We start from the raw sequence: 72,089 nt of genomic DNA, 5'->3' as shown, positions 1-72,089 counted from the left end.
ATTTTAACAATTTCTTCAGTGAATGTTTCCGAAAACTTGTTACATACATTGTACATAGTGTCTGTTTGGCCTAAGTGTTTTAATATAACCCCATCTAAGCTTGTTTTAGGACAACCTATCCATTTATTTATGTTAGCCCATATTTTTCTGAAATCATTATCACATTTTTCTATTTCCTTGTGTCTATAATTATTTTTAGCAATGTCTATTAATTTATTTACCTTATTCCTGTATCGTGTATATATTTATCTTTTATTCATATTGTTTGGCGAAGATTTCCATATTCTAAACAACCAATCTCTATGTTCTATTTTTTTTTTAATTCTAAGTCAACCCACGGTTGAGAAATCCTTTTCTTAAATACAACTTGCCTTTTACTTTTAGTATAAATGTAAGTAAAAATAATGTATAATTTTTCGTATAATAAAATAGGACAATTAGTTTGCATTAAATCTACCCAATCAATTTGTTTTAAACATTCGCTAACAATTTTATCGTCAATAATATTTTGTGCTTTAGTAATATTATTACGTTTGGATACGTTACCACTCGGCGTCAAACTAATTCCGACCATGTAATGATCGGATAAAGTGCAGGTTAGCAGGTGCGCGCGCGCGTCGATGAGTTGACCTCGGCTCGCTCGCACGCACACATGGTCAATATTCGAGGAATTGAGCCGGCCGTCGACGATCGCTTCGCGCGTTATCTCCTTCGTTGGTATTACGTTTTGCAGGCCGCTTTCACACGGGGCGATTTTGTAGGCCGTTAGACTGGAGTTTGCGTCTTGTGATAAATCTATGTTGATGTCACCAATTAGTATTAATTCTTCCGTGGACGGGATAGTTTTTAGTATAGCTTCCAGTTCCGAGACAAACAATGACTTATTTGTGTTAGGGGGTGTTCACGGCGATAAGGTTGTTAATTGCAATGTTGGTGATTTGCTCAGTAAAACGACGTGCGGACGCTTTGACAGTTTATTTTGCACTAAAACATCTTAAAACCAGTGGACTGTAACACGATAGGGTATACAATTATACATCGGCACATATAGATGCACCTTAGCATCGCCGCTGTTGCTATACGCTTAGACATTCCGCCCACCAAAGGATCTACCTATCCTTTTAATAAAATAACCAAAAAACAACAATAAACTTGGTTAAATAATGGGCGTAAAGTACTTATCTACCTTATGGCAAATTAAATAAAAATAACAAAAAAAATATCTTACCAACTAACATGAATGATAAGATAAGTGTCACTCGATCTACAAACTGTTAAGTATCTTTGCTTACAATATATGCGTATAACAAGGTACACAAATACCGACAAATCAAATGTGACATAGCCAAATAACATTAATCTATACTACAACTACATAAAACGCAATGTCCAACTTAATATGTAGCCGGTGGCATTGTAACAATATTAAAAAACAAGTTAGTAAGTATCAGATTGCGGTCATTCACAACTAACCGCCCACCGTGCGATATTTTGTTGTTGTTTCTACATATAAATAGGTAAGACATTTGTGAATTGTGGCATGTTCATTGAATTAACTTAAAAAGTAAGTATTAAGTACTCATAACTTAAACTAAGGTAAGTATTTTGTGTTTCTTAAACTAAGTGATACAAGTATAAATCACTGATTGACCCAAATAAAAAGAATAAACATAGTAGGTACATTTTACATTCACAATTTCTAACTTTTTTTGTTATCAATGAAACAAATAAATAGTGTGTAGTTTTGAGGCTACGTAGTAAATAAGTATACATTGATTTAACTTAGAACAACTCACTTAAAAACTAGTCTTATTTAGGTAATACACATAATTTGCTCACGGGTCGTTTATAGACACCGTTTTTACATTTAATTGTCACAACACGAGTAATACCATCACAACCCGCATGCTTTTGAATAATTTTACCTAAAATCCATTTACTAGGAGGAATATTATTTTCTTTTAAAATAACTATGTCATCGATTTCGGGTTCAGAATGGTTTGTGTTCCATTTGTATCTTTGGTTCAGGCTTACAATATATTCTTTGTGCCATCTGTTCCAAAAATCTGTGACCATTTTTTGTGTTAGTCACCATCTATCTAAACTAGAAATATTACTGTTTGTATAATTTTCATCACTTAAGTTAATCAAAGGTTCACCGATCAGAAAGTGGCCGGGTGTTAGTGGAAGGGGGTCATTGGGGTCATCACTTAGTACAGTTATTGGCCGCGAATTTAAACATGCTTCGACTTGAGTCAGCACTGTGGTTAACTCCTCATAAGTAAGAGTAGTGTCTCCAATGACTTTCTTAAGATGATTCTTAGTACTTCGCACACCGGCTTCCCACAGACCGCCAAAATTTGGTGCATGAGGAGGTATAAAATGCCATGTACAACGCTCTAGAACCAACAACTCTGCCATTTCACCAGCAAACGAAGACTGAGCATTATTGAACATAGCTCTTAGTTGTTTATCTGCACCCACAAAGTTTGTGTCGTTGTCACTGTACACATTATAACAATGACCTCTTCTAGACGTAAATCGCCGAAATGCTGCGATGAACGCTTTAGCAGTCATGTCAGTGACGGCTTCCAGGTGTATAGCACGAGTTACCATACAGATAAACAAACAAATATATCCCTTGTAAGATTTAGCTCCTCTACCAGGGGAGAATCGAATGTTGATGGGACCTGCGTAGTCCACACCAGCTGATTTGAACGCGCGGTCAGCCTTCACTCTCACGTCAGGTAATTAACCCATCAGGGGTGTGGTATTCTTCTTTGAATACGTTATACAGGTAACACACTCACGATATATTTTCTTTGTTAAGTCTTTAGCTCGTAAAATCCAATATTTTGATCGCAAATAATTAAGCATTACAAGAGAACCACCATGCATTGTCTTAATGTGAGCATCTTTAACAATTAATCTACTAAGATGACTTTTACCAGGCAAAATAATTTGGTGCTGTGTGTCATATGCCATTTGAGATTTCTGAATACGTCCGCCTACTCTTAATATTCCATTGTTGTCGACAAAGGGACAAAGATTGCGGAGCTTGCTTCTTTTTAACACGTAACCGCGAGACTTTAACTGCTCTATATCCTCGTTAAATTCAATAGATTGCACTTGTTTAATACAAATATTTAAAGTTTCTGTTAATTCTTTTAGCGTTATAAATTTTGAAAAGGTTTCACGTTTACTTTTGTGTAATTTTAAGTTAAGAAATCTTCTGCAGTATGAAATTACTCGTAACATTTTTAATAAACTAGAGAATTTTGTACAAATTAATTCGTCTTCAGTAATACGTGTAACAGTTAAAGATCTCACACGTTCTTCCTCTCGCGTATCTTCGATATTAGGAACGTTACTACTTATATGTAGGTTTGACAGCCATCCTGGTCCCGTCCACCATAGTGAATGGTTCAATAATTCTGAGCCATGTAAGCCCCGTGATGCACAGTCAGCTGGATTCATGTCTGTAGATACATGACCCCATTGCTCAAAATCCACCGTGTTCAATATGTCGGATACCCGGTTGCTCACGAAAGTACTCCACCTGCTTGGACCACCCTTTAACCAAGATAGTACAATAGTTGAGTCTGTCCACGCAAATAATTTATTTTTAGGTACACTCAGCACTTGAGATGTTTCTAATATTAGTTTAGCTGCTAATGCCGCACCACAAAGTTCCAATCTGGGAATCGTGACTTGTTTCTCGATTGGTGCCACCTTTGTTTTTGACGCTATTAGATTAACGCACACTCGACCTTCATCTATGACTCTCATATACACTGCTGCTCCATACGCAACTTGTGACGCGTCAGCAAAGACGTGTAACTCTAAAATTGACGCCTTACTGCAGTGGAGCCATCGTGGTATGCTTAGGCCTTTGATGTGTTCTAAATTATCACGATAATGGTTCCATTCTGTTAGTAAAACACCTGAAATAGGCTCATCCCATTCTAATCCTGTCCTCCACAATTTTTGCATGATCATCTTTGCGACTACTACCACAGGAGCCATCCAACCCAAAGGATCGTACAGTTTGGCTATTTCAGAAAGTATATTTCTTTTAGTTACAGGTTGTTTTGGTTCCGGTAGGTTAACCGTGAAATGAAAGCTATCAGTTTCTCGATTCCAGGTCACTCCTAATACCTTAACGACATCATTGATTTTCAAAGGTAACTCATGATCATCACGCTTATTTTTTCCTATATACTGTAAAACAGCGTTACTATTACTACTCCATTTTTGTAGCTGAAATCCCCCCGAGTTCATAAGATTGTTCATTTCATTATAAATGTTTACAGCTTCTTGCTCTGTCTCACAACCAGATAACATGTCGTCCAAAAAAAAATCTGTGTGTGTTATTTGAGAAGCAATAGGATAATTTGATTGCTCCGTATTGGCAAGTGTCTTCAAACATTCCACCGCAAGGTAGGGTGCACAAGCTGTACCAAAAGTTAATCGTTGTAGTTTGAAGTGTTTAATAGGCTCATGGGGTGAAGATCTCCATAATAATCTTTGGTAATCTGTATCTTCCGTTGAGACACAAACCATCCTATACATTTTAATAATGTCTGCAGTGATGCCAATTTTGTGAGCTCTCCATCTCATTAAAATGTGTCTTAACTCCTGCTGAAGTTGAGGCCCAACACATAGATTATCGTTTAAAGAATAGTTATTTGAACCCTTGCACGAGGCGTCGAAAACCACACTAAGTTTTGTAGTTTCTTTATCCTCTCGAATCACGGCGTGGTGGGGAAGGTACACTGCCGTAGGTTTATCAACGTCAGAAGCATTAACCTCGACCATGTGGTTTAAACTAATATATTCACTCATAACTTTATGATATTCTCCTCGAAGTTTGGGATTTTTCGACAACTTTTTCTCCAAAAACCCAAATCTTTTGAGAGCTATCTCTCTCAATCCACCATATTGACATTCGGGGTCTTCAGTTTGAAATGGTAATCTAACTATAAAGCTTCCTTCATGGTCTCTGATTGTTGTTTCTTCATAAAATTCTTCACACTTTATTTCTTCCTTTGAAAGTTTCCTTTGTAAATTGTTAGGTTCCCTCTCTATTTCCCAAAATTGTTTGAGTAGCTCGTCGTCCCTTACCTGCACATGTAGGCTAGTGACGTGTTTCCTTGCTGACGTAGCTTCTTGCGTCACCCTGCCAGATATCACCCACCCTAGGATTGTATTTTGAGCCACTAAATTTCCTAGAGGATGCTTAATAATGCCATCTAACAGAATGTCGCCATAAACTTCAGCTCCAAGTAAAATATCTATTTTACCCGGTGTTGTGCATCCTGGATCTGCCAACTCCAGTTCTTGAAATTGTGTCCAGTCGAGAATGCTGAGATCATTGGTGGGTAACATCGTTGTTACTGAACGCAGTACATACGCATTTACATTGATTGATTTATTGGGATGGTGGCGTGATTTCACGCAGAGTGAAACCATGTATTTAATTCTCGTTTGCCCTTCTCCCAGTCCAGACACCCAACCACTTACCGAATAACGTTGAAGATTTAGTAATTGAACAGTCGCTTCAGATACAAATGATGCTTGCGACCCTTGGTCTAACAAAGCCCTAATGATATGGTTACAACCATTCTTACTATTAACTAATACTTGAGCAGTAGCCAATAACACAGTATTTGTTTTAATATGCTCGCTTGAAAAATTGGAAACAATGTGAGTATCGTTTGACAAAGGATTAGACTTACCATCTGACGTCCCAAGAACGGTACCTTCAGACATGGTTGTCATCTCGCCTGACTTCTCGGTGTTCCGCTCTCTCTCGATGTGTAGAAGGGAGTGATGCCGACGTCCACATCGTTTGCAGCACGTTGATTGACGACACTTATTCACCGTATGCGATGGCGCGAGGCAGTTGAAACAAAGCTTATTCTTCTGTACACTGTCCTGTCGTTCTTTCGTAGTCATATCGGCGAATGTTTTGCAATGATAGATGTAATGGTCGCTTTCACATAGTACACATTTAACTTCACTTTCTTTTCTATATCGAAGAACATTCGCATGAAAGACCTTAGGTTTAGTTGCCGGTTTAGGTTGCAATGTCTTTGTCTTGTTAGTCTCGATCATCTCTAAAGCTCTGAATCTTGATTCCAAGAAAAGTTTCAAATCTTGCCAAGCAGGAAGATCACCCTTGTAACTTGCGCTGACATGTTGTTCCCACAGCTTGAATGACTCAGGATCCAGCTTGGATACGGTTAGGTAGTTGATAATCAAATCCCACTTATCAGTCTCCACGTTTAAGTTTTTTAATGTCTTTAAACACGTCGAAGTAGTGTCTACTAGATGTCTTATACAACTCGCCGATTCAGTATGTATAGATTTTAGTGTAAAAAGAACTCTTAATATGGTATTACAATTTTATCTCTTGTTGTTATACTGTAGCATTAACTCGTTCCAAGCTTCAGCGTAGTTTGCATCGGTCGTATTGTAATTGCGTAACATCGCTTCTGGTTCGCCGGTAGGATTACTTTTCAAGTAATGTAGCTTCTGTACTGGAGACAGTTTCGTATTCTTATGAATGAGCGAAGAAAATAAGTCGTAAAATGTCTGCCATTCCTCATATTTACCGCTGAATGTGGGTAGTTTTATGCGTGGTAATTTAATTTCATTACTGTCCGAAGATGAAGAATATGACCCTTGACCTTCAGAAGGATTAGGCAATGAAAGTTGCCGTGCTGCATCCAGGAACGGCTGAAGAGCTTCCTTAATAGCTGATTGTATTGCACGTATAACTCTTGAAACACGTCATATATATTTTCCGTAAAGTACGGAATTTTTCTCTGCTCTTCACTGGTTATATTCAGTATAATACTTTTATGACCATCTTTAAAGTTAGTCCAAAGTTCTTCAAGCATTTCCAACCTTGTTTCCAAGTAAGATCTCTTAATCCTATCATTTAGGTGACTTCTTGTAGTTCTTTTCCGCATTCCTTAAATTGTCTAATAGTTCAATTTGATACACCAGAAGATCCTCCATCGTAATGTTCGTAAAATAAGCGTCCCACACAGGATAATTCAAGATTTAACCGCTTTTTCACGAGTAGTGGGTATGTTGCACGTGGTTAGCACTAGTACTTATTTGTAGAATTCTCGTAATCCGATCACGCACTGAAGATTATAAGCACTAAGCTATGTTTTCGTTTATAACAATTTAATAAATCACAGTTCACGATAATGATTTGCAATATTTTTCACTATTCTATGAATCCTTATCGCAGTCTTTTGTTCTCGCAACGCGCTCGTCCGCCGCAGGTAGGCGACGTAAGTATCCGGCTCGAAGGACCATATGTTCACGGCGATAAGGTTGTTAATTGCAATGTTGGTGATTTGCTGAGTAAAACGACGTGCGGACGCTTTGACAGTTTATTTTGCACTAAAACATCTTAAAACCAGTGGACTGTAACACGATAGGGTATACAATTATACATCGGCACATATAGATGCACCTTAGCATCGCCGCTGTTGCTATACGCTTAGACAGGGGGTCTATATAAAGCTAGTATGTGTAAAGTCCTCTCTCCTTCTTTTAGTTTGCCGTATTTTAACTCTGTAGTTTTTAGTTGTATCTGTGGTACTTTTGTAGTAAATTGTAGATCTTCTTTCACATAGATGAGTATTCCACCGCCTCTTCTTATATCTCTCATTTTCGGATATACTGCATAGCCCGGAATTTTATATAGTGGTACTTCTTCGCTCTTTATGTTGACTTCTGTTAGAATTATGACACTTAGTTTTCTGTTAGAGATGCATTGGTTTAATAATACAAGTAGTTGATTATATTGTTTTCGCAAAGATCGGATATTTAAATGAACAATGTTGAGGTATTTGTTTGATAAATGTTGTGACCAGGTATTCAGGTCTTCATACTTTGTAAATAAAACGTCGTTATGGTCTAATCCTGTAGTTTGGTTATCGAATTTTGTAGATATTGGAAATCACCTAGTGTAACACGACGCAATATGTTTGTTTACTTGGTTGGTGAGCTCGAGCTTTTACTATCAACAAGCAATTTCTTGATGTCGTTTTCACTCTTTATGCGGATAATCTTTTCCTTCTCATCTTTCTTAACTAATATGTTCGAGTTTTGAATCCATATAAATTTGAATTGATGCTTTAATTGGCTTCTTGCTTCCCAGAACAATAATTTCGTCGTTTTAGTTAGGTCTTCATTTATGTTTATAGGCATCCTGTTATCATTGCAATATATATCGCCATTCATTAACTTGATCTTTCGCTTCTGCAGCCATTGATCGCGGGCTTGCTTCGATCGCAGTTTAACTATGATCGGGCGGGGTCGTTCTCCCCCCGTCTTAGGTTTATTCGATGAACTCAACCTCTCAGCACTCTCGATATCATCTGGATTCAAGCAAAGCTTCACCGCGACTTCTTTGACCACTTCCTTCACATTCTCATCATCTTTGTTCTTCATTAAACAAGCTATTTCTATGTTTTTTTCTTTGTCTATTTTTTCCAAGTCATTCGCCCTTTCTTCCAGCGCACTATTGCATTTCTCTAAGTACACATTCCTCTGTTCCATAGCTTTCATCTTGTTTTCTACAGTTTTTTAAACTCCTGCATTTGTTGAAACTGCTCAGCATAAAAATCTACTGTATCCGCAAGATCATCTAGTTTTTTTCCCAGCTCCTTTACACTGGCGTTCAATTAGAATTGATTCATGATTTAGACATTTATAATATGACAGAAAAAGGAATACGTGGTGGATTAGCACAATGTTCCCACCGATATGCTAAAGCCAATAATATTTATATCCCTCATTTTGATGATTCTAAACCATCAACATTTTTAGTATATCTTGACTGTAACAATCTTTATGGATATGCAATGACTAGAAAATTACCAATATCAGATTTTAAATTTTTGACAAGCCCTGAAATATTAACATTTCGTCTATTTGACACCCCTGATGATGCTGAGTACGGCTACATTTTAGAAGTTGATCTAATGTATCCCGAACACTTACATAATTTACACAGTGATTTGTCTTTCGCTCCAGAAAAGTTCATACCATACGTTCGTTCAACGTTCATACCCATAGGAGGAAAGACAGAAAAGTTAATAGCGAACTTATATGCCAAGTATAAATATGTAATACATTATATTCATTTAAAAGAATGTATTAAAAATGGTCTTGTATTGAAAAAAATTCATCGCATACTGCAATTTAAACAAGAAAACTTTTTAAAAAAGTATATAGACTTAAATACTCAATTGCGTCAAGCAGCAAAGACATCTTTTGAAAGGGATTTCTTTAAACTTCTGAATAATTCAATATTTGGAAAAACTGTAGAAAATAAACGAAAACAAGTTGATGTTAAATTGGTGACTAAGTGGAATGATAATAAGAATAGAACAAATAAAACAATAGGTGCAGAAAAACTAATTGCTAAACCAAACTTAAAAAGTATCTGTATATTTAGTGAAGACTTTCTTGCAGTTCAATTGAATCCCGAAAAACTTGTTTTAGATAGACCTATCTACGTTGGTTTTGCTGTATTAGAATATGCTAAACAACATATGTATAATTTTCATTATGATTTCATTAAAAATAAATACGGTGAAAATGTTAAACTATGTTATACTGATACTGACAGTTTATTATACTTTACACATACGCAAAACTTTTATAAGGATTTGAAAGAAAATATATTAAAATTTGATACTAGTAACTTTGATTTTAATAATCCTTACGGTATTCCAAAGGTAAATAATAAAATTCCCGGCTTGTTTAAAGATGAATTAGGTGGCGATGTAATAACTGAATTCACAGGTTTGAGAGCAAAACTCTATTGTATTAAGTCAATAAAAACGCAGATTAATAAAGCCAAAGGAGTATCAAAGCCTGTCACAAAACGTTTGAAAATATAAGATTACTTATTATAAGAGAGTTTTATTTAAGAATATTACTTTACAATGTAAGATGAATATGATAAAATCCAGCAAACATGTATTGTATTCGCAGGAAGTTAATAAAGTAATTTTAAATAGAATAGATGATAAAAGACTTGTTCAAACTAATCAAATAGACACTTTATCTTGGGGTCATTGTGACCGCATATGTTAGAATAATAAATATTATATTTGTACGATGTATGCCACGATTTTATAAACAAAATTTTGTAATGATTTTTGTAAGCTTAATAAAGAACATATTTTACTCAGAATTTTGATTTTATTTATATTTTTATGGAATCACCTTACGAGTAATTTACTTAATTACCTCACAATGTTATTGAGGGGATAAAGAATATTAAATTTAATAAATTTTTATTTATTGGCTCCAAACTTATTATAATGTTACATAGTATAATGTTACATTTGAGTTTTATACAGTATATAAGAGAGTTAGTAAGAAAGACTATTTTAATTGTTAGTGAACGGAATAATTATACTTATAACATGCGCTGGAGATACAATATTATTAATTCTAAATATAATTAATTGTGACCGACCTGAGCTAGGTTTTAAAAAAACCTGTGTTACAGGACTTCACTAGACGCGACTTTGAAAGAAATTTTATTCGACATTATTTTGGTTATTTGCCTAGATTACAATACAAAAAGTTAGTTATATACAGTGGTAAACTATAAACTAGGTGTAGATTTTAAAACTAACAGTATTCAATGGTTTTACTGTACAATGTCTAGTAATTTTTCTGTATCTGAGTAGTCGTATTGTCCTAAGTATTCAGACAAAATTTTTCTAACTTTTTTAGATGTAAAGTTATAAATGTGTAGTTCCTTATTTAACTTATTATATAGATATGGCCCCAAAAAAATGTAAAATCTGGATACGAAAGCATGCTTTGTTTGGGGACGAGTGCAAACAATGTCTGACCTCCTTTTGTCTGCAAGACCAGGGTCAAAAGGAAGTAGAGAATGCTGATGAAGAATAGTGTTTACTATAAATAATTGTCGTACAGTTAATACATTACATGCTGAGTAAAGCTGGTGTGTAGGGAACCTAAAAGGGCGGAAAGTAGCTACCTTTAGAACTGCTCTTTGTGAGCGTTCTAGTGGGGGTAGGATAGATTTAGCAGCACCACCCCAGGACGTAATACAGTACGTAAGTATGGACTGACACAAAGCCAAATATACTTGTCTAATTAATTTATAATCAGCAATGTTACGTAAACTCTTGAAAATATATATCAATTTACGCACTCTCGTGCACAGTAAATCAATATGTTTACGGAAGTTTAAGTTTGTGTCAATCGTGACACCTAGATATTTTATATTGTTAGTTACAGCTAATGTGGGACAGGTGTATGCAGCGTCGGCGTTTGTTAGCGAGCAAGTATGTGCGTAAATGTTATGATTAGTAAGCGGCATGTTAGTATTTCTCATTTTAAATGAAATATACTTCGTTTTATCGATATTAAGCGTTAATATATGTTCCCTAAGCCAGTTAGATACGACATTAAAACCCTTCTGAGCGTATTCGTAGACGTCATCCTGTGTTGTTGCCGAAAACAGCAAGGCCGTGTCATCAGCGTATGACATTATGACACCTTTATGTAGTTTCAAATTACAAAGGTCGTTTATATATATTAAAAATAAAGTAGGACCTAAGATACTACCTTGAGGGATACCATAGCAACTATTTTGTAGTTCCGAGCTTGTATACTGTCCTATTTTTACTCGTTGATAGCGCTCACTGAGATAGTCGGAAAATAATTTCAATTGAATTCCTCTTATTCCTAGTGATTCAAGCTTGTGCAAAAGCAAGGGACAAGAAATAGTGTCGAAAGCTTTAGCTAGGTCTAGAAAAATCCCAATGGTGTGCATGCCATTATCCAGGTTAGTAACTAAATAATCAGTCACCTGGTGTACTGCCTGGCTTGTAGATCGTTTAGGCCTAAAACCGTATTGACTTTCCGAAAGAAGTTTGTTATCCTCAAGGTATTTTATTAACCGACTGTTTATGATTTTTTCCAAAATCTTTGAGAGTCCTGTTAAAACTGATACGGGTCTATAGTTGTTAACACTGCATTTGTCTCCAGATTTGAAAACAGGAGTGACTACAGCTTTCTTTAATAAACTAGGAAATATACCTTGAGTCAAACAAAGCTGGAAAATATGAGTTAGTGGAGGGGCAAGAATATTCTTAAATCTTTTAAGCAGTGTGTTAGAAATGTTATCCCAGCCAATAGCACAAGTATCTTTTAACTCAGAAATTATTCTAATTACTTCCTCGATGTCAGTATTTAATAAAACAAATGAATTTACCGTTCTGTGGGATGAAGTAGTGGCGTTATGAGAGATGAAACTATTTGAACTGAAAGTACTTTCTGCTAAGTTTTTTCCAATGTTACTGAAAAAACTGTTAACATTATTTATTGCTTGTAAGGGGCCCGTATCTGCGGAAAGAAGATCAAGCGGCGGTTCTAAAATTTTTGTTCTCATGGTGTTAGATTTGATGAATTTCCAAACAAGTTTACTGTTATTTCCTGCCGCTTGCAGTTCCCGTCTGTCATATTGAATTTTATTTTTTTTCAGAAGTTTATTGCAAAAATTTCGATACCTTTTATATATTAATGAAATATTTTCATTATTGGGAGCAAGTTTTGATTTTATGTGCAGTTTGTCTCTGTGTCTAATACAACGGACAAGGCCGGGTGTGATCCAAGGCTTAATATTATTATACTTTCTAGGCAAATTTACAGTGTAAGTGTTTTTTACTATTGCACTTTGTACCGACTGTATAAAATAATTAAGCGATGTATTGGCATCACAGCAGTTATAAATTGGGTCAAAATTAATGTTGTGAATGTCATTCTCAAGGTTAGTGTAATGTACTTTATTATAGCTAAGCGTGCAGTTTTTCTTAGGTAATTGTATTTGTAGTGTTAGTAAGACTGCTTGATGATCGGTTATTGAAGAGTTAATAACTAAGGTTAATGATGGCTTACCTGATTTTATAATAAAATGGTCTAAACATGAACCACTTTGGTGTGTAGGGTATTGATGCGCAGGTAAAAGTCCGTGAAACGAACATATGTTTAGATAATTATGGGCATTGGTATCAGTTTTGGTTATGGATATATTAATGTTAATATCGCCTGTTAGTTTAATGTTTTTGAAGGCTGTTAATTTATTTAAGTTTATTTCAAGTGATTCCAGGAATTTTTCAATACTTAGTGAAGGAGGTCTATAGATGGCCAATACTACTGTATCGGCATCAACTTTAACTAATAAGCAGTTAGAGTCGTGGAACAATGGTTCCTCTATGGTTGTTTTTAAATTATTTTTTACATAAACTACGACTCCGTCGTTTTGGTTAATGTTTCTTTCGGTTTTATATGAGTTATATCCGTTAAGAACTGGTAAGTTGACTGTTTGATTAGACAACCAACATTCCGTCAAAACAATAAGGTCACAGCTTATGTCAAGATTATGTAACAACACTTCAAAGCCATTAATGTTTCGATTTATGCTGCGAATATTTTGTGTAAGTATGCTGAAAGATTTGTTCCCAGCTGGAAATAAACGTTTGCACTCGTCAACATTACAAACTTTAGTTTCAGACACAGAAAAATTATCTAGGTCACTAAGTAGTTGATGAGTCATGGAATTTAGTAACAAATGAAAAAATTAAATAAAAATAAACTTAACGGTTTAAGTATGTGCGAATTAAAATTATCTTAAAGGTAGCGCTCTTAGGCGCCTTCATAATCTATTGAATTAATATATTTGTCCTCTGAGTATTTACGTGCTGGGCAATTTACGTCACCTGTTGAATGGTCACATTTCCTTTTAAAACGATTACACGTCGCACACTTGGGGGAAGAAGATTTCTTGCTGCAATCCTTAGAAGTATGCCCAGAGTCTCCACAGTGGCTGCAAGTAGGGCAAGTTTCACGGCAATACTTAGCTGCATGGCCGTACTGCTGACAATTGAAGCACCTAGTTACTATGGTGAAATCTCTCACGGGGCAAGATGTCCAGTTAATGAAAATGCGTCCTTGAGTTATTAGTATTTTTCTTATATTTGCGGGCACTTCCAAAACATAATTACAGCTGGCTAGGTTTTTCTTACCCGATTTATGACTCAATTTTATTGTAGATAAAAATGAATCACGGGTAATATTCGGCAGCTTCTCATACAGGTTCTGCTCATATATGCACTCAAATACCTCCTTCTCTGTAAGTGCTACAGGTACACCAATAACGACAATCCTTGGTCGACGCTTTGTAGCTTCCTCGACCTTTAGTCCCGAAGATACAAGTTTGTCCGAATGTCGCAACTTTTCTATATCGCCTTTATTTTCAGTGCTTATAAGGACTCCACCGTTCTTTACTTTTCGCACCTCCCGGACTTGCAGCTTAAGTTCCTCTGGAGAAATTATTTTCTGGACAAGGGTCTTAGTGTCATTACTTGTTTTGGTCGTATCATTAGGATAAATGACTACAGAGCTTAAATTTGCAGGGCGGATGAAGTTATTGGTACCTTTTATGACCATATTTGCGTACGAGCTCATTTCAACAGGCTTCAACTTGTCTTCAACAGCCGCCTGGATTTGTTCCAAAGTGCTGGAGACCTTCTGCTGCTCCCGTAAACGTTCAATGGTAGAGTACGCTTGGATGGTCTTCTGTTTAAGGGCTTGGTAAAGGACAGCCATCTGGCCCGTCCCCTGGGTAACATTACGGCAAAGATTAGTGACACGTAACTTTTGGTCTGAGTTCATTTTGCCGTCGGATACTATAGAACACACTTCTCTTATACATGAATCTATAGATCCGAGCCATTTTTGAACTTCTTGTGTGGGTATGACTTCCTCAGGTAGATGCTCCTCTGAGTTCGATGGTCTTGGGTCAATTGGGTGAGTCCTGCACGGGCTAGATCCTGCGTTAGACATGTCTACCACAGGAACACTTTTTCATTTGTATATATATATTCGGAAACTTAGTACATGATCTCACAATAAATCCACTAGTCTCTACGTATTCACTCGTGTCCCACTTAAATTTTTTACGACGCGGCAAATAGTTTGATCTAGATTAGTAATTGTATTTATAAATTCATTTCAAGACAATAGAAAAACACGTCCGCGCAATCAAGTGATCGATCAGTATATCATATTGATTTTAAGGAACATAAAATGTAAGACTTTGTGCGGGTATATATTGGTATGTTTATTAGTGATAATATTAATAGGCAAGATGAAGTTGATCAAGCAGCCCATATCCCTGAATGTTAATAATATAAGCTTTAGTGACTCTCCTCACCACGTAAAGCATAGCCCTTTATTACCAAATACAATACGTTGTATAATATGTGGGCCATCTAACTGTGGAAAAACAAATGTTATGATCAGTTTAGTGCTACACGAAAATGGACTGAAATTCAAAAATATATATCTTTACTCTAAAACCTCTTTTCAACCAAAATATCGCTTTTTGAGTGAAGTAATAAGAAGAATTCCGCAGATTAAATTCTATGAATTTAATGATGATAAAGATGTTATGGCTCCAAGTGAAGCTTTAACAAATTCTATTTTTATTTTTGATGACGTTGCAACTGAGAAGCAGACAAATATCCGTAATTATTTCTGTATGGGACTAACATAAACAAATCGATTGTTTCTATTTATCTCAAACTTATTCCAAAATCCCGAAGCAATTGTTACGTGATAATGCAAATTTTCTTATAGTATTTAAACAAGATGATGTGAACTTAAAACATATTTATGAGGAACATGTCAGCCCTGATTTAAATTGGAACCAATTTAAAGATATTTGTAAAAGAGTTTGGAGTAATCGTTACAATTTCATACTTATTAACAAAGAATGTTCATTAAATAATGGCAGATACAGAAAAAAAATTGATATATTTTTTAAATTTGATGGAGTTGATGATACAAACTGATATAATTGTGAATAACATACAAAGTAAATTAGTATTAGTTCTTCTTCATGTGAATGCGGTCATTTAATGTAAGATGGATAAAGATATTAAAATAGAAATAATGAAGTCCGTAGACTCCATAAAGAATAAAATAAAACAAATGAAAACTCAGGAATATACCATGAACTTATCACTTGATAAAATGCTAAAACCTGTCGTTGATCCTCTTAAAATGCTAGTTGACTCGAATACACCCATTATGAAGAATACGAATGTGGCAAACACATCTCTCAACAATACTAAAAACACTGAATCTGATGACATCAACACTAGCTCAAATGCAATGTTTGAGAACAGTTATAACCCAAACCAAGATTCTGAACAACCAGCTGAAAAGTCACCCAAAGTTGAATTACCAGATGGCCTAGAAATATCATTGGAAGGTTATGATATCCATGACATTTATGATGGTGTAAATATACCGTTTGGGATAAGAAGTGAAAATAAGAGATTATGGATGGGTAATTTATCAGTATCCTTTTCTAAAATAGACAACTTGAATAGGGATAATGTCATTTTAGTTAAAATCGGTGACAGAGCCTATAATTTAACCCCTGGACTAAAAGAACTGTTACTTCGAAGAAAACCTGATTTAAAATTAATATCTGACAAGGACAAACTTGTCTATAAGGATATGCTACATTTTACAAATGCGCATAATAGAGACTTTAATCCTAATGGTCAAATAAGAGGTGATAAAGGAACAAAATACCGTGCAATCATCAGGCCATTGTTTTCAGAAATATTCAATGACAAAGTTTCCACTAAATTTGGAGGAAACTTACCAAAGCTAGTATATTGGGATGACCCTAATGAATTGGTTGAGAGATTGCAATTATTAGTAGCGTCAAGAGATGCTGGCAATTCAAATCACGATAACGAAATTTTATCAATAATCGAAGAATTAAAGGAAGCTGGTATTATTAAAGAATAAATAGTAAAAATAATGTGGCGTTTATTCAGTATTACATAGAATTTGCGTAGAGGCATAATTAAACTGAGACAAAAAGAAACATGAGTAAAGCCGATGTGGTCAACGAAATTCATAAAAATGCAAGAGTGAACTGTTCACGAAGACACGTTATCATGAAAGATATAGACGATCTATGGCAAGCGGAATTAATTGACATGCAATCAATTTCTAAGGAAAACAAAAATTTTACATTTATTCTTGCTGTTATTGATACATTTTCGAAATACGCATGGGCTTTTCCTTTGAAATCGAAAAACAAAGATGTTATAAGTAACACTTTAAAGATGTTGTTAAACAAAGGACGTGTGCCTAAAAATCTGCAAACGGATCATGGGACTGAATTTTATAACAATACATTTCAAAATCTTATGATAACATATCATATTAATCATTATTCAACATTTTCAACAAAAAAGGCTTCAATAGTTGAGAGGTTTATCCGTACCCTGAAATCCAAACTGTATAAAGAATTTAGTTTAAAAGGAAACTATAAATGGATAGATAATACTCTTGATAATGTTATCTATAAATATAATCATACTAAACATAGAACAATTGATCAAATGCCTGCAGATGTAGATAATAAAAATAAAAAATGCCTACTGGAAAGATATATAGGTTTGTCAAAAAACGTGAAAAGTATGAAATGTAAGTTTAAAGTAGACGATTATGTACGTATTAGTAAGTACAAGGGCACTTTTGAAAAAGGATATACACCCAATTGGTCAACAGAAATATTTAAAATAAAAAAGATTCAAAGTACTACGCCTATCACATATTTAATTGAAGATACAATTCGAGGTCGACCTATCTTAGGTGCATTTTATGCGCAAGAGCTTCAAAGAACGAAACATCCCGATATCTATCTAGTGGAGAAAATTCTAAGACGTAAAGGAAATAAAGTCTTCGTGAAATGGTTGGGTTTGCCTCCTTCTGAGAATAGTTGGATTGAAAAATCAAATAAATTGTAACAAATTAATACATACTTTTTTTACTTTATAATTCTATTTATTAAAGGTTCAATATAATTATCATAAGTCTTATCATGTGTATTGGAGAGAGCAGTCTTCTCAATTGGCTAATAAATCATTTACCGTTTGAGTTACACTTGCCAGGCTATAATTATTGTGGGCCGGGCACAAAATTAATTAGAAGACTTAGACGAGGAGATAAAGGTGTTAATAAATTAGACGAATATTGTAAAGAACACGACATAGCTTATAATAAGTCTCCGAACTTGAAGGATCGCCACAAGGCAGATTTAGTTTTATTAAATATGACGAAAAAGCGAGCAGTTGCCCGGGATGCTAGTCTCGGTGAAAAACTCGCAGCACGTTTAGTATGTAGCGCTATGTCAGCCAAAATTAAAACAGTTTCTGGACTAAAAAAGAGTAACTACAATTGTTCGCAAAAAGATACATCAGTAGCTCTACCATGAGTTGGCGTAGTTAAATCATCTTACTTAACTAGAGTAGTTAACGTGAGAACGCAACTACAACAGTGGGCTTAAATGTTCGTTCCATGAGTTGTGTTGACGTTAACTACTCTCGTTATAGTTAAAACTATATCATTCGTAGTAAGATTTTTAATCTGTGGTTTTGCGACATAATGTCAACATTCAATCTGTAACTTGACTAAGCTTGAGTGTTGTAGTTCTATCTCCTTCTATTCACATAAGACAGACAGAGAGAAAATACGACACACGTTTCAAATTGATATGGTAGTATTAACCAACAAAAATAAGAAGTCGTCGCTTACATATAATTTGGTACGTTTTCGTGTATTTTTGATTTTGTGTTATTGCTTTTTGTTTATTGTCAGACGGGGACAAAAGAAAACACCTCAGTTAGTGCTAGTGAAAGGATTCTAATTAACAACTAATTTTATTTTCACCTTTGTTTAAATAATTCTCTTTCCTGCCGCGTCCTAGGAAACTTTATGAACATGTTAGCAAAAACTGCATGGTTTAAAGCAAACAAAGTTTACAAAGATCACCCTTGTGGCCTCTTGGGAAAAAATGGTTCGCCTCCCCAACAACACGCTGATACAATATACATACATACAAATCAAAGGTAAGCTTAACAGGCTTACCTTTGATGCTAATGAAACTCTTTGAGATGATTTTAAACCCGTGTGTTGACATAATAAATCACATAATTCTATAAACACTTCTTTGTTAGTCGATATAGTTTTGTAAACTTTGTTTTACAATTATTGAGGGGATTTCCACTTAATTCAGGCATACTGCTTTAAAATGTCTTTGTTCACGTCGTTCATCTTTGAATGCAGCAGTTTCAAACATATCGCAACCAATATTTGTTCTACCCAACATTTTTAATGGAAAATAACTACAATTATTTGTAAAACAATACGCTCTCACGAAGCTAAAAGTCAGTGAGTGCCGCAACTACTATAGTAATAGTTCGTTACTATAGCATCTGTCAAATTGGTAACTCATGGTACCAGTATCGTACGGAAAGAATGAACGACAAAGCCAATCTACATTCACTGTTGTTTAATTTAACTACACGTTACTAACTATGGCGACTCATGGTAGCAATGTTGGTACCTTAACTACCCGCTAGGGGCGCTGTTCGAGTTTCCATACATTTTTTCAACTACAGTGTCTGCGGGAGACTATAGTTGCCAACTCATGGTAGAGCTACAGAACAAGGTTCAAACGTCGTAACAAGTGTGCGAGAGAACAAGCAATATAGCGCGTGCGCACGAGCGAGCGAGTAGGCCATATGGTCGTATGTTGCAGTTATAAAGCAAACAGCGCGATAAGGAGCACAATAGGACATACAATAGAGAGGTGTGAAACTCATTAGCGTAGCAGGGGTGCCAAACCTTTTACAATAATAGTACGTATTCAATAAGTAATTTATGTTCTGAATAAATTTTGGTAGAAAACTTATAGCACAAACAAATAAAACACAGTGCATGCAATTTAAGAAACATATTAAACAATCTTGTTTAAATCGGCCTCTTTTCTAATAATTATGAGTTTGGTAGATTGATTTTTTAAAACATGTATTTTTCCGTGCTTGACCCATACGTATTGATAGTTTCTTTCCTTTGCGATAGCCTTGACTTTGGTAAAAAGCTTCTTGTGTTCTACGCTTAGATGGTCGTTGACGTAGATTCTCTGAGTTGCTCCTTGAAATCCGATATCAGCAGTAGACAGTTCCTTATTGGTAAGGGCAGCAGTAATAAAATCTTCTTTAACGTACCGATTCAAGAAGCTTACTACTATAAATTTATCATTTGAGTTGTACATAGGAACTCTTGAGATGTAGTTGATCTGGCTTTTCGGACAATTGAAGCTGATCTTACGGCCGATAGTTTCCATGATCGAAACAAGTTCTTGCCTTTTTTGGTGGGAATACCCTTAATCTCCACATTGTTTAGACGGGAGCGATGTTCCTGTGATGCGAAGTCAAACTTTACCTTTTCCAGGTCGGTCTGAAGGCAGGTAATTACTTCTTGAAGCTTCTCAAGTTTGTTCACTTTGTCCTCGACGACCGTCAATCTGGAGCCGTATTCCTCGAGCTTTTGTTCGGTACTTTCACAGGTTGACTTAACCTGTGATAGTTCATCTTTGATGTCTCGGATATCATTTGCTAGCTTTGGCAATTCAATTAACTGACGCTTCATGTCTTTAATCTCAGCTAGTATTGCTTCCATGGTGGCGGGTTCGGTGTTAGGCGGAGATGGTGCTGATATTCTACACGTAGGACATTTCCACAGTGCTCTTCTATCGGTACCCAGTTTTCTCCATCCTCCCTCTGTGATGCTTGCACATACAAAATCCAGATGTTTTTTGCAGTTGGAACATTGGACACCATCATTAAATTGAATATCACACATTGCGCACGTTTTCATTCAAAAAATAATAATTTTGGAATTGATTAATTTATGAGAGTGGCAAAAGGTTGACGATCTATTATTTCTAAGCGACGCGTAGTGTGCGCACGAGTGTTCACGATCATCTAGGACGTGCGTCATACCCGAACACGTTGGAAGATGAACTACGTTAGCAATAAGTTAGTATATAAGATCAATGTTTCATAAGATTAAATTAATTACTGTTTAGCTGTAACTCTGTCGCAATAAAGTTATTTTTTTAATATTTTCGTTGTCGCTCACTTAATTGTCCGAAAAGGACAACAGGCGGGTGCTGATGCTGGTGGAGAAGATGAACCCGGGCCTGAAAACACAGGAATGGCGAGTCATCGACACCCAGAATGACGAGTTCACGGTGCGGAAAATCGTCATGATGGACAAGGACTCGGCCGAGTTCATCAAAGCCCGGGACTACAGGCTACCCACCGGCATCGACTTCAGCATATTTAAGCTGCTCGAAGATGCCTCCCCGGTGGCCAGTACGTCAGAGGAGGAGCAACGAGAGCCGCCTGAGGAAGGCGACCCCCCGCCTCAACGACAGTGACGGAGCCTGCGAACCCACCTCAGCGCCCCATGACCCCCGGAGCCCCGCCATCCCTAGTGTCAACCATTGGCACTGAGGACCTTTTTGGGGAAATGCGGAACCTGGCGCTTGAGGAGGACGCTCTCCTAAAGCCGTCTTCCGACAGCGAGGCGGGCGGCGACCCATAGTTGCCCCCCCCACCTCCACCACCAAATGACCCCCTTTTCAACCATCAACATGGAGGGTTTAAGGTACGTTCAAATTAACCTACAGCACAACAAGGCGCCTACAGCCCTTCTGGCACGAGCCCTAAAAGGAGGCAAATTCGACATTGCTCTCATACAAAAACCCTACATATATAAAGGGGAAATCAAAGGATTAGACGACACTGGAGGAACAATATGAAACTCCAGAAACACTAATAACGGTGTGAGAACGTGCATATACACCAGGAATGGCGTAAATGCATGGCCTCTGCACGACTTCTGCTACAGGGATCTGACGGCAGTCAAGATCAACACAGGGGGAAAGATAGCAGCAAGACCATCATCTCTGCCGCTGTCTACCTTCCCTATAAGGAACCTAACCCGATCCCAACACAACTTGAAGGTCTGGTTAACCACAGCATCCAGCACAAGATGGACATCATTATTGGATGCGATGCAAATGCTCACCACGTGATCTGGGGCAGCTCGGACACCAATAGAAGGGGAGAAAAAGTACTGGAATATCTGGTAAGTTCTCCTTTACAATTACTCAACCGAGGAAACAGCCCTACCTTCGTCAATGCGCGGAGAGGTGAAGTAATAGATATAACCCTAGCCACTAACACTGCTAGCAATCATATCGCTAACTGGCATGTATCAAATGAAATCTCGCTTTCAGATCATAGATATATATGCTTTAACTATGGGACGACTCGAGTAGACACAACTACGATCAGAAGGAATCCCAAACACACGGACTGGGTTAACTATAGCAAAGATCTAAAGATCTTGCTAGGTGACCCGGAGTGCAAGCTCAATTCTACCTTGGATATAGAACTTGAAGCAGACCGGTTATCGAAAACGATCACACAGGCCTGGACGGATAACTGCCCGGCAAAAGAAATCAAACCCAAAAAAGTCCCTTGGTGGAACAAGGAACTAGAGGCTCTAAAACGTGAAACCAGAATCGCCTTTAATAGAGCTAAGGCCCGAAATGACTACAGTGACTATTCAAAAAAGCTAACTGAATATCACAAAGCTGTAAGGAAAACCAAGCGCAAATCCTGGACCGATCATTGCGGCCTAATTAGCTCGCTTCCAGAAAGCATGAGACTGACCAAAGAACTATCGCTGGCCAAAGTATCAAAAACAAAGACGAGAAACTCACAGAATCTGGGGAAGAAACGCCACGCATTATGGCTACCGAACATTTTCCAGGCTCAACTATCATCAACATAATGACAGATGAAGATATAACGCATAGCGAAGAAAATCTCATCAAGACGTCAAGGGCTGAATGGAACACAGCCAGGAAAATAGTAGATGGGAACCTTCTGAAATGGGCAATTGACAGCTTTAAGCCCTACAAATCACCAGGACCAGATGGTATATACCCCATAATCCTACAAAAAGGCAGTAATGTCTTAATACCACACTTGGTGCGTATTTACAGAGCATGCCTAGCCTATGGCCATATACCAAAACTATGGTCAAAAGTGAAAGTAGTATACCTGCCTAAACCAGGAAAAACAAACTACGAAGATGTTAGGTCATATCGACCCATCAGCCTTACATCGTTCCTACTTAAAACGATCGAAAAGCTGATTGACAAACATATAAGAGACGGACCTTTACGAAATAATCCACTCCACGGTAGGCAATGTGCTTATCAACAAGGGAAATCGACCAAAACAGCACTTCATCTAGTGATAGAACGAGCAGAGGCAGCACTGGAAAGCAAAGAAATATGCGTGGCCACCTTCATAGATATAGAAGGGGCCTTTGACAGAACCACCTTCAAAGCTATCCAAGATGCTGCTATAAAACATGGTGTGAACCCAACCATCTGCAGATGGATCGGGAATATGCTGCAAAACAGAGTTATCAGTTCCACGTTAGCTGGCGATACAATCCACGTCAGAACGACCAGAGGCTGCCCACAGGAAGGGGTGTTGTCGCCTCTGCTGTGGAGCCTAGTGGTCGATTCGCTAATGAAAGAACTGAACACAGGACCATTCTACACGGTAGGTTACGCAGATGACCTAGCCATTATGGTCAACGGAAAAATTCCGACGATCGTCTCGCAGTTGTCACAAGAAGCGATCAAAATAGCAGAAAAATGGAGCAGAGAAAACCACCTATCCATCAACCCTAGTAAAACCATCACGATGTACTTTACTAGGAAAAGAGACCTCAAAAACTTCAAAAACTTAAAGATGGCAGGAGAAGAACTACAATGGTCGACACAGGTCAAATACTTAGGACTCATACTGGACAAAGATCTGACCTGGAAAAAACACCAGGAGCATATAACCAATAAATCCTTAAGAATTTTTGGCATGCTCAGGAGGGCCTATGGCAAAACATGGGGACTCAAACCAAAGGTATTATACTGGATCTACACAATGATGATCCTACCCATCATCAAGTATGGAAGTGTAGTATGGTGGCCAAGAACCAATAAAGAGACATGCAAGAAAGCGCTCAGCACAATCCAAAGGGTTGCCTGCATGTCTATAACAGGTGCCTTCAGAACAACACCAACAGCGGCAATGGAAACCTTACTTGGAATCACTCCATTGCACCTTACAGTCCAAAGAGAGGCAATCAATGCGTTGATAAGACTCAAAGATGCAAACCTCGGGACAAGGAAGATGATGACGTGCAACCATACAAACATGGGCATAAAACCTCATCTAAAAGAGATGCTAGATATGAACTCTGACAAAATACAGACAATACTAGTCACTCACAGAAACTTTAAGATGACGATTCCGACGAGAGAAGAATGGAGTCAAGGTCTATGTCCAAGGACACAAACCAAATCGAGACAGATATGGTACACCGATGGCTCCAAAATGCAGAACGGCACAGGAGCAGGCGTCCACTCGGAGGACTGCAGCATAAGCACTAGCCTAGGCAGATATGCTTCCAAGCAAAAGTACACGCAATCATCGAATGCACCCAAGAGATTATAAAACGAGATACAAAAAATCGCGACATTTATATACTCAGCCACAGTCAAGCAGCTATTAAAGCTCTTTGCTGTTTTAAGGTCAATTCGGGACTTGTACTGAATTGCATAAAGAACCTGAACAAGGTAGGTCGTACAAACAACGTTAGGCTAGTTTGGGTACCAGGCCATGCGGGCATAGATGGGAATGAGAAAGCTGATGAACTTGCACGGAAAGGATCAGAATCACTCCCAATAGGTCCAGAACCAATAATTGGACTACCTGATGCGACAGTCAAACTGGCCATAACCAACTTCACCAGGGACCAGCATCTGAAAGAATGGAAAGCCATATCTGGACTAACCCATTCGAAACTGTTCATAAATAACGTCAACAAAAGCTGGAGTAATAACCTAATAAACCTCAGCAAAGACAGCATCAAGAAAATACTTGGTGCTTTCACAGGACACTACGGCACGAACTACATCTATACTATATACTAATATTATAATACTAATAATAATACTAATAATACTAAATATACTAATAAACTAAAAATACTAATACTAATACTAATATACTAATACTAATCTATACTAATATTATAAAGCTGAAGAGTTTGTTTGTTTGTTTGTTTGAACGCGCTAATCTCAGGAAATACTGGTCCGATTTGAAAAATTCTTTCAGTGTTAGATACCCCATTTATCGAGGAAGGCTATAGGCTATAAAACATCACGCTACGGTCATTAGGAGCGGAGTAGCAACGAAAAATGTTACGAAAACGGGGAAAATTTTGACCCATTCTCTTCAGTGACGCAAGCGAAGTTGCGCGGGTCAGCTAGTATATATATTTATATATAATATTATAAAGCTGAAGAGTTTGTTTGTTTGTTTGTTTGTTTGAACGCGCTAATCTCAGGAACTACTGGTCCGATTTGAAAAATTCTTTCAGTGTTAGGTACCCCATTTATCGAGGAAGGCTATAGGCTATATAACATCACGCTACAGTCATTAGGAGCGGAGTAGCAACGAAAAATGTTACAAAAACGGGGGAAAATTTGACTCATTCTCTTAGGTGACGCAAGCGAAGTTGCGCGGGTCAGCTAGTGTTAAATAAAATAGGTGCCATAGATGACCCTAAATGCAGGCACTGCAATGAAGAAGCAGAAACCATGAAACACATACTGTGCGAGTGTGATGCTTTAGGAAGGAAAAGAATGGATCTTCTAGGATGCGGTTACCCTAAACCAGAAGACTACAGGCTGCTTCCGGTGGGGGGCATAGCAAAACTGATAAGTTTTGCCCTGCCCCCCAACGTCTAGAGTAGCAAAGGAGGGGGTGACACAAAGGATCAGGAATGGTCGAAGTGTCAGCCAGGCATTAACTGGCACCCCCACCCCTAAGATAAGATAAGATAGTGATGCATGATTTTAATATTAATAAAATCGATGTGGGAGCTTTTATAAATGTTTAAATTATAATATAGAAAAAATTTCACTTTTCAGTTGCAAGCTAGTTTAGTATGATGAGGCTGACATACCTTTGTAACGTAAAAGCCTAAATAAAATAGAATAAAAAAAAATAACAGGAATAAAAGTTCACCTCTCAAAACTTCACATCTCACCAGCAGGGGATTGGTAATCCTGGTCAAGAGGAACGTCGTCCACCAAGTGCTTCCGGTACCACAACTGCAGTCGTCGTACGCCCTCGGCGTGGAGATCTGCATCAATGGCCAACCCACCCGTGTGTTCGCTTATTACAAGCCGCCTCAAGCCCGCCTGGCAGTGGCCAACATCCACACCATCCTGGACTCGCCACAGCCCACGATCATCGCGGGCGACTTCAACGCTAAACACACGGCGTGGAACTCGAATATCGTGTGCCCCGAAGGCCGCCGCCTTTTCGACGATGCAGATCGCCAAAACTACGAGGTGTGTAGCGACACTGCTGACGCTACAATATTGTAGTCAGGCGCACGCCTGCGATAGTCCGGCGCGGCAGTCGTCCCCGCGTACTCATTTAGTTAGGACATATATTTAGTATTTAATATGTAGTAATATATTGTTTAACCTGGTACCAGTAAATATAATATCGTGTATAATGAAGTACGTTATTTATCGCCACCCCCCTCAAGTAACATCAACCTCCACAGGACCAGAGGTTCCGACGCACTAACCGTACCAAAGCAGTTATGTACCCGACGTCCTGAACATCGCCGTCACCCGTGGCATTGACGGCGCTGTCAACCTGGACGTCCTGGATAACCACCTCTTATCAGAGCACCAACCAGTGTGTCTGACTCTGGAGGACACTCCACTTAAAGCTGGCAACCCACCTTTTCGATCTCGCCAAGACTGGGAGGCTCGGGAGGCCTTCCATCGGCTGTTGTCGGAGCAGTCACCGACACGCCGCGTGGACACCGCCGAGGACGTCGACTCGATGGCCGTAGGCATCTCCACCAACATACAGGCCGCGCTCACCGCGTCCCGCCTAAACGTCCCGTCCACCAAGAGGGCCCCCCAATTTCCGGCCAGCATCATGGCGATGATTGAGAAGTAGAGGAGGCTGCGAAGACTATGGCAGAACACCAGATGCCCAACTCTGAACACCGAGCTCAATGCTCTGGTAGCGAAGATCTCTGCGGCCTTGGAGACCCAAGCCGCAGAGTTGTAGCAACGCACCATCGAGCGAGCCGGTGAAGACTGGTCGGGCATCCACCGCCTGTGTCGCCGTCTCTCCGGGAAGTCATCCCCGATCCGTCCCCTACTGGCAGGTGACGGCACCCCACGTTACCGAGCCGAGGACCGGGCGGAGATATTCGCCGAATTCCTGGAGGGACAGTTCCAGCCGAACCCAGCCGTCAACGCGCAGCACGCAGCCGACATCGAGCAGCTTGTGAAGCTGCCCGTGGCCCCGAAAGATGACGCCATCGTCTTTTCCCCTGGCCAAGTCCGGCGCATGATACGCCGACTTCCACTGCGAAAGGCCCCTGGACCCGACCGGTTCCCCAACGAGGCGCTGCATCACCTCTCAATGCGAGCAATCGCGGGGGTGACGCGCCTATTCAACGGCATCCTGCGGACCGGTCACTTTCCCGCCGCATGGAAGCTCGGCAGAGTCATCATGCTGCCGAAGCCGGGGAAAAACATCCTGCTGCCGGGTAGCTACAGACCCATCACGCTGCTCGCGAACATCTCCAAGCTGCTCGCAACAAGCGCGAGCGAGCCGCTGCAGTACTTCTCGACATGGAGATGGCCTTCGATCGCGTCTGGCACGCCGGCCTGATCTACAAGCTGTCCACGTCCACTACTCCCCGCCGAGTAGTCAGGATCGTGGGCACCTTCCTCCAGGACCGGCGATTTCAAGTCGCGGTCGAAGATGCGTTGTCAGAGGAGCGTCCGATTCGCGCCGGAGTACCGCAGGGAAGCTGCATCTCGCCCGTGTGTTACAGCTGGTACACGGACGACATCCCAGTGCCGGCCGGCATCCAGCTGGCACTGTACGCCGACGATGCAGCCTACTACACCACATCTCTCTCCGGCGCGCACGCTGCTATCAAGCTGCAGCGTGCTTTGGACGCCCTCCCCGCATGGCTGGATGACTGGCGGCTGTCAGTCAACATGACGAAGACTTAGGTGATCTCCGTGGGAGCCAAACCACCGCCAAACCTGAAGCTTAGAGATGAAGAGGTCGGCTGGTCCCCCAAAGTCAAATACCTGGGTGTGACCATCGACCGGCAGCTCTCCATGGCTCCTTACGTCAAGAACGTGGTCACCCAGGTCCGCACAGCGTGAGCTCTCCTGCGCCCGATGCTGTCGTCGCACCTGCCTCTCCGCGCGAAGCTCGGAATCTACAAGGCGTACATTAGGACGCGGCTCACCTACGCTGCCCCCGCGTGGTTCGCACTTCTGTCGGCGTCCAACCGCCAGAGGTTGCGAGCCCAGCAATCGCGCGCCCTACGCCTTGTAATGGGTGCCCCGCGCTGCGTGCGGAACGACACCATAACGCGCGACCTGCGCATGCGCCGGACACGCGGAGCACCGCCACCTGCGCGGGATCGCTCCGTACCACCGGCGACCGCCGGACATTTTGGCACTGCCACGCGACCTGATAGCCGCAACCAACGGACTGACGCCATCAGCACCCCCCTGAGCCTGGCTGACGGGCGCTCGCCGCGGACGCCGCTGCGGTGATGATTCTATTGATACTGTTCAACGCAGTATAAAATCTAAAATGAACAATTTAACATTTATGCTAAAGTATTAATTTCAGTCGCAAACTTAGATGAACATTATTAAAGAAATGGAATCGTCGCATTGTTCCATTTTTATCTTGAACGTTTCTATTAGATATTTATACACTCATTCATACAAACGCGGTGCGATTTCTTTGCCAAAAACGCGTGGAAGTAATAAAGATGGGAACCTAAAGCCGGGTCCAGACATGATCATTTGCTCGATCCTATCACCGTATCCGTATCTGCGTATTGTATCAAGCCCCGTATCAAGTTATGGACGCCTCGGATTTGCTCCGTACCCGTATTTTCACAATAGTCATGATCACGTATCAAATTGTCCAGTTCAGTTTCTGCTTTTGATGATCGGACAAAAACTGACACGACATGGGACGGGCCGTATCATAACGGCGTATCGAGATCGCGTATCATGATACGCGTATTATTACCAGTCCATACATGCGATCATGATACACGTCGACGATACGGATACGGTGATCGGTTCGGGCAATAATCCATGTCTGGACCTGCCTTAACTTGTCGCGGGGTGCGGGCGAGGCGGCGCGAGTGTGCGGAGCGGCCCCGGCGGCTCTCTTTGATAATTCGAGCAGTTCGCTTGCGCCGTCGCGGAAGACGGAAGCTCTTTTACCGGTGTCGTTCGTTATGTTGTGTTCGTCGTGTCGTGTGTGAACTGTTGTTTATTATTATTTGTTATTGTTTCGGTTTGGTGTTGTTAGTGTTTTTATTGTTATTATTTTTGTTATTATTGTTTTCGAAGTGCAGTTGTGTTTGTGAATAGGAAGAAATGTTATGGTGAAGCACGTGGAAGTGCACGGCGTGTTCTGCACCTGTATGTCCAGAATCCAAAAGTACTTAGTCAAACTCTCGCCATACACCAGGTAGTCGCGTGTTCATTGACATTGATAACAATTTGTTTTAGCACTTTCTTATTATTGGTTATATTTCACTATTATTGTTTGATTTCACGTAAGGCAAGTAGGTACCTATTTACAATTTTACAATAGGCTATTATAACATACGAGCCTACTTACGAATCAATAAACGATACATATTAAGATTGTTATCTAATGCTAGCGTTGCATACTCCAGATAGAGGTCCTTTAGAGTGTTGCTTTTGGGTTGTTATGTCCGACTCATCGGCATGTGGAACAATATTTTGTGCTTCGGGCACCATTTGTGATGAGGGCCCTTGTTATAAGGACACATGTGGCGTTTTAGTGGGTATGCCCGTCCTTCTAACGGAATTTGCACATAGCCCCGCACTCCACCCTGGGTGCAGGTGTATGCATAATGCGCATATGCACCACTCCCATCGTCGTGAGTCGGGGCGATCACATAACGATTCCGATAGGTGTGTTACATTAGGGAATTACATACAGTTAAAGTTGATTCGTTATTTTTGTTTAAGCATAAGACTGCATTTATTGTGAATTAGTGATAATTAAACTCATTATACAGGGTGTAAACAACGGTTAACCGAAAACTTCAGTGTTAATTTTGTGGCACTACATGCACAAAATTTACCTTAATAATTTTTCTCGGTAATGATTGGTTCCCGAGTTAGTCATTTTTGAGCGCTCAATGTATCATGAACAACGCGACGTATCCATACGCACGCCTATGAAATTGCTTATTGTATTGTAGTTGCACAGTAGGTAGTTAGTTCACAACGGCGGCGCCGCGCGGCGCGCCGTGCGTCGGCATGCCGCGTCATGTCGTAGGTACGTACGCATACAAACGCGTCTATGCGCTCACTTGTATGCAACGCTATCATTAGATAACAGTCTTACGTATCGTTTATTGTATTGTAGGCAGGCCCATATGTTACAAAAGCCGTAACGTGAAATCAAACAATACTAGCAAAAAGTAACCAATAACAAGAAAGTGCTAAAACAAATTGTTATCAATATCAATGAACATGCGATTATCTGGTGTATGGCGAGAGTTTGGATTCTGGACGTTCAGATGCAGAGCACGCCCTGCACTTCCACGAGCTTCGCCAAAACACATCAACAATTCTTCGTATTCACTAATACAACTGCACTTCCAGAATAAGAGTAACAAAACTAATAACGATAAAAACACTAACGACACAAAACCGAAACAATAACAAGTAATAATAAACAACAGTTCACACACGACACGACGAACACGACATAACTAAACCGGTGAAGAGCTTCCGTCTTCCGCGAGCGAACTGCTCGAACTATCAAAGAGAGCCGCTGCCGCACACGCCGCCCATTCGTAAAAATTCGTAAATTCATAAAATCAAAAATAAAAAAACCCTGCATGCCTACTTAGACGTACGCGAAATTAAAAAATAATTCCCAAATGAATGAATAAATAACATCAGGTGCTGATAATAGCAAATTGTTATGAACACTCACTTACCTCAATTACGTACGATTACTACTCATGAGATGAGGTTTGTGTCCGACACCAACACGCTCGCAGAGTTGAGAGCGCCTCAAAGTCTCTGCATGTAGCCGCGGCATCAGCGAAGCGTCCTCGATACACTCCGCACGCAGTTTAGCAAATGCATCCTCTATTCTACGGTGCATTTCATCACTCGAATAGCACTCACTCGCGAACACTTTTTCTTTTATGTAACCCCATAGAAAAAAGTCTAGTGGGGTTAAATCCGGAGAACGCGGTGGCCAGTGATTTTTTTTATTTATTCAGGATAACAAGTCTTTGTACTTAAGCAACAAGATCAAAAATTCCAACAATAAAATAAAAACAACTTGGAATATTATCAACAATGAAACAGGAAGATCGTCACCACCTGATCACGACTTGAAATTAAATGTTAACAATCGGGTTATTACAGATAGCCTAGGCGTAGCTCAAACATTTAACAATAATTTTTCTGACATACCAGTCATTACGACTAGTTCCTTAAATTCCTCTACCGCTAAAGCAGGATCATTACTTAGGAGCAATGTGGGTCAGTGCAATGTCTCATTTTATTTTAGGCTTATAAACCCCTCTGACGTAATCAGAGTATTCAAGTCGCTTAATTCAAAAAATACAGCGGACTTGTGGGGAATTTCTGTAAAGTTACTTGAGAGTATTATCGCTGAGGTAGCGCCTCACTTAGCTGCAACTTTTAATCGATGTGTAGATGTAGGTGTGTTTCCTAATTTAATGAAGCACAGTAAGATAATTCCCTTGTTTAAAAACGGATGCAAAAGTGAGCCCAGTAACTTTAGGCCAATATCCATCTTGCCTGCTCTCAGTAAAATATTTGAAAGGGCTATATTAGAGCAATTAGAGAGCCATTTCAGTTTGTATAATTTACTCCACAGCAAACAGTTTGGCTTTACAAAGGGTCGATCTACCATCGATGCAGGGGTCACACTTATTAGGCATATTTTCGATGCTTGGGAAGCGTCGCAGGATGCTATTGGGGTATTCTGCGATCTCTCCAAAGCGTTTGATTGTGTTGACCACAATACTCTTTTATATAAACTTAAATTCTATGGGATTGGGGATGTGGCATTTGACCTACTTGCATCCTACTTGTCTGAGAGAGTACAGTATACAGATATCAATGGGTCAAGATCCACTGGATCTGCAGTTAGTTTAGGGGTACCGCAGGGCTCTATCCTTGGTCCTTTTCTTTTTCTGGTATATATTAATGATTTGCCACATCAGGTGCAGGATCTGTGTGATATTGTACTATTTGCTGATTATACGTCGCTTATATTTAAAGTACATCGTAAGAAAACAGATTTTGACGATGTAAATGGTGCTCTTACACAGGTTCTCGATTGGTTTACAGCCAACAATTAATTGTTAAATTCTAAGAAAACGAAATGCATTAGGTTTACCATGCCCAACGCTAGGAATCTAGGTACGAATGTAGTTCTAAATGGTGAGGTGTTAGACATGGTCAACTCCGCAACCTTCCTAGGTGTAGACTTAGATAATAAGCTTCAATGGGGCACCCAAATAACAAAGCTCGCGGGCAGGCTCAGCTCCGCAGCCTATGCGATAAGAAAAGTAAGACAGTTTGCTGGTGTAGATACGGCAAGACTGGTTTACTTTGGTTATTTTCACAGCGTTTTGTCCTACGGTATTCTACTTTGGGGCAGAGCTGCTGATATAGACACAATTTTCGTTATTCAAAAAAGAGCAATTCGCGCTATTTACGGCTTAGGAGCGCGGGATTCTCTGCGGGAGGTATTTGGGAAAATAGGTATACTGATATGGCGGTCAATGACTGCGCCCTAATTGTATTGTAACAACATCGTGTGAATTGTATGACTAATAATGATGTAATCTTTACTCCTATATATTAATGCATCAATATTAAATAAAGTGCATTCTGTCATTGCAACCAAACGAGTGTGCCTATATTATTTTATCCTCACTCAAAACCTGCTGCGACACATAAGACTCAATCTCCACCACATTGGTGACCCCGACGACACAAGCGAAGAACACAAAGTACAACATGCCGCCTCCAGCGAGTCAGCCTCCACCAACGCCGTCGTCCAGCGCAATCAGCGACCTAGCTACAATATCAGTCACATCAAGAATCCCAGAGTTCTGGACCGACCAACCAAGACTATGGTTCACCCAGTTCGAAACCGTAATGCAACCTCAAAAACAAGGCGACGAGACAAAATACGCTCTAGTGATAGCAAAACTGAACCGAGAAGCTTTGCAGCAAGTGAGTGACCTGCTACTGTCCCCGCCAACTCAGGATAAATATGAAACCCTTAAAACAAGACTACTTACTGTTTTCGAAGAAAGCGAGACCAAACAGTTCCAGAAATTACTGAGCGAAATGGATTTAGGTGACCAGCGTCCATCACAGCTACTTAGAAGAATGAGAGAATTAGCACGGAATCGCGTACCTGACGACACCTTGAGAATACTTTGGTCTAGCAGATTACCTATTTCTATTCGAGGAGTTTTATCCGTGTGCAATGAAAACGAACTTGAGAAACTTGCTATCATAGCCGACAAAATTCACGAAAACACGCAGTCCGTAGAGATATCAGCGGTCGGACAAACCCTAACCAATCATACAGATCCACACATTGCTGAACTAGCGACCAAAATCGACAATCTGTCCATGGAAGTCTCAACTTTACGATATATGTTCAACAACCGGCGCAGTAGATCCCCTGGATATCAAACACGATCGCAATCCAGATCTGGATTTCACAAGTCGCAAACTAGAGACACTAATCGCTTATGCAAGTACCATTTCCGTTTCCGTGAACAAGCTCGCCGATGCGAATCTCCATGTGCCTGGAGTAAGAATTCGAACTCGGGAAACTAGAGTGCGCGCAGGCAGCGACGGAGGTCTGCGCAGTATATGTATCAAACCGTCTATGCGTAACTGACCGAAAAGGTGGTTATCGTTTTTTAATAGATACCGGCGCAAATATATCGGTACTTCCCAAGAAAAATATTATAAACCCACAGTATTGTTCTAATTATAGATTAACAGCTGCTAATGGTTCTGAGATCAAAACATATGGCGAGAAAACGCTGACGATTGATTTGAGCGTACGTCGACCTTTTCGGTGGACATTCGTAGTAGCCGACGTTCGAAACCCGATACTCGGCGCTGATTTCTTGAGTTATCACAATATACTTGTTGATATGCGCAACAAACGATTAATCGATGGAACTACAGGATTATACTCTCGAGGAATTTTTACACCCTGTTCAGAACCTACTATTCGAGCACTTAACGCCCAAGGACTGTACAGCGATTTAGTGAACAAGTACCCAGATATATTGAAACCTCTGGACAACAAAGAACCCATGAAACATGATACAGTGCATCATATTATATCGACAGGAGGACCAATACATTGCAAGGCAAGACCTATCCGTTCAGACATATACCACAAAGTTAAAAAGGAAATCGAACAGATGGTAGACCTGGGTATATGTCGACCTTCCAACAGTCCATGGTGCAGTCCGTTGCACGTTGTGAAGAAAAAGAATGGAGAATTACGTCTATGTGGCGATTACCGCCGATTAAATGCAATCACAACACCAGATAGATATGGAATACCGCGAGTTCACAATTTTACCAACATCCTGCACGGAAAGAAAATTTTCTCAAGGATTGACCTTCAAAAAGCATATCATCACCTGCCAGTATATGAAGTAGAAAAAACAGCCATTACAACACCTTTTGGACCGTACGAATTTCCGCGAATGCCTTTTGGCCTAAGAAACGCCGGCCAAACATTTCAGCGGTTCATAAACTCAGTGTTACAAGGCCTCGATGTTTTCTGTTTCGTCGACGATGTTTTCTGCCCATCTGTATCTCACAAACAGAACCGCAAGTTACTCGAAGAAATCTTTCAACGATTCCAAAAATACGGCATACGCATCAATCTTCCTAAATGTGAGTTTGGTAAAACAGAAATTGATTTTCTTGGATATCGAATAACAAAAGACGGCATTAAACCTCATCCGGACCGCGTTAAAATTATCACGGAGTATCCTAAACCCAACACTGTTCAAGAGTTGTACGTAGATTCCTGGGAATGCTAAATTTCTACAGAAGTAATTTGCCTGACATAGCGCAACATCAAGCAGCCCTCAACAATTGTTTACGGAACTCACGGAAAAACGATAACAGCCCTATAAATTGGACGGAAAATTCAATTTATGCATTCAACTGCAAAGAGAGTTTAAAGAAAGCCGTCACTCTGTCCACACCCTCTGAAAAAGCACCCGTAGCCATCATGACAGATGCATCAGCTACAGGTGTAGGAGCAGCCTTACAACAAAATCTCGAAGGAAAATGGTGCCCGCTCGCATATTACTCAAAAACATTGAGCCCTACACAACAAAAATATAGCACGTACGACCGGGAACTCCTAGCCATATACATGTCAATTACCTACTTCAGAGACCTTATCGAAGGGCGAGAGGTAATCGTGTACACAGATCATAAGCCACTAAGCTATGCCTTTACAAAATCAAGTACAAGGAAAACCGAAACCCCGCGTCGCACATGACATTTGGATTTCATATCTCAGTTTACCACTGACATACGACATCTCAGCGGGGACAAAAACCCGGTAGCCGATGCGCTTTCCCGAATTTGTGAAATTGACTGTCCATCCACCTTGAACTGGCAAGAAGTAGCAAAATTGCAGAATAAACATGATATAGAAAACCTACTGAAAAACAAGTCTTTGAAAATGAAAAACTTCAAAATCGACAATGGTCAGAATTTATGGTGCGACTAGCTGACCCGCGCAACTTCGCTTGCGTCATCATAATTTTCCCCGTTTTTGTAACATTTTTCACTGTTACTCTGCTCCTATTGGTCGTAGCGTGATGATATATAGCCTATAACCTTCCTCGATAAATGGGCTATCTAACACTGAAAGAATTTTTCAAATCGGACCAGTACTTTCCGAAATTAGCGCGTTCAAACAAACAAACAAACAAACAAACTCTTCAGCTTTATAATATTAGTATAGATAGTATAGATGTATCTATGGAAAAAAACCGTCCCTACATACCAGTGTCTCTACGTAAACAAGTGTTTGACACTATGCATATGACTCATCATCCAGGAATTCGCACCACACGAAGCCTCATTGCAAGTACACATTTTTGGCCAAATATGAATAAAGAAGTCGGGAAGTGGACGAAAGAATGCATATCTTGCCAAAAAACTAAAATTAACAGACACAATTCAGCACCAGTATGCAGTTTTCCTAACTCAGCTCGTTTTGAACATCTGCACATGGACATCGTGGGCCCTTTACCCGTATCAAAAGAAAACAAGTACATAATTACAATGATTGATCGTTTTACACGGTGGCCCGAAGCCATACCCGTTAAGGATATAACAGCACACACGGTGGCAAAGGTTCTATACAACCAATGGAAAACACGTTTCGGATGTCCTGTCAAAATCACAACAGATCAAGGCCGTCAGTTTGAGTCACAACTATTTCAAGATTTGGCAAAGCTTATGGGTATAAAAAAAATAAGGACTACTGCTTATCATCCCATGTCTAATGGCATCGTAGAACGGTGGCATAGATGTATGAAAACAGCATTAGTAGCGTTAGTAGCCAGAGGAAATTCCGAGAATTGGTCACATGAACTACCGACCGTGTTATTAGGATTACGAACTGCATTACGTAACGAGGACAACATCAGTCCCGCACAAATGGTATACGGCAGTAGTATAAGATTACCAGGCGAATTTTTCGTACCTACTACGTACACAAAGTCACCAGATGAATGGGAACTACAGAACAATATAAAAAATCTGAAACCCGTTCACACGCGGACATACTCGAAGAACTCTACATTTATTCACCCTGAAATGGATCAATGCACAATGTGTTTATAAGAAACAACATGGTAAAGAAACCTTTAACTCCAGCATACGAAGGACCATATAAAGTTTTGGAAAAGAACCCTAAGTTTTATACAGTCGAAATGGGTAACAAGAGTTCAACCATTTCAATAGACAGATTGAAACCAGCGTTTTGTTTATTAGATCATAACTCGCAGTTAACAACACGTAATATCACGACTACAAATACAAAGGCAGCATGCAGAGATGTATTGAAACCAATAAACAAAGAGCATCAAATTCAAACAAAGTGCACTAAATCAGGCCGCATTATTAAGCCGGTGGTTCGGTTTGCACTCTAAATATGGAAGACACCAGAAGCTATGTTTACATTAGATCATCATCATTATTACAGAATAATTAAATAAATAATCGAAACTAATCATTCCACTAACACAGCTCATCCTGTGCGTATCAGATCCAGCATCCTACGCTAACATCGACCATGGGCAAAGGACAAAGCAAGGAAGAAGTCATCATCGCCCAATCTGCCGGCGGCCAGCAAAGTGCCTCTATAACACACCTGGACATGTATTTGGCGATATTAACAGCACTGCTACTCACGGCAATCGCCTATCTGCTGTATTATCGCTGCAGACATCGTTTGCGCAAGTTCGTGCAAAGAAACGGCAACCAGGGAGCAAACAGCGTCAATTTCGTCCCGTAAAAGTGCAGTGCAAGTGTGGTTACAGTTTCAAGTGAACCAGTGTAAACCAAAATATACCCATCACGCGAAAAGTTCAATTCAAAACGTAATAATAACTATTATTTGCAGTATGTAATGTAGTAACTATATAATTTTTTATTTTACTAATTTCTTAATTTGTTTAACTTTCATTAAAAAGGGGGGAATATTATGGCGGTCAATGACTGCGCCCTAATTGTATTGTAACAACATCATGTGAATTGTATGACTAATAATGATGTAATCTTTACTCCTATATATTAATGCATCAATATTAAATAAAGTGCATTCTGTCATTACAAACAAACGAGTGTGCCTACATTATTTTATCCTCACTCAAAACCTGCTGCGACACATAAGACTCAATCTCCACACTGACGGTGGCATCACAGTATATTTTTGCGAATTTGATGTTCATCAAACAAAACATAAATTCGTTTGCTAAGAATAGTGACATTCATAACATTAATACCAGAAATAAGCACAAATTAGTAGGTCCCTGCAATAGATTGCAAAAAGTACACAACTCATTTGCAGGTCTTGGTGTTCGGTTGTATAACAAACTTCCCAGCAGTGTTATGGATTTACCCCAACAAAAATTCAAATTAGTTGTTAAAGATCATCTTATTAAAAGGGGTTATATAATGGACAAGAAATCATGGGATTAGTTGTTCGTTCTACACAAATCAAAATTAAATATCTCTGTATGTATATATTCATCTTTGCATTGTATAAATATTAAGCAGTAGTATTTTAACTCTGTAACAGAGAGGTATTACACGAGCCTCAGTGGCACTCGTTTTCTTTTGTTGATAGATATGGTGGGCTCCCACATGCCAAGGTTCGTCATGCTCACTAAAATGTCATTGCTTGCGGCGGCGTCGTGTGCCGGGTCACCCCCTTCCCTCTAATATGTGCGAAGGGGGTGATGGCTGGTCCATGCGTCATACTCGTGAACGGGTGTTGCTTGGGGTGACTGGTCGTCCTGGTTGTGGTGAATTTGCCAAATATTTTTTTTTTTAAGTAAATAGCTATTAATCGATATAATTCCTTGTGCCATAGTATGCTCTTGAGATGCCTCTTATGACTGCAATACTATCATGATGTAGGTAGATGCTCCCATCATGCTTCCAATACACTTGTTATCTTACTTATTAGCACCTTTATATTGATTTATTTATATTATACCTATGTGTGTTCGGTAGTGTTGGTAGCAGCTCCTTACATCATCAAAGATTTATACCTAATAGAAAGATTGTTAAAATTAATTGGCGAATAAAAAGAGTGGCCTGGAGTTTCTTGCCAGCTCTTCTCATTGGCCCTACCTTCCGAACTGGCGGTAAATTCACTCTCTGTATCATTGACTATCATAAGTGTCAACATTTGACCTATATGAATAACTGATTTGATTTTGATTTTGAAATATGAAGCTCATAAAACTTAAAAAACCATGTTTCATAGTTATTTACTCAGATTTCATTAATATAGACGAGGAAACTGTTGTTTTATGTTTTTAATTTTTATATTGATTAAACTTGAGAAGTTTACTTGTGTTTGTGTGTTTTGTTTATAATTTGATTGTAAGCTATTCTGCTGAGATAGTACCATTCGAAAAAGTATATATTTCTATTCAAATCACTGTGTTTTATTTCATCATAAAAATGGTACAACTGACTCAGGGACGGGGACAGTTGTACCAATTCCCCCGACCAACTAAAAAGGAAAATATTTACGTTTGTATTGTTTCTACACATCTAAAGATAATACTAACTTATAGCCAACTAAACTAAGTATCAATTAATATTGGTTCTATTGGCACAATATTAGCAATAAACTCAGAAATGACCGTTAAAGTTAAAATGCTACACTTGTCCCCGGTCTACCCTACCTAAACGCGGATTCTGGTGCACGGCTTCCAAAACGTTTTCCACCGCACGTGGACGCAACATTCTTCCGGCACCTTCCTGCTGCGGGACAATCGGCTGATTATCCAACACGCATTGGTACGCCCGGGTAATCATGCGACTTTCCGTGAGACGGCTAGCGTTTGGGTGTCTCTGAACGCACAGGTTCAGAGCACGCTGTGCGTTACCACGTGCTTCACCGTAGCACATCAGTATTTCTGCGTGCTAACGCGCACTAAACTGCATTTCGCCACAAAATAACAATAATAACAACAACAATAATAATAATAACAAAAAAAATAACAATAAAAACACTAACAACACAAAACTTAAACAATAATAATTAACAATTGACAACAGTTCACACACGACACGACTAACACGAAACCGAAATTTGGATAACATCCGATTTCCGCATCAATCAATTCCGACATCAATTTACGTAGATTCAATAAAATTATATGACAAACTTTGACCTATGACTGCGACGAGTCACTAGTTTTACTTGTGACAGTTGTTACTCTTTGCATTGTAGTTTTATTTAAGTACCGAATAACATTACAAAAATTATTGATGTATGTTTAAATTACTTTGCAGAAACTGTTTCACACAAAAATAACCTTTATAAGGTACGAATACTTTGATATTTAGTACCGACATAAAACCAAATTAAAGCTAATAAAATAAACACGAAACATTTTTATAACTCATCCATAAAAAATGTACATAGTGATACCTAACAATCAATATCCATCAATATTTTTATCAGAGAAACTAGCTCATCATAATTCATAACAATCATAATCCACGAAAAAAAGTACGAAGCATCCATATTGGCCTATCACATCTTTGTTACGTACAGCCTTGGCCAAAAGTATTAGGCTTATATAGGCTTATTATAAATTACTGCATATTTCAAGATTACAGAGAAATAAAACTAATGGTAATGTAATGAAAATTAAAGTACTTTATTTCCATTAGAATAGTATAAAAACGTGAATATTTTGCTGGGCCACCCTTTTTTTTTTTATTAACGAGGGGGAAATCTTCTAAAGATACCCTATTCGTAGTTACTACTCGGGTTATGTCGGATTCCTACCGACTAAAACCACCCTCGACCAACCAACAACACTCTTAAGAGAAACTCTGGTACCGCAATGTGCTATCCAGAGTTTCTCTAGGTGCTTTGCCGAAGCACTTCCCACAGAAAACTAAGTTTCCTTTGAGCACTGCCTATATACAAAACTTCACTTTAACTATTGTACAGCGCCAAATTACGTTGTACCACCTCTTTGAAGATGACGCCTTCTTCTACGATTAGGGTCTGCTCTCTCCCTTTCTCTTTCCGCTGCTTCCTTTTTTTTCATAACAATTTCACAAAATAGACCCATAGCCTTCCACGCACCCATAGCCTTCCACGCAGTGTCATCTACAAGCATTTTCGACACCACAACTGATAAGGACAAATTAAACCTATGTGTTCCCCTAATGTCCGACGTTCTGAATCCCACGCTGTACACGATTGAAGTGTATGCTGAGCAGAATCCCACTCATCAGAACAGTGATGGCATTGCGCTGTCAGTTCACGACCAATCCTATTTAAGTACACCCCAAAGCATCCATGGCCAGTAAAAACTTGAGCCAGTCGGAAAGTAACCCGCGTTTTCCTTTTAAGCCAATTTCAAAAGACGGAAGAATAGCCTCAACAATGCGTTGCCGCACGCTTTGTGGCTCAAAAAGCCTTTCTCGCCAAATTACAAGAGCGTGTTCATGTTCTTCTCGTTTAATATTTTCTACCGTCTTTACCACCACGTTCTCGCCACCTTGACGCAAGGAGCGGATTCGGTTGTATACCCTAGCATCCATATTCGCTAATTTATCCAGAGGAGGAAAACGAGCTAAAAATGTAGCTGCTTCAAAAGAAATAGTTCGATATCCTCTAACTATACGAATAGCGACTTTGCGCTGCATACTGTAAAATTTTCGTCTATGCCGTTGGACACATGAAAGTCGATCCGACCAAACCGGAGCACCATAGAGAGTCATCGAGCGGATAACTCCAGCGTAAAGGCGGCGGACTTCCTCGCAGGGACCCCCAAGATTTGGCAATATTCTATGGAGCGCACCTACAAATCTCTCAACACGAGGAATCAATCGGCTAAAATGCTCATCGAACCTCCATCGACCGTCTAGTATTAAGCCAAGGTATTTAATGTGGCGATTAATCTGCACCTCCGCGTTACCAACCTGAAGTGACAAAATTGGAGGTTCACTACGACGAGCAAGTTTGTGAAACCAGAGAGCTTCGGTTTTATGAGGTGCTATTTGTAGACCTAACTCATGAATTTTGTTTACTATTCTTGCTACTCCGAGTTCCGCGAGATGTTTGGTCTCCAAAAAGGAATGTCCACATGCAACGACTAGTGTGTCATCTGCATAGCAAATAACATAAACACCCACAGGTAAGCTAACACGAAGGACAACATCATACGCAAGGTTCCAAAGCAGAGGCCCAAGAACAGATCCTTGCGGAACACCACAAGTAACTTCCCTGCTTTCCAATCCATCACGCCCAATAAATTGGATGCGCCTATTATCTAAATAAGAATCAATTATAGCCCGCAGGTAGGAAGGTACTCTGTGATAAATCAGGGCCTCTTTAATTACAGTCCATGGTAACGAGTTAAAAGCATTAACTATATCTAGCTAACGCCACTCCTCCTTGATTCATTATTTGCTCTGTAATTGAGCGCACCTTAAGAATGGCGTCCACTGTTTACCTACCGTGTCGAAAACCATATTGGCAATCTGCTAAATCCGGGCCAACACGGGTTAAATGCGTATTGAGGCGTTCGAAAATTATTCTTTCAAATAATTTGGATCCTTCGTCTAGTAAACATATAGGTCGAAATGCAGACGGGGAGTTGGCTGTTCTACCCTCTTTCTTAACAAGAACTAATTTCGCTTCTTTCCAAACAGATGGAAATATACCAAAATGGAAATAGCTGTCAAAAAGCCTTCTCAGCTTATCACCAAGAACAGTTAAGCTTAACACCCATACATGACCTGGTATTCCATCTGGACCTGGAGCTAAGTTTCATAAGTGGAGTTGAGGAAGTAATAACGCGTAACAAGGTGCCGTCTAACGATGCGGATACACTTAGACAGGATGTTGCCGTTATTCTACGAAAATCCAAGCTGCCGAAATCGAACGTTACTATGGAAGAGCGTCAAGCACTATCGAAACTGCGGGTGATATCTTAGTGCTTAAGGCTGATAAAGGAAATGTCACCGTAATAATGGACTCAGAAGACTATGACAGAAGAATACGGAGTCTGTTGAGTGACACTTCGGTTTACAAACCAATGTCATATAACCCTACTGCCAGAGTGACGAAACGTATACATTCACTCATCAAGGACCATGAAGACCTTTTCGCGGAGGATGTGTTTCAACGGCTCGCAAGACCCAAGTGCGTTCAGCCGCCTAAGTTATACGGTTTGCCAAAAGTACATAAGGTGAGTGTACCGCTGCGCCCTATAGTGAGTCAAATCGATACTCCCACCTATGATTTGGCAAAACACATCGCGTCAGTGCTGCAACCGTTAACAGGTAAGACTGCATCCTTCGTGAAGGACTCTCGTCACTTTGTCGATATCATCAAGACCATGAGAGTGGAACCGGATGAGGTTATGGTGAGTTTTGATGTGGAGTCACTGTTCACCAACGTTCCCATACATGACTGTCTTAATGTCGATGAGATGAAGTTGAGGGAAAACGGTCTGTCTAGTGAGTTCGTCGTTTTACTGAAGAACTCTTTAGAAGGTAACTACTTTCTCTATCGTGGACAATACTACCTCCAGATTGACGGAGTGGCCATGGGTAGCCCAGTGGCACCGGTTATGGCCAACATCTGGATGGAACATTTTGAGCAATCCATAGATATGCAGGCATCCAATGTGAAGCTATGGAAAAGATAATATGTCGACGATGTGTCTTGTATCATGAGAGAAGATAAACAAGACGTAGAACGGCTGTTGAACACCCTGAACTCCATTCATCCTAACATCAACTTCACATATGGAAGACAGACAGATGGTTGGCCTCTCTCGATATCAAAGCAAAGGTGAGAACAGATGGTACCTTGGGCCACACTGTTTACCGAAAACCGACACACATCGATAGGTATCTTCACGCAGATTTGCATCATCATCCGCGACACCTGCAATCCGTGGTGGCTTCGCTGACAAATAGAGCATACGACTTTTGTGACCCTGAACACCTAGACGGTGAACTCTCACACGTTCAGGAGGTACTTAAGCGAAACGGATACAGGAGAACCGAACGACGTCTGAAGCGGCAAGAATGTCAGACTGGTGTTAGCAGAGTACCAGCTTTTATGCCCTACATAAAAGGAGTAACGGATAAAGTTGGAACAGTATTGAAGAAATACTCCATAAAGACTGTATATAGTCCGTACTCCAAAGTAGCTAACCATTTGCGCACGCCAAAGGATGTAATTCCTCTTCAGACACCTGGCGTTTACAAGGTAGATTGTAGCTGCCGTAGTTCATACATCGCAGCTCTCAAGAACCGCCAATTCAACAAATCCGCGATAGCTGAGCACTTGTTGGAAGCAGGAACCAATCACTACTGGATCGAGCTACATCAACCCCGAGTCCTCTCCACAGATTGTCACTATTACTCCAGGATAGTTCGATAAGCGGTTGAAATCAAAAAACATACTAATTTCAACCGTGAAGATGGATACCGTTTATCATCTCCGTGGAATCTTGTCATCAGCAAGTGCAGCCGTCGTTGGCATGACGTAACGCACCAGTGTAAAGACGTCGTTAGTGTTGTGTGTCGAAGTACCGACAACTCCGAACATTGTATACTTAGTCAAAACCAAGTGAGGGTAGGCGTCGAAACTCGCGCCGCAAGGAGACGACGCTTAGCAGCCACATCAGTCAGCTCGTGACCATGGTCGATGTAATTCGATCGAAACGTCGGGCAGCAAATAAGGTATCCTAACCTTTAAATTTTCAATCGCGTGTAAGACCCGTTGCATTATAATATTATAAGATGATATATGTATGTATATTCATAGATTGTTAAAGTTTGAAAAACATATGATGCATATTGTATAGTCATTTCGGTTGCTATTTACATTTTTTAATAGTGAAACAAAAACAAATAAGTTTGGGGAAAGTTGTGTAATGGATTGCAATGCCATCTATCTTTGAAGGGTTCATATAAAAAAATGCACGATCCGCGGTGCTGTTGTAATTTTGTGCCACGTGCTCCTCTACTACTCCACGACCCACGCACACAATTCTCCTTTAATTGCGGTCACCTATATTTTATCCCTTCATCTTATAGATCCAGCGAAGAACTAAAACTTCTGGAAAGGAACCATGATTTTTTTATGTTTAGTTTAGAAGTTATTTTAAAACTCGAGAAAACTTCATAGACACCATAGAAATGCATTATTTCGTCTCAAATGTATGATTTTTCAATTGTTATAAATAAGGTTTTAAAAAGAACTGGTATATCTACTAGTTAAGTAGAAAAAAAAATCAAATAGTCGTAAATAGAAGGAAAAATCAAGTTTGTATGTAAAATTTAAATATTTTTTATTTGATTAGTCTGTATCCGCATTTTTTTTCAGCATGAATAGTTTCATACTATAATATACTATATTGTAAAAAAAATCCAGGTGTGGATAGTGCTAGGTGCTAGTGGTGAGGCGTCATGGAGCCGGTAAAGACCCATGGCGACACATTGCCTCCGCAGGACCTGACCCATTCTGCGGGGGGATGTCCTTCCGGGCCTCGACCGGGGGACTTAATGCTAGGGGGGCATGAGGGCGCCAACCCTCATGTTGGTCAGCGAGTGGCAGGTTATCATTCTACCGAGAATGAAAATACTAGCGCAGCAATGCGTCCCACATATACGACGAATATACCATTGACGTTGACTGGTCTTGAGGTCTTAAAAATATTGGAATCAAATGCTCGGTCGCAAGGCCCGAAAATTCGACCAATAGATTTGGATGTTACTCAACGAACTGAAATAGTCATGAACGCAATTTACCCGAAAGGCATTCCTGCTATTATCAAGAATAGCTTAAAAAATGTTCAAAATACACTGACAAAATTCATAAGCAAATGTGAAAAGAAATACAAGGATTGTCACAGAAAGCAGTCAGTTATTATAAAGAAAAACAATATTTGGCTATCGACTAACTTTGATCTCGGAGTGTTGTTAAAAGAATCTGTCGGTAGCTCTGATGATAAGATGTCGCCAGACATAGAACAACGAGAAACAACTTCCGAATCCACACAAATCATCGCAGAAGTGGAAGAAACTAACATTGGACAAGTAGATGCTCCCTCTACATCCAGAGACACTTTCCGTGCCTCGGAGAGCACGTAAAGCCGTCGGTCCTGCGCCTGACCTCTCACTGGTCGTGTCGGTTATCCGTCCCACCAAACTGTGAGAGTGATGGAATAGAGAGTGTACCTGTGTATTGTGCACACACTTGGACACTATAAACAAAGTTCTGCACAGATGGCCAGTTTCAATGAAACTGACCGCCGTAGCCGTATATCGGCTAGGAGGACATTATTATTATTATTATTATCCAGAGAGATGGAATGCATCACAGAACCACCAAACCCTACTCCTGTTTCATTGGATCCTTCCACTTCTAAGCAATACGAAAGTCTGAGCAATCGTCAGCTGCGCCGCATATCGAAACGTCTTGCAGAAGAGTTAAAAGATCAGCCTGCAGCCAAAATATTAAAAGTTTTCTCTAAAATTGTAACATACGAAGACGGAAATAAACTTAGTAGCAAATCTGCCGTTGATTTCGAGTTTGTCATTAAAGAATGCCTAAAAGCCCCTACTGCAGCAACCACAATCGCAAAAATTATAAAATCAAAGCGAGAAAGTGCACATAAACAACAGTATAGCCCTGATGAAGCTCTTTGTTTAATAGTAGACAGAAAACTTACTGTTGAGGACTATATAACCCTCTATAATGGTATAATGCAAAATCACGAGGACACAATATTTACCCAGTTTATTATAAAGTGCAATCAACGAAAAAAAAATGTTATCCCGACAGCGAAGTTCTAGTAACAGAAAGAGAAACAACAGTGTCTCTCTTCAGCCTGATTATGCACTCATTTCGTCGACTCGTTGAATCATTAGAAGAAAGTATTAACGAGTACTGCAACCAAAAACAAATCGATACAATTTATTGCGTTTTTCAGGGTTTTTGGGGGTTTGACGGCAGTAAGAGACAATCGACGTATAAGCAAAGTTTTGCCAGGCCAGATGGCGATAATGACGAACATAGTATATTTACAACAACTTACATACCTTTAAGAATAAAAACTAACGTCGGTTTCGTACTGTGGTCAAACCCAAACCCTCAATCTTACAGGTTTTGTCGCCCAATCAAGATTCAGTATCGATCTGAATCTAAAGAATTGACTTTGCAAGAAAAAAACCGGGTTGAGGAGGAAACGAAAGATCTCGCATCTATTTATGCCGAAACTAGCGCCGGGATTAATGTCATTGGAGATCCCAAATTATATTTGACCTTAATTGACGGCAAAGTATTTAACGCGATTACAGATACTAAATCTCAATTACGATGCGCGTGTTGCGATGCCACATGTACAGAATTTAATTAACTGGATAAGATTTTTGAGAGGCCAGTTAATTCGGAAGCGCTAAAATATGGTCTAAGCCCGTTGCACGCATGGATTAGAATTTTTGAGTTTCTTCTTCATTTAGGATACAAAAATGACCCGGCAGTGCGAAAATGGAGAGTCTCAAAAAAATCGACTGAAGCCAAGATTGTTGAGGAGCGGAAAACAAGAATCCAAGCTGAAATTTATGCTAAAATGTCTTTGGCAGTCGACGTTGTACGTCCGAATTCAGGAACATCCAATGATGGAAACACAGCCCGCACTGCTTTATCGGACTTACACAGAAAAACATTTGCAAAAATTCTAGGCGTCGAAGAATGGCTTGTGGATGATTTACATGTTATATTAGTGGCGCTGTCAAGTAGTTGTGAAATAGATCCTGAAAAGTTTTATGAATTTTGTGCCAATTTAACTGCAAAATATGTAGAAAAATACGAGTGGTGCTACATGTCAGTTACACTTCACAAAATATTAGCTCACGGAAGTCAAATAATAAAGTTTAGTTCGTTACCAATGGGTATGCTGAGTGAGCAAGCTTCAGAATCTCGTAATAAATTCTGGCGTTATGATAGAGAACACCATACAAGACAATTAAACCGGAAGACAACTGTACTTGACCTATTTCACCGAGCTTTAGAATTTTCAGATCCATTTCTGTCCATGATGTCACTCAGTAGTCGCCAAAAAAATAGCAAGCGATTGGTGCTACTTGAAAAAGTTCTTTGGCTTTTAAAATCACTAACTGAAAATGTTGTGCATCACGAGGACTTATTTAAAGAAACCAAAGATGATGAAAATGTTATTTTACCATCTGAAGAAATTTTAATATCTTCAGATGTTGAAGAGTAAAAAAAAATGGAACGGCTCGCCGGCTTGAACATTATCAATTTTATTTAGTAAAACATCTTCCCAATTGAATAAAATAAAAAAATAGGAATATGCAACTTGACAACCCTATTTCCATAGAAATTCTATAGAAACTTTAGAAATATAATATTTCCGAAGTCCCACTGTTAACTTATTTGCTTTTGTTTTGTGTTGTTAATAACTATATTATGCATGCTCGAAATTAAAATCAGATGCGGAATCGATAGGAATACGGAGAAAACCGCAATTGAATGATAATCGAAAAAAAACGATTTCATTCGACTATTGTACGTAGTAGATGCAATGCCATATCTTTGTATGTAGTTAAATATTGTATTGTTACTGTAATAAAACAATGATTTATGTAAATCATATTATTATTTTGAAATGTACAAATAAAAACAGGTTTTTGCTGACGTCAGCATAACTGTAAATAACTTTAAAACTAAACATAAAAAATCATGGTTCCTTCCCAGAAGTTTTAGTTCTTCGCTGGATCTATAAGATGAAGGGATAAAATATAGGTGACCGCAATTGAAGGAAAATTTCACAGTGTGCCACGGGATAACAGATGAAATGGTGTGTGTCACTGTGTGAATTAAACTCGGGTTCGTATAAAATAATGCACTATGAAATAAAATTGGTATCAAATTATGTAAAAACGTTGCAATAGTCTATAAAGAAATGTTAAAAAAATATTTTGAAACGTAAAAAAATAACAAAAAGTCATATCGAAAAAAGATTGAGTCCGATGAGGTTTGTTTTCACACCAACAGGATCATGTACGGCGTATGTAACCAATACGCCACGGCGAAGCTTGTAATGGATGTCAACATTATCGGACATAATTATGTTACCTGTTTACGATTTCTATTATTTTGCAATTTTCTAGAAATCTAATAAATATTATGCGATAAATAAATAGTATCCCATATGTTGCCCCAATACCTATTCAAAAAAATTGTGCTTGAAATTTTGGCTTCTACGTGTCCTTATGGTCGTAATTGAAACATCAACGTAAGATCGTCGCATGAGCATCGGGGGGCAAGGGGGGTGCGGGGCCGAGCGAGCTCGCGCGCCTCTCTTGCTCCTGTGTACAAGTGCAAGGCGCGGGCGAGTTCAACCAGTATTCTTAGTCAATACATTACAAATATAAATATATCGGTAACAATGAGACATCGCTATTGCGTCGACATTGGTTATAGGTATTTATACATGGGGCCTTCTTTTAAGGTACAAAGAATTTGAACTAACAACACGTATCTTAAAATATTATTATTTCTTATTTTCAAAAAAAATCAGAGAAACGAACCTTAGGCGCCTCAGTGAGCCGTAAACTATAAAATCTCTATCATGCTATACACATATCAGGTATAAACCCACCGACCCGCAAAATTTTAACCAAATCGCTACTGCTTATGATTTTGTACTATTTCCAGTAGCGAGACGCTGATTGGCTGCTGCCGCTGGACGCTGATTGTTCAGCGCGTATTACAATTAGTATGTAGTATGAGGACACCACTTATTTTTTGACTTAACTTTATTTTTATATTTCTATAATGTAGAAAATGCAATAATACATATATTTGGATAGTTTCAAATATCTGCTGGAAACGGTTTCAACGCTACAATAAAAATAAACTTTTTTTTGTAAGAGGGGCCCCCCCTTATTTTTTTACTTTTTTTTTTCTAGGTTATCTGGAAGTAGGTTAGGTTTAGTGGGAATTTTACGATTTTTACCTTCATAATATATCTTTATAACCTTTGAGCTAGCTTAATGAAATTTGGGCTTCTACGTGTCCTTATGGACATAATTGAACACACGTAGTTTCATGTGTTTACATTAAATAGGTTTTGAGTTATGGAGGGGTCAACAGTGGCCCCAAATGGTTCGTGTAATATTACACTTAGCGCTTGTCAGCCAGTTCTTGCTTTGCTTGAACTTGGCTTGACACGCTACCGCGTGTCTAAATACCATCGAAAGCACGGGTATAATCTAGCAAAGCCAATATGGACCCCTCTCTTTCGTCCCTTGCTTTGAGTATGTGCCCCACTACATCAGATAAGGCTGTTGCAGTACTTCGACCCACCCTAAAACCTGATTGGTGATCAGGAAGAATATCGTTTTACTCTAAAAAATCCATAATTTGCAAATACACTACCCGCTCTAGTACTTTTGATAGACAGGGAAGAATGTTGATATGCCTCAGATCGCTTAAGTCCTGAGGATCATTATTTTTAGGGATAGGTCTAATCACCGCACAACGCCATGTGCTGGGAAAGTCCTTGTTAAAATTGACTAGTTAATAATATCAGTTATTGCCTGTAAAGTGGAAGGTAGTGTAAGCATTATCATGTCTATACTGATACCATCAATCCCTTGTGCGTTAGTTTTTATATTTTGTAATATTTTGATAATTATATCCTGATTTATAGGTTTCAAATTAAATTGTGCTGAATTGTGTGGTTCCCTATCCATTTGCATAAAATTTTAAGACCTAATGTAACTTAGCATAATTTCGTTTGGCATAATTATATTTTCGCATAATATGATTACGCATAACAGCTTATATATATAATTTACACATAATTTTTTTTAGCATAATTTACCTTACCATAACAATGATTAAGCATAATATCCTAAAGCATAAATATATTAAGCATAACTTTTCTAAGCATAATATTCTAAAGCATGAATATATTAAGCATAAAGTTCTTAAGCATAACTTTTCCAAGCATAATATCCTAAAGCATAAATTTATTTGCAAACATGCAAGACAGCATGCAAGCAAGCATGCAAGCATGCAGCAGGCAGGGTTTCTGTCACGGCTCCGGCGCTGCGGGCCTTCGGCGGCTCCACGCGTGCTAATTGTCGCAGACGGCTTTCGCTCACCACCGCAGCTCGCTCACAGTCGGCTGCTCCTCAACCCGCGGGCCGCCTCGACCCTACGCGCCTACCCGATTTTAAATAACACTCTAGGGGTAGGACAAACAAGACTACGTGGAGTCACTAACTTTTGTTGAACAGCATCTAACGTTATGCTAATAATCATTAGGCCTACTAACGTTATGCTAATTAACATTAGGCTTACTAACGGTATGCTAATAGTCATTAAGCCTATTAACGTTATGCGAATCAAATTTATGACAAAACAAATTAGTCTTTAAGATGATTATGCCAACATAAAATGTATGCCTAAAAAAATTATGCCGATGTATTATTATGCCAAAACAAATTGTGCCAAAATCGTTATGCCGAAGTATATTAGGACAAAGAACATTATGCAAATAGAAGGGATCCCAATTGTGTCTGTGGAACTCAAAATAAGTTAGTTGGGAAATGTCAATATCCACCCTTCCCGGCACATCTAAGAACGCGTCATCAATCACATCAGGATTATGAAAGTGGTAAGGTAGTCGACTATCATTATGCACCGGCAGTACTTCAGATTTTAGCTTTTTCCATAGCAATTTAGGATCTTGGATGTTGTTGTTTTTGTTAGACTTAAAATACGCCCGTTTCTCATTATCCAGCGCAAATGCAGCCTGATGCTTTAGGTAGTATAGTAATTTTTATGTTGTTCAAGTTTAGTTCTTTTATATTTGTATCTAGCTTGATCTCGTAGCCTAAACGTCAGTTGTACATTATCTGTGATCCACGGAGTCGGTCGGTTTTTAAACGTAGTTTTTTTGAGTGGAGCGTGAAGATCGAACAGTTGGATCACATAAGAATTAAATGTTTGAACCATTGTATTCACATCATTCATGTTACTTATAGCTGACCATGGGAAAGATTCTCTGTCCACAACAAAGTATTCTTCGAGAATATTTTTGATGGGGCGATATATGGCTACCCTAGGTTTTGGTTTAATTGATTTGAATATAGTTTCACACGTTATAAATGAAAGGTGACCAAGCTCGCATATATGACCCACTCAGGGCCGGCCCGCCCTTATAGGCAAACAAGGCAACTGCCTAGGGCGCTCGTATTTGGGGGGCGGCATAGCAATGCGAGCGGCATCACCACTGAGCACGCGGATCGATCAAAAATGGTTCAATCAATCGTACTAGGGTCTTTCTCCGACGGGAATATATTTTTGTATGAGAAAAATCTTATAAACCTAGTGGCACAAGAGGCTATTGATGCTTAAACGATTACTTGATCGTTACTAATGACATATAACTGAGAGCACCATTGTAATACCAAGATCTTCTAAGATATTTAACTTTTTTTTTAAATGCCTGTTGAGAATAATTACCACATGGTTATAATAATGACGATTTGATGAGGATAAATTACTAACTGATGTGAATAATGACAGTGTCCATTTCAATTTGCTTTGAATTGATGAAATAAAACAATAGATAGAAATCAACATAATTATATTTTAACAATAAAATCACAGATTGGTAAAGAACCCAAAAAAAGTCCAATTGTTACATGATTTGGTACAAAATTATAATTTTAATGAATTATATTAGTGACTACTAATAGTATTTTTTTATCATCATTCAATAATACAAAACAAGCAATGTCATTAACATTGCTCGTTTTTTATAGTATTAAACTCACATCACTACACAGTAAACAAACAACATCTTTGTCAACAGTATTATATGAAATATAATTAGGTACTTAACAATATTTACGTAGGTTCTTAGAAAATAATAATATTTGGTATCAAATCATTGGCAAGGTCGCATTAAATTAAACTATATCAGTCAAAGTTATCTCCGATTATATTTTTTTTAATAGGTATATAGAAAACCATATTCTATCCGACCATAAGTCTCAAAAAGATAAAATCAGCATTATAATAGACTCAAACGCCTAGACCGATTTTGATTAAATCTTTTACGTAGGTAGCTTGATTAGAAAAACTCCTTTTATTCCGAATAAATACGGGCTAAGCTGTGAGGCGCAGCTATAATATTTATTAAAGTAAATTACATTTTAGAAGTTGACGGTTTTGGATTTATGTAGGGATCCATGTCAACATTATCAGCTTCTTTTACTGTTATGTCGGAAAGAATGTTAATTTTATATTTATCAGTATTACTGCGTCTAGACTCCTTTTGGTTTAATTTTAATAGTAGAACAACGCTAGACCAATCAATATTTTCGATATGTTCCAGGTTATTATTTGGACCCCCTCGGGGAGTTTCCACCTTGTCGTGGTGAGGGGGCTCAGTAGCCGTGGCAAGCCAGCCACGGTGAAGCTAGGAGGGACTCGACCCGTAAGGCCTGACGTAAGTCGGGTTCGGCTGCCGTCTCTTTTGAGATGGTGGTCGCGAGGAAGAAAACCTCAATAAAAAACTTTAGGTTAGAATGCCCGTGAAACCTGTCCGACCTCACGGTGTAGATAGGGTTACCCAGGTACAGGGGGCTCTGCCTGGGTGGACGGTATATTTCCCCCATACTCGTGGGATCAGTATGAATATTGACAATATAAATAAAAAAGTTTGTGGAGAAGTTGGGGACGTAGTCCTTGTTGTGGACGAGGGAATATTCAGGCGTCCTAAGACGCCTGAAAATACCCAGAGGGTGGAAGGAGGACGCTTAGCGAAAGGGATTCTAGGTCCCGGACGCTTAGTGGAAGACGTTCCAGGTCCCGGACGCCTGTAGTGTTGGGGGCCTCTAGTTCGGGGCAGACGGACCAGCTCACTGAGCTATCCGAGGCTGAGGAGCCTACGTTCTTCAGGCGTCCCTCGATTAGTGACAGCGAGTCGGAAAGGGACGAGGCTGCCTCTTCGGGCGGAGCCTCAATGTTCAGGAGGGGGCGCTAGGTAGCCAGTGAATCAGGCAAAGGCCGAAAGCGGCCAGTATCAGCCATGCGCCAAGAGGCTGAGCCTCTGGCCAAAGTGAGCCCACGCAAGGGTGAGAAAAAGAAGAGAGGGAAAGCGCGATCGTCTCCCGCTAGCGAAGAGAGTGGCCTCAGCTGTGCCGTAACCGGGTCGATGACCGACCTGGACATAGCCCTGAGTGCCGATGAGGGAAATCGCCTCCAATTGGAGCCAGGGCCGTCTGACCGGGAGCTGGAAAAGCTGACCGCGACAGACATCGCCCAACTAATGTTGCGGCACATGGATGCCGTCCGCCATGTTGCGGACCGCTCCAACCTTAAGGGCTCATTTGCTAAGTCCATTAAGGAGGCGGAGAAGGAAGTCCGGCGGGTGGCATCCGAGTTGAGTCGGCGAACCGCCTCGGTCGAGAATGTCGCTTTAAAAGCAGAGAACCATCGCCTTACTCTCAGGGTCGACCTTCTCACCAAGAAGGTGGCGGCCCTGAAGGAGGTGGTGGAGTCCTTGTCGGCTAGTTCTAGGCCGACTGAGGTGACGTCGGAGGGCGATTTCGATCGGAGGTTTGCCGATTTTCGGCTATTCTTAGACGCTCGCTTCGGGGCAATAGAGGCCCGGCTTCCGCCGGAGCCTCGTCTCCGCCCGCCTCTAGCAGCGGACAAAGGGATGGCGCAACCAAAGCCCGCCCCGCAGACTAATGTCGCGTGGGCAATTGTCTCTCCGGCCCCGGCTCCTTCTTCGGCCCCCTCATCTACCACTGAGAGAGATGGCAAGGCCTCCAAGGGCAAGAGCAAAGGCAAGAGAAAGGGGAAGAAGTCAGAGGGGGGAGTTGTACCGACTCCTGCCCCTGCTCCCGGCCCAAGCCAACCTTCTTCGGGCCTTCCGGCGGGCCCACCGCTTCCGCCACCCCTTTCAGAGGGATGGAACGTTGTGGCGCGTAAGCACTCAAAGAAAGGGGCAAAAGCTGCTGCACCGGCGCAGACGCCTATAGCCGCAGTAACCAAGAGTCCTGCAAAGAAACAGGAGAAAGCGGCGGTCGCACTGCGTCCCCCGTCGGCGGCAGCAATAATTTTGACGGTGTCGCAGGATGCCGTCGCGAGAGGCATCACCTACGCTGAAGTGATCGCCAGGGCGAAACAGAACATCGTCCTGGCGGATCACGGCATCAGCGGGATCGCCAAGATCTGCGTCGCCGCGACTGGCGCGCGGAAAATGGAGATCCCCGGGCCAGATGCGGAAAGAAAGGCGGACTCCCTTGCGGGGAAATTGAAAGAGGTCCTGGGGAGTGACGCGATAGTGTCCAGACCCTGTAAGTGTGTGGATATACGAATTTGCGGTCTGGACGACTCTGTAACTCCAGAGGAAGTGGCTCAGGCGATTTCGCGAACCGGAGGCTGCCCAGTGGAAGCAGTGAAGGTTGGCGCGGTCCGCAGCGGACCACGCGGAGAGGGTACGGCCTGGGCAAAATGTCCAATTGGGGCTGCAAAAAAGGTTGCAGATGCCGGAAGGCTACTGGTGGGGTGGGTCTCGGCTCGTATTAGTGTCGCTGAACCCCGCCAAATGCGCTGCTTCCGGTGCCTGGCCGCCGGTCACGCCCAGGCCGTTTGTGATTCTGAGTGTGACCGCAGCGACATCTGCTACCGCTGCGGTCAGGCCGGGCATAAGGCGGGGCAGTGCTCCGCCGCACCGCGCTGCATACTGTGCGTGCAGGCGAAGTTGCCGGCGGAGCACCGTCTTGGGGGTCGATCCTGTAGGGCCCCCAAGCCCAAGAGTAAGGCAGGAAAGGCCTCTCAAAAGACGGGGGGTAAGGCTCCCCAGAACAATATGAATGGCCAGCCGTCACAGGCCGGGGAGGCAATGGAACTTGGCAATTAAATAATGGCCGAGATCCGCCTCCTCCAGGCGAACCTTAACCACTGCGCTGCAGCTCAGGACTTACTTCTCCAGAGTATGGCGCAGTGGTTGATACACGTGGCAGTGGTCTCCGAGCCCTACATGGTTCCCGCCCGTGATAATTGGGTCGGGGACCTAACGGGCACGGCGGCCCTGGTAAGGTTGGCGTCGCACGGCTCGCCACCGTTCGAAAAAGTAGCGAGGGGTCGCGGATGCGTGGCGGCGTCAATGGGATCCGTGACAGTGGTCGCGTGATACTGCTCTCCGAACTGTGTCCCGTCTGACTTTGAGCGATTCCTTCAAGAGGTGTCGAGGCTCGTCAGATGGGCACACCCCTCCCCCGTTCTCGTGGCTGGGGATTTCAACGCCAAGTCTGTGGCGTGGGGATCTCCGGCAACTAATGCCAGGGGTCAGGCGTTGGAAGAATGGGCTGTATCGCTTGGGTTGGTTCTGACCAACCGGGGCTCGGTAAACACGTGCGTGCGTCAACAGGGCAGCTCGATAGTGGACCTCACGTTCACTAGCGCCACCCTGGCACGCCGTGTCCAGGACTGGAGCGTGCTAGAGGAGGTTGAGACGGCATCCGACCACCGGTATATCCGGTATCGGATTCAGCCTTCTCCGGCCGCTCCGAACAGTCCGGGTCGGGCCCCGGGTGGGGCCGGCCCGCGGTGGGTGCTGGGACGTCTCGACCGAGAGCTGCTGGTCGAGGCGGTCTTGGTGCAGTCCTGGAGTCCAGCGCCTGAGGGTCCGGTGGACGTGGAGGTAGAGGCTGAGTGGCTCGTGGACGCGATGTCACGCGTATGCGACGCGTCCATGCCGCGGGCCCGCCCCTGCCTCCCCAGACGTCAGGTGTATTAGTGGTCACCGGAGATCGCGTAGATTCGACAGAACTGCGTGATCGCCAGACGTCGATACGCCCGAAGCCGGCGTCGTCGCCGCAACGAAGCCCGCGAGGCCGAGTTATATGCCGCCTATAGGGACTGTCGTAGAGCCCTTTCGGCGGCTATTGTGGAGGCGAAACACAAGGCCTGGGAAGAGTTCCTGGACACGTTAGACCGGGACCCCTGGGGGCGGCCCTACAGGATGGTGCGTGCCAAACTGCGCCCCTGGGAGCCCCCAGTGACGGAGAGTCTCCAACCCGAGTTTCTGGAACAGGTAGTAGCAGGCCTGTTTCCAGACCGGGGGGAACATCCTCCCCCGTTTGCGGTTGCGGCGGCGGTGGATTCGGGGAGCAGTAGCAGCAGTGAGGAGTTTGAGGAAGCAGTCGCGCCCGAAGTCACCTTGGACGAGTTGCACCGGGCGGTGGACAGGCTGAAGGGCCGTAACACCGCTCCGGGGCCCGACGGAATTCCCGGACGGGCATGGGCATTGGCTCTGCCCAACGCGCTCGAATCCAGGGTGACATGGCTGTTCTCCTCGTGCCTGGCACAGGGTCATTTTCCCCGTAGGTGGAAGACGGGAAAATTGACCCTGATCAAGAAGAGACGCCCGCCAGAATCTGCGTCGGCATTTCGTCCCATCGTCTTGCTCGATGAGGCGGGCAAGCTCTTTGAGCGCCTTTTGGCAGCTCGTCTCACCGAGCACTTAATGGGACCGGGACCGGACCTCTGTGACTCGCAGTTTGGGTTTCGCCGGGGCCGGTCCACCATTGACGCGATCTCGCGGGTGAGATCCCTGATTGGGGACGCAGTGAAAGGGCGAGGGGTGGTCGTGGCGGTGTCTCTTGACATCGCCAACGCCTTTAACTCGCTTGCCTCGAGCTGCATCCTCGCTGCGCTCAGCCACCACCGCGTGCCGGAGTACCTGCGGAGAGTGTTAACATCTTATCTCTCCGACAGGTCCGTAGCGTATCCCACGCGGGACGGGTGGCGCCAGAGGATCGTCAAGTGCGGTGTTCCACAGGGGTCGGTACTTGGTCCGACGCTGTGGAACATCGGCTACGATTGGGTGCTGCGGGAACCACTCGTGGCGGGGGTCGACGTGACTTGTTACGCCAACGATACCCTCGTCACGGCCCGCGGCAATACATACCCAGAGGCGGCTCTCTTGGCCACGACCGGCGTCGCCGAAGTCGTCAGCCGTATTCGGCGCCTGGGACTCGTGGTTGCCCTAGACAAATCCGAGGCCATTTGTTTTCATGGGCCTCGGCAGGCGCCGCCGGTCGGAGCGCAGCTAGTGGTGGGCGGAGTTTCCATCAGCGTTGGTAGGTCGATACCTAGGCATCGTCCTCGACAGCAGGTGGAACTTTCGGGAGCACTTCCTTCGCCTTGCACCCAAACTTGTTGGAGCTGCTGGGGCACTGGGAAGATTGCTTCCGAACCTGAGGGGGCCCTCGGGTGCATGCCGCCGGCTTTACACCGGCGTTGTGCGCTCGATGGCTCTTTACGGGGCGCCCATCTGGGTGGATGCCCTGAATCGCCGGAACACTGCGGTCCTTCAGAGACCGCAACGAGTGATGGCGAACAGGGCCATACGGGGATACGTGACCGTCAGCTTTGGAGCGGCATGTGTCCTCGCCGGGACTCCCCCATGGGACCTCGAGGCTCGTGCCTTGGCGGAACGTTACCGTCAGGCGAGAGCAGAGAAGATCACGGGGACCGGATTACTGCCAACGGGGGCACTCGCACGGCGTGAGTGCCGCGACGAGATCCTCCGGCAGTGGTCCGAGCGGTTGGTAGAGCCAAGCGCCGGTGTTTTGACCATCGGCGCTATCCGACCGGTCCTGGATCGATGGGTCAACACGGGTCGATGACCTTCCGGCTGACGCAGGTCCTCTCCGGGCACGGTTGCTTCGGGAGATACCTGTGCCGGATCGGCAGGGAGTCGACGATGGCTTGCCATCACTGCGGCTGTGCCGAGGACACGGCGGAACACACACTCGCCGTGTGCTCGGCGTGGTCGGAGCCGCGCGCGACGCTTGTTGACGCCATCGGAGCCGATTTGTCACTCTCGACCGTGTGCCGGGCCATGGTCGACAGTGGCGAGGCATGGAGCGCCATGGTCACCTTCTGTGAGGAGGTGATCAAGCGCAAGGAGGAAGCGGAGCGGGTCAGGGAGCTCGATCCCCTCGCTGACCCAAACCGCCGACGCCGCGTCGGGCGCAGGCGGGTGGCGCATCTGCGCCGCCTTCCTCCTTAAGTGGAACCTCCGGGTGACGGAATTGGGACTTCCGCCGCCCACAGGAGAGGTGAGGTTCCCAAGATAGGTGATGGGCGGGTGGTGTCACGTCCATCGTCTATGGTGTTTGATGCCGTCACTATCCACCCAGGCGGCATCACCCAAGGTAGGGCCCCCCTACAGGGGGCGAGCCGCGCATGGCGTGCGTCTTGCGGTACTAGCTTATTGCGGTTATCCCGGCGCACGTCTTTGCGGAAGCGGTTGGACACTCGTCAGGTTTTTAGTGGGCTCTACGGCGGACCACATACCCCGTTTGCGCAGTCCCAGTGCGGCGGGGACCTAGCCGGTGGGTCGACCTTTTACAGCGACCCCGATTGGTTTCCCTGACGAAAAACAAAAAAAAAGGTTATTATTTGGAATGCGTCCTATGTCATATCCATGAATACACATTTTATCAGCATTACAATCGAAACAACTCATTTTTCTTAAAATTGTTTGTGGAACTGTAACATCCCATAGAACTTGATATTCGGAAAGGGTTCCCTTGAAAGATTTCAGATTTTTAGGAACTAATTGGTCTTTAGCAATTATATCACGTTCTTCCACTTTCATAATAGTAACATTGTCTACTGATCTGAGTAACAATTCATAAAACTGACAAAATGTGCCAATGTCTTCACCGAAAACTACCATGCGATCAGCGGTCCTTTTAAGGACAGCTGCTACTCCATCAGGAGCACCCTTTCCGTGCCCGGCTTCCGAATAGTTCCAAGTAATTTTAATGATTTGAGGAAAATCCTCTCGTATCTGGCTAATTATATAAAACATGTATTTGTTGCGGTACTGCGATGATGGAGAATCTGACAAGAAGTGTAAAGTATCCAAGAAGGGATTTACATGAAGAACATGCTGTACTAGGGGCACGAGGTGAGCCCATATGGCTGGTGCATCAATGCGCAGACAATCAGATATCGTACACACAGAAATTGGAGTAACCGAGTCAGTAGAAAAGTTGTGAGTATAAGCAACAGAAGTATGCAAAGAAATTTGCTGACGGCTGCCGCCGAAATGAAAAGATTGAACCTCGGCAGCAAACTTTACAGAAAAGTCTACGTGAAGACAGGCTTCCTGAAGAGTAAGATTCAATTTAAGAGTTTTAATAGATCTGTACTGCGAAAAAATTTTGTAAACTTGATTAAAAAATGATTTAATACATGAGCATTGTGTAAGCCTTTAATCAGTAATTCCATATTGGTGTGTCTAGAACAAAGGCAAGTATCTCTATTATTAGGCTTTGGAAAAACTGTCCAAAACGGACGAAGCTTACAAAAATAAGAGTAGTTTATTTTTATGTTAACCTCCGACAGAAATTTTCGGTATAGTATTTTTAACGGCGCGTTAAGGAAACGTTTCTGCATCTTGATTTTGTTTCTGGTAATAAATTGCTTCTTGCCGGCACAAACAGTGCTATTTGAATCGTCGTTATAAAACTTTTGGACTTTCTTTTCTAACCACGTTTGTCCTTTTTGCATGCATAGAGTAGATAATTTTAACTTTCGAATTGAATTATTTGTATCTTTCTTATCCTTCTGTTGATGTTCTCTAAGTTTTTAATTAGTCTTGCTATAGTTTTCCTTTGACTGTCTATTTTCTTCTTATATTTGTTAATAATACTTACTAATACCTTTTTCTTTTTATTTTCATTATATCTTACTCTTCTTATGGCTTTTTTCACAGGTTCTGATTGTTGATGTAAAGGATTGTCTGTATGTTCTGTTCGACTGATTCGTAACTCTTCTGTTGGCTCTATAATTACTGCATCAAACTGTATCTCCTTTTCTACGCTGCTATTTTGACGTCTTCTGTAGCTGTTTTAATCATATGTATTTTAGTAGTGTGTATATATACCATATATCATCTATTGTAATCTTAGAATACTAAAAAAGAATCTATACCTTTTGGAATTTTCTTTCCATTTCTTTCTTTGTTCACGCTGGGCACGCGGTGATAATTTAGCAATAGCCTTTATTTTGCCCTCCTCTTTATTTTTCTTATATTTTTGACGACGTTTCTCTTGCTCTAAGGCCAGCAATTCAGGGTCGTTTTTAATTTCTGGATATCTCCGCTTTTGACACAATCTCTGTTGAGCTTTCCGTTTTAATTCTGAAGCCTGGGTCTTAGGCATTGTGAATATTGATCTAAAACAATAAATATGATTACATAGCCATTATTTGACTAACTTATCAAAAAATAAATCTATCCAAATCATAAGCACCGTCATTATTGCAAACATTTGTCATTACTAGAAAGGCAAAAATCATTATTCTAATACTCTCGTCATTATTCTTAACAAACTTTTTAAGGACAATGATGTTAGCAATAATGACGTATTCAGTAAAACGTGTCGTAACCTGTCCGGAATAAATGTCTGTGCGATAGATAATCTAAATTAAAAATAGTATTCATAAAGTTGTATTTTGATAAACTACATAAAAAAAGGACAATGACTTTCTAAATAACACATTTAAGAGAACAGAGTTTAGACTTACCTCGAGCGTTTTCCAATGCGTCCACACTCTCCAAAGTACGCGGCCGAACTGAGGGGCTGCGCAGGGAACTCGATGCGTACAAAATATGGGCAGATCGTAGTTCACGAACAGAGATATATTGAAAACCATTTCAGTTTTGTTAATGACGCTTTCTTTGTCATTTTTAACTGACGTGTTTTATTTGAGGACTCAGTTATTACATTATACTGTTAGGATTTTAAAAGAATAGAACTTACTAAACTACTTTGCATTAAAAACAAATTGATTTAATTGCTCCTGAATATTTTTCGAGTACCGAAATCCAAGATCACCTGCATCGGACACACGCGATAATGACGTTTTCAACACATTTTCGTCTATATTTATATTAATTTACATTATATGTTTTTTTTTCGTATGTGGAAAGTTGTATTAATAGTATCCGACTCAACAGACGTTGACTTTCATATTTCGATTAAATGTAGTAAGCGACAATGTGGCTGGAAACGTTTTATCCTCAACTTTAAGGCGCTTCTAAACGGGCTATATTTTCCTGCAATATGTGGCTGCAACATAGTGGCCGGACACATTGCGAGCAACTCCAGCCATACTACGCAATATTGCAGCAATGTCTCAGACACATAGCCACACATCTATACTTAATACTTAATATATATTATATTATATATTTATATATAATATATATATATATTATATATTATATATATATATAATATTATAAAGCTGAAGAGTTTGTTTGTTTGTTTGTTTGTTTGAACGCGCTAATCTCAGGAACTACTGGTCCGATTTGAAAAATTCTTTCTGTAATAGATAGCCCATTTATCGAGGACGGCTATAGGCTATATATCATCACGCTGAGACCAATAGGTGCAGAGTAGCAATAAAAAATGTTACAAAAACGGGGAAAATTTTGACCCATTCTCTCTTATGTGACGCAAGCAAAGTTGCGCGGGTCAGCTAGTTTTTGATATTGCAGTTGTAGGATTAGGTATGCTACCTATCCCACCACTAAGCCGGGAATTGATTCAGCTACTAAGCAGCACTGTGCTTGATGATTATAGGTGATTGTGGATGATAATTAATAGATAACGCAAAATGATTTATATTATTATGATTTGATGAATGAATTTAATGTAACTAAAGATGAATATAAAAATACAATTAATGAAAGCGGAGCAATAAGCAAGTTAAAAGAATTTATACAGAGCAACGCGTAGCTAGAAGGACGGCGAAGAAGTGGCCGCTGTCCGGCGCCCGAGGCCCTGCGCACGCGCCGAAGGACGAACAGCGGTCAAACTTGCGGCACGTGTAAGCATCTAAGTTGTAAACAACTGTTGGCCCAAGTTGCATAAGCGGAGCGGGTAGCGGGCGATCTTGACGCGATGTTCGCTGATGGTTGTCGTGGTGGTTGATCGCCACACTTTGAATGGCCGATATTGTTTTGATAGGTTGCCGGACGATCGCTGAGCTACCGATTTTACTGCAATGTTGCCCAGCCAGTTTTATTGTTGTTTCAGTCGCTCACTCTTGTTATGATATAGTGCATCCTTTTCTACGCAATTTATATTTATTTTATCACTAGCTGACCCGCGCAACTTCACTTGCGTCACATAAGAGAGAATGGGTCAAAATTTCCCCCGTTTTTGTAACATTTTTCATCGCTACTCCGCTCCTATTGGTCGTAGCGTGATGAAATATAGCCTATAGCCTTCCTCGATAAATGGACTATCTAACACCGAAAGAATTTTTCAAATCGGACCAGTAGTTCCTGAGATTAGCGCGTTCAAACAAACAAACAAACAAACAAACAAACAAACAAACAAACAAACAAACAAACAATCAAACAAACAAACTCTTCAGCTTTATAAGCCTTTATTATAATCCTTCAGCCTATTGGCGTAAGGTCGAATCCACTGTCTCTGCTTTTTCATTTTAGATTTTTTAAACGATATAGGCTGCTGCGACGAGTGTCGCAGCAGCCTATATCGTTTTATGAGAAAATTCCATGTAGGTATATAGGCTGAAGATTTCATCAGCCATTGCTGCCGGTTTGTGTGGCCCGTTTAGGAGTCTGCATCATGCTCCATACTATTTGCAGACACATTGCAACACATTACTCGGCCATCGTAGCCATAAAATATTTTTGTGATGGCCGAGCAATAAGTTGCAAATAGTGCAGCCACATATTGCAGGAAAATATGGCCCGTTTAGAAGCTCCTTTAAAGAAAGACCCACTAACGCGCGACAGACGTGCGGCGCGACCGCGCATCGCAACTCGCGGAGCGCGCCGCCGCCGTCCCGTTCCCCGCCGCCCCCCCACGCATGCCATCGCGACCAGGCGCCAGTCGCTGTCGCGTCGTCCGCGCACTCTTAACTATCTCATGTGTTCTCCGTCAACTCTATGCGCTAAGTGAATTCCTCGGACTCTCATTGTGAATAATAATATAATAATTGCAATCATCTACAGGCTGCAAGTAAGTAATTCGTGAAGTTATTATTTATTTAGAATAATAATTAAGTTTTTATTAATATAATTTATGTCTAATGTCCATATATACAGTAGGCATGCATTTTTCGAGTGTAATGACATCTGAAAGATGTATAAGCTTAGCGAGTATTATGAAATCTTTAGATCCTACATCTTGAGTGGAGTGAGTTTAAATTGAACCTACTTAGATGGGTTACACACGTTATCACACGTACCACTTCCAAAAAGTGCAGTGCTTAAATGGAGCGGACGGTGTAGTCGGGGTGGGTTTTTAAATTAAATGCGCTTTTGTATCACGGATTTTTTTTTCGCTTAACACAAGTAACATAACTGTAGGTACTTCAAAACTCTCCATTACTCTTACGTCAATCTCTCAGCCAATCACAGATTGTTTATGGCCGGCGCGTTTCGGATACGCGCTACGGTGAATAACACGTAGGCGGGACACCTCGGGCTTTGCGCTCATGGCGCCTAGATGTATCCACTATAACGGATAATGGTTGAAATTGATATAACACAAATGTCTTTTTTATCTGTTCCAGTCATTTCTTGAGACATGGCAGATGACAAAAAAAAATTCTGGAGCACAATTTCGTAAGAGAAAATTAGAGAAACAATTATCGTTAGCAAACCAAACAGACTCGTTCAAGAAGTATCTTCGTCCAAATCTTCAAGAACCGCAACCATCAGGCAGCAATACAAATGATGATATGAAAGAAGACAACCAATCCCACCACAGGAAGCTGTGCTACAGAAGGTCCCGCTTTATTTTCAGCAAGAGAAAATACTCCACAACAGCGTGAAATAACCAAACAACCACAACCATGCAAAAGTACGAATGATGATATAGGGGAAGACACTAATAAATCCTCCCACAGAAATTGTCTCATTTTAAACTTCAGTGACCCTGCAACATGGGGTGTCTCTACTGATCATCTGCGGCAAATCCTCGTCAAACACGGGCCACCGGCCAGATCAAGTGAAAAATATCGAATTTCCATTAGAGAACCAGCGAAGAAAGTTTTCTACAGTGCATTATAAGAGAAAACTAGTCAATGGTGAACGTGTGCCTCGTTCATGACTGCAATATTCAGCTTCAAAGGATTCTGTGTTCTGTTTCTGTTGTAAGCTGTTTTCTACAGATGAAAAATCCGCTCTATGCAACAAAGGTGCAAATGACTGGAAGAATATTTCATATGTCGGAGCAAGGCGTGATGTGTGGGGTTTGTATCCTGACATTTCACTTCTGATATCGGAGGCATATGGGGTACCTCGCTATCAGATTGGTCAGTCATGGCGAATAGTCCAAAATAATACGCACTAGACTTAGCTCACTGGTGTATTTGTCCATTACAATGATCACAGTACAAAAATAGACTAGGATTTAACCGATCTAGCTGGATGCAATATAATTATAATTATAAATATAATTAAAAAAAATTGCGGATCTTAAGTTTGTTGCTTCACTTGTCGTGTGGCATAATAGTTTGTTCGAAATTCATTTGACTACCAAAGTTCTTCAATCCCAGGAATTTTACGTCAATACCGTTACAAATGCTCTTCTAAAAACGAAAACATTTCTTGAAAGCTGCAGAAGTGATTTGGGATTAGAAAAAATGCTAGTAGAAGCTAAAGAAATATCAGAAGAAATAAATATTGAAGCATCATGCGCATCAGAAACGAAGCCAGTGCGCTTAAGAAAAAAGAAAAGACAGTTAAGCTATGAAGCGGAACATGAGCCAATATGTGATGCGAAAGACCAGTTTAAAATATTTTTTTATTTTGCTGTGCTAGATACTGCAGTAAATTCAGTTGATGAGGGATTTAATCAGCTAAAAAATATTAGTCATGTGTTTAGATTTCTCTACAATACAACGTTCATGAGATGCAAAATAAAACTTCCAAAGTTGTTCTGGAACACTGCATAAAGTTGGAAGAATCTCTTAGTAATGGAAACTCTAAGGATATTGATGCAACTGAGTTTTGCAGTGATTTACAAGCTATTGCAAGAAGAGTACCAAATAACACTGCGCCACAAGACGTTTTAAATTATGTTTGTGCACATGGGCTTCTAGATAGCGTACCTAATTTAGTAACAGCAATAAGGGTATTGTTCACACTTCCCGTGTCTGTGGCCAGTGGAGAGCGCAGTTTTTCTAAACTTAAACTGATTAAAACATATTTTCGGTCCACAATGACTCAAGAAAGGCTTGTGGACTTATCAACTCTATCTATAGAGCAAGAAATTGCTGAAAAAAATGATTTATTTATTTATTATTAAAGGCATGTCAACAGTATGAACACAAACATTTGAAAAAACATAAAAAATGAAATAAATGGGCGTGTGCTATACCTATTAGAGACATGCACAGCATTTAATATAACTGACATACAAATATTACAAACTAAATATTAAAAAACTTAAATCTAAAACTTAATTTGGTTTCCCTAATGAGATCCATTAACAATTAACTTAAATTAAATAAGAATATTATTTTATAAATATAGATATTGGAAGAGAGTTATTTTTTAAGATTATTAATTATTTTAGACCGTAAACGTGTGGGATGGTCGTGAAAGAGGTCTAGGACGAGTAAACGCCAATATTCGTTGTATGTCGATGTCAATCTAGCAATTGGTGCACGGGAACCAAGGTTTGTTCTGCATGCGGGGACTTGGAAGTAATGTTGACACTTTCTTCGGGCGTTCAGTTTAGGGACCGACAATGTAATGCGCTCAAGGAGCCCTCCGCAACAAGACATACCTTTCACTAATTTCTGCAAGAACATTAGATCTAGCAGTCTTCGCCTATGTTGGAGGGTGTTCATTCCAAAGTAAGCTAGTCTTTCTTCGTATGAACATCTGTGGCTGATGCCAGGACTGACGAATGCTAAGTGCCGGGTGAAAGACCGTTGAATAGACTCAATACGCTGCGTATGCACAGCATATTGAGGGTTCCAGATAACACTACCGAATTCTAAAGTACTTCTCACCAGTAGTGCATTGTATAAGAGGATCCTAGATGTAGTAGTTCTGAAAGCTCTGGTATTACGTTTTATAAATCCTAACATCTTCACAGCTTTATGTACCATGCTGTCATAATGTGGAATAAAAGTAAGCGCCGAATCTAGGATTATACCCAAGTCACGAACCTGTTGCGTAGTAACCACGTTTTCATTATTAATATGGAACTGGGAAGACAAATACTTTATTTTTCTTGTGAACCGGATGTGCTGGCATTTTTTAGCATTCAGAAGCATATTGTTATCGGTACACCACCTATTAACCCTATCAAGGTCTGCTTGCATCAACTCAATATCTTCCTCAGTATCGATCTTCCTTGATGTTTTCATATCATCGGCAAAAAGTGAGCAGTGACAGTGTCGCACCTGTTCCACAATGTCGTTGATTAAGAGCAGAAACAAAATTGGGCCCAAGTGGGAGCCTTGCGGAACCCCTGAATTAGCAATGTAGCCTCTGGATTCGTGTCCATTAATGACAACAAAGTGCTCGCGATCAATGAGATATTGTGTTTGTAGTTTCTTTATTAATATTCTGTGGTCTACCCGATCAAAAGCGCTAGCAAAATCAGTGTATACGGAGTCGACCTGGTAACCTTTATCTACATTTTCCATAATAGGGGTGATGGGATAAGTTATGAGATTGGTTTCCACAGATTTACCTAATTGGAAGCCATGCTGTTGTACTGCTAGTTGGGGTCTAGTGTGCTTTGTTACTGTTGGGCAAACACTTAGCTCGAATACCTTAGAAAAGCAAGATAAAATGGCTATGGGTCTATAATTTCTGACACCTGTAATGTCCCCTTTTTTAAAAATTGGCGCTATACGTGCTTGTTTCCAGTCCTTGGGAAGTAATTTATTAAAAATTTCCTTAAAAGGATATGTGAGCGCTGGCGCACAAAGCTTAACAAATAGTGGAGGTATGCCATCAGGGCCAGCACCTTTGTTTCGTTCAATATTACTGAGATTTCCTTCTCAGTGACCTGAAGAGCAGACATGGTTGTGCATTCAGAAATTTCATTAATATGGACGCTTACAGGGGCTGTTGAATTTGTCTGTTTTATGTAGACTGAACTAAAATGAGTTGCAAATAGGTTAGCTATACCGGAACGATTAGAAGAGCTAACTTGTTGGTTTATGTGCATTATTGCAGGTAAGCCACTTGCACTGGATTTTTTATGCTTAATGTATCTCCAAAAGGGCTTAGAATTGATTTTCAAGCCGCTCTCAATCAAGACCCCATGTAGTTGGAATAGCAGATACTTTGAAGTTTATTACATCTCTTTCTAAGTAATTCGAATTCCAGTTTGTCACGTGGGTTTTTATATTTTCGTGATTTAAGTCTTAATTTTTCTTTTTCTTTCAAGAGACAAATAAGATCTTTAGTAAACCATACTGGATATGCAGATTTACGCGGTTTACGTTTAGGCACATACTTTTAAATGACTGCATTTAGTTTATCATATAAAACGGAGACCATTTCATTAACATCGTCACATACAACGAAACAATCAAACCAAACCACACGATTTAGTTCCGATAGAATGATATCGTAATCAGCCTTATAAAAATTATAGTCTTCACGAGATTTGGGTGCCAGTGCAGGTAGCATTTCTACATCTAGTACAATATCGAGTGGGGGATGGTATAAGTCAGCCTTACTCAAAGGACTGGCTTTATTTATTGTACAGTATGTGTTAGTTAATATTAGGTCTAATATTTTGTCGCTATCGTTGTATACATTATTTTTTTGCTGTAAATTATTTAATGGTAGGAAATCTAACAACATAGACGTAAGTCTTTGTTGGAAACTATCACCGTTATCTTTCGCTGAGTTATTGCCTTTCCAATTTATGAATCCTAAGTTAAGGTCGTCAATGATCAAAATATCATCCACACTTTCAGATACCTTATTAACACTTTCTAAAAACTTACTTAGAGTGTCCACATTCACAGGCGGAGATAGGTACACGGTACATATTGCAATTTTACTGCTTTTGTTGTTCTTAACTGTCTCTATGATCACCCATATGTCTTCACACTCACTTTCCCAGGCAGCAACTCGATACGACGCTATCTTCTTAGACACTGCCAACAACACTCCTCTCCATCTGACTTGTTGGTCTGTACCAGATCTTTGTCCCTTCGGTAAATGGTGTATCTCTCGTCTAAAATTTCTCGATCCAAAATATTTGAGTTTAGCCATGTTTCAGTGAACGTTAAAATGTCATAATTGTTCATCATGACGTTGTTGTATATCAGATTGGTCTTAGTACGTAAACCACGCACATTTTGGTAATATATATTTATAGGGTTGAATGTTGCCGATATGATACAAGGGTCATTTATGGTAGGTACATTAGGCCTTTATTTTAGAAGAGATAGACTCTCCGGGCTGCGTATGTTTATAGCCTGGCTACCTTCGTTCTTCCTGGCAAAAATGCGGCCATCCCTTATGAAAACAAACTTATAGCCACTATCTTTGGCTTTGATTCTTGTGGCCGCATGCAGGTGTTTATTAGTAGGGCTCAGGTGTTCGGAGACGAATATAGGCACACGCTTGCCGCTGATGCCCAGATGGTGAGATGAGAGTTTGTCGTCACGGTTATTTCTGTTAAATTTTGTATTAGCCGCCAGTAGACTATCGCGTACAGTGCGGTTGCGGAGTTTAACCACAACTGTTCTGGGACGATCCGAGTCTCTATCTATTTTTGCCACCCTAGTAACATGAAGTAAGTCTTCCGCTTGTAATGAGTAATTGATTTTCTTGCCAAGTTGTAGAATTACGTTAGTCAGGTTCTCAGTTTGGTGTTCCGGAATCCCGTTTATTTCAACATTGCACTCCCGCATGGTTTGTTAGACAGTGTTTAATCGAGCACCCATATCCTTAAGCGATGAAGATAATGGTACGGTATCTTTTTGTAATTTATCTATTAACGAATCTTTTTCTTCCAGTTTTTTCTTCATTTCTTCGTATTGGTTGTTATAGAAATCAAGAGACTTTTCAAATGCTGATAACTTGTCGTTAATATTTTTTAAGTGTTCTGTAACTAATTCTCTGATGATAGATTTAATTGTAGATCGAATTTCGTCACGAATGATCTCTTGACATTTTTGTGGTAACTGGTCAGTTGCTGTATTAGAATTGTCGACTTTACATTTGCTGGCACGGGTGGTGATATTCATAGAATCCACTTGAAGTTTTGATTGTGATGGCGTATAGTTAGCCCCTGTTTTGCTATCGAGGTTGCGACATGAAGAACATTTCCAACTTTGTTTGTGGTCATTAGTCATAGCATTAAAACGGGTAGTAGATATCTTTGAGCAATCCAAATCGTAAACCAGAAGACAATTGCAGCATTTTATTATATTTTTGTTTTTAATTAAACATGTACACATTTACTTGAAGTTGAAGACATTACGATGTTTAGTAGGTACCAAAAGACTCGTATTCAAACTGTCAAGGAGTATGCTGTTGTTCATAGACGAGATAGTACTGGAACGCGCCTTGTTGTGTTGAGCGCGGGTTTTCTTAATGACAGCTCACGCTGATTTGGCTCTTATGCTGGTCGCTCAATTGCTAGATTAGTATGCACATAATTTTGTACCACTGTGATGAGGCAATTTTGTAGTTATAAAAACACTTCTTCAATAATAGCTTTTTGAACAAAGTTTTGAACAATCCGCATAAACGTAAAGCACTGTATCACTAAATAGTTGTTTTCACAGGTAATAAATGAAGAATAACACAGTTTATAAATTTTAAATGTGGAGCAAAATAAATACAGTCCTGTCAGTGCTACTTTTTTTTTTCTTTTATTTAAAAGAAATGGTTTCTACATTTGCAAGAATGAAGGCAAGAAAAAAACATTTTTTATAAATTAATGTCTACAGCCTAGCAACTGAATCGTGTCACAAGATTATGCTCTAATTATTTGATTAAGAAATACTTATCTGCTTTGCTTTAATTACCTGAACTCATGCCAGTACCTAGTAAAAATGTTTTTTGATCTTTGAATATGCTATTTCCGGGTTATTCAAAAGTACAGAATTCGCAGTTTTGTTTTGTCACTCTTTAATCGGTGTACCTAGTTTTTTTTGTTGTGTTTTTTATGGACGTCGTTCCAATGTTTTGCCTAGAGCCAGGCCACCGTCACTCGGCCGTACCTACAGCGATAAGTGCCTACAAATGGCCTCAGCGCCACTCCGAGAGTCGAGTGTCGACGCTCACGCGTAGAGCTCGTGCGTGCATTTATTAGAAGTTTTGTGAGTGATATTATTATAAAAACGTTTAAAATAGAATGGCAGGTTTAAAACATTGCTCATTTGATGGATGTTTGTCGAAAAAGAAGGACGAGGGATTGTCATTTTTTTCATTACCTACAGATTCATTAAAAAACTATAAAACTTTACATTACCTACCTACCACAAAATAATACGTTTAGGAGCATAAAGTCAAAAGCGCGAAATGACAAATGATCGCAAATGGTCAAAAGCGCAGAATGTCAAAGGCGCAGAATGTCAAAGGCGCAGAATGTCAAAAGCGCAGAATGTCAAAAGCGCAGAATGTCAAAGGCGCAGAATGTCAAAAGCGTACATAGTCAAAAGCGCGTAATGTCAAAGGCGCACAATGTCAAAAATCATGGGGAGTCAGACTCGCGTTACTTTATGGGCCATGAAATAAAAACATATATTCAAATCAACAAAAAAATATTTATTTTTAATCTAAACGAAATATACACAAATTTTTATTATGCATTAGTGAGACAAACGAGATTAATATGTTATATATGAAAATAGTGGTTAATATAGGTAATTAACTACTTTCCCTTATTCAAAGATACCAAACTATAGGTATGTTTAAATAAATTATGTTAATTGTAC

The 72,089-nt window shown here is 40.7% G+C and overlaps 7 protein-coding genes and 1 pseudogene across 7 annotated transcripts; 5 read left to right on the top strand and 3 right to left on the bottom strand.

Moving 5' to 3' along the window:
• Positions 1-8,016: 8,016 nt before the first annotated feature.
• LOC142985907 (uncharacterized) lies at positions 8,017-8,595 on the bottom strand. The gene has a single exon (XM_076134149.1). The coding sequence runs from the start codon at positions 8,593-8,595 to the stop codon at positions 8,017-8,019; it is 579 nt and encodes a 192-aa protein (XP_075990264.1).
• Positions 8,596-19,909: 11,314 nt separating this feature from the next.
• LOC142985906 (uncharacterized) lies at positions 19,910-20,832 on the bottom strand (annotated as a pseudogene).
• Positions 20,833-21,843: 1,011 nt separating this feature from the next.
• Positions 21,844-22,821, top strand: LOC142985905 (uncharacterized). Its single transcript, XM_076134148.1, has one exon. It carries the CDS (start codon positions 21,844-21,846, stop codon positions 22,819-22,821), a length of 978 nt encoding a protein of 325 aa, XP_075990263.1.
• A 10,429-nt stretch (positions 22,822-33,250) lies between these two features.
• LOC142985904 (uncharacterized) lies at positions 33,251-35,322 on the top strand. Its single transcript, XM_076134146.1, has 2 exons — positions 33,251-34,061; positions 34,484-35,322. Exons 1-2 carry the CDS (start codon positions 33,251-33,253, stop codon positions 35,320-35,322), a joined length of 1,650 nt encoding a protein of 549 aa, XP_075990261.1.
• Positions 35,323-43,044: 7,722 nt separating this feature from the next.
• LOC142985903 (uncharacterized) lies at positions 43,045-43,725 on the top strand. The gene has a single exon (XM_076134145.1). The coding sequence runs from the start codon at positions 43,045-43,047 to the stop codon at positions 43,723-43,725; it is 681 nt and encodes a 226-aa protein (XP_075990260.1).
• Positions 43,726-54,168: 10,443 nt separating this feature from the next.
• Positions 54,169-56,010, top strand: LOC142985902 (uncharacterized). The gene has a single exon (XM_076134143.1). It carries the CDS (start codon positions 54,169-54,171, stop codon positions 56,008-56,010), a length of 1,842 nt encoding a protein of 613 aa, XP_075990258.1.
• A 3-nt stretch (positions 56,011-56,013) lies between these two features.
• LOC142985901 (uncharacterized) lies at positions 56,014-56,889 on the top strand. Its single transcript, XM_076134142.1, has 2 exons — positions 56,014-56,184; positions 56,335-56,889. The coding sequence occupies exons 1-2, from the start codon at positions 56,014-56,016 to the stop codon at positions 56,887-56,889; spliced, it is 726 nt and encodes a 241-aa protein (XP_075990257.1).
• A 192-nt stretch (positions 56,890-57,081) lies between these two features.
• On the bottom strand, positions 57,082-61,333 carry LOC142985900 (uncharacterized). Its single transcript, XM_076134141.1, has 3 exons — positions 61,141-61,333; positions 59,571-60,338; positions 57,082-57,311 (listed from the first exon to the last, which is right to left on the bottom strand). Exons 1-3 carry the CDS (start codon positions 61,331-61,333, stop codon positions 57,082-57,084), a joined length of 1,191 nt encoding a protein of 396 aa, XP_075990256.1.
• Between the last annotated feature and the right edge of the window lie 10,756 nt (positions 61,334-72,089).

The sequence above is a fragment of the Anticarsia gemmatalis genome, chromosome W (assembly GCF_050436995.1).
Source record: "Anticarsia gemmatalis isolate Benzon Research Colony breed Stoneville strain chromosome W, ilAntGemm2 primary, whole genome shotgun sequence".
NCBI lineage: Eukaryota > Metazoa > Arthropoda > Insecta > Lepidoptera > Erebidae > Anticarsia > Anticarsia gemmatalis.
The sequence above is the reverse complement of the archived record's forward strand: the minus strand, read 5'-3'. Positions and strand labels throughout refer to the sequence as shown.

What these genes read in the sequence shown, in the direction of transcription:
- LOC142985903 (XM_076134145.1), top strand. Translation starts at nt 43,045, where the DNA reads ATGGACTCAGAAGACTATGACAGAAGAATACGGAGTCTGTTGAGTGAC.
- LOC142985901 (XM_076134142.1), top strand. Translation starts at nt 56,014, where the DNA reads ATGGCCGAGATCCGCCTCCTCCAGGCGAACCTTAACCACTGCGCTGCA. An exon ending in TAACGGGCACGGCGGCCCTG is followed by an intron (nt 56,185 to 56,334) that starts GTAAGGTTGGCG and finishes TTCCTTCAAGAG; the next exon opens with GTGTCGAGGCTCGTCAGATG.
- LOC142985900 (XM_076134141.1), bottom strand. Translation starts at nt 61,333, where the DNA reads ATGCCTAAGACCCAGGCTTCAGAATTAAAACGGAAAGCTCAACAGAGA. An exon ending in ATTATCACCGCGTGCCCAGC is followed by an intron (nt 60,339 to 61,140) that starts GTGAACAAAGAA and finishes TTTTTAATCAAG; the next exon opens with TTTACAAAATTTTTTCGCAG. An exon ending in TCATGGATATGACATAGGAC is followed by an intron (nt 57,312 to 59,570) that starts GCATTCCAAATA and finishes AACTCGTCCAAG; the next exon opens with GTGACTTCGGGCGCGACTGC.
- LOC142985907 (XM_076134149.1), bottom strand. Translation starts at nt 8,595, where the DNA reads ATGAAAGCTATGGAACAGAGGAATGTGTACTTAGAGAAATGCAATAGT.
- LOC142985904 (XM_076134146.1), top strand. Translation starts at nt 33,251, where the DNA reads ATGCCGCCTCCAGCGAGTCAGCCTCCACCAACGCCGTCGTCCAGCGCA. An exon ending in CGAATCTCCATGTGCCTGGA is followed by an intron (nt 34,062 to 34,483) that starts GTAAGAATTCGA and finishes CACCCTGTTCAG; the next exon opens with AACCTACTATTCGAGCACTT.
- LOC142985902 (XM_076134143.1), top strand. Translation starts at nt 54,169, where the DNA reads ATGCGCCAAGAGGCTGAGCCTCTGGCCAAAGTGAGCCCACGCAAGGGT.
- LOC142985905 (XM_076134148.1), top strand. Translation starts at nt 21,844, where the DNA reads ATGGCCTCTGCACGACTTCTGCTACAGGGATCTGACGGCAGTCAAGAT.